Source organism: Netta rufina, assembly GCF_964035555.1.
Source record: "Netta rufina genome assembly, chromosome: 1".
NCBI lineage: Eukaryota > Metazoa > Chordata > Aves > Anseriformes > Anatidae > Netta > Netta rufina.
Window position 1 is genome coordinate 90,855,915 of NC_140123.1, and position 72,089 is coordinate 90,928,003.

The 72,089-nt window shown below is 39.9% G+C and overlaps 1 protein-coding gene across 1 annotated transcript; it reads right to left on the minus strand.

The window, feature by feature from the left end:
• Positions 1–3,398: 3,398 nt before the first annotated feature.
• EFHC2 (EF-hand domain containing 2) lies at positions 3,399–57,237 on the minus strand (the record flags this gene model as incomplete). Its single annotated transcript, XM_084289820.1, has 16 exons — positions 3,399–3,494; positions 6,086–6,191; positions 13,037–13,129; positions 13,698–13,895; positions 18,773–18,906; positions 22,787–22,983; positions 27,938–28,080; positions 29,148–29,313; positions 37,405–37,543; positions 37,847–37,957; positions 39,098–39,349; positions 41,234–41,457; positions 49,604–49,754; positions 53,934–54,122; positions 55,344–55,380; positions 56,963–57,237. The coding sequence occupies 16 exons, from the start codon at positions 57,235–57,237 to the stop codon at positions 3,399–3,401; spliced, it is 2,511 nt and encodes an 836-aa protein (XP_084145946.1).
• Positions 57,238–72,089: the final 14,852 nt, after the last annotated feature.

The following is a 72,089-nucleotide window of genomic DNA, read 5'->3' on the forward strand; positions in this document are numbered from 1 at the left end:
TGAGGAACTTTTATTTCTGTCTGCGGTAGGTTCTGTCATCTGTTGCCTGTATGATTGTCTGTTGGCTGCTTGGATCTACCATGTCTTGAGGGACCCACCTGCTGGTGAGCCGAGCAGGCTCTCGTACTTGGACACAAGCAGAAGCTGGTGCAAGGCTGCAAGCTAACTGCACCACCTGCACACAAGGACAGGTCCTCTTTGCTGTTCACAGCCGGTCACTTGCTTGTTGCAGCAGCTATTCCAGAGAAGTTTAAGCTTTTTATTCTCAAACGCCAAGTTGAGGAAATAAAAATTAACATCAAACACATCCCAGTAGTTAGATGGAGAGCCAGTACCGTAACGTGAATCTCTTTGCTCCTGCCATGGACAGCACAGATACTTGTGGAAAGAAGATATCTTTGGCTCCCCTACAGAGATCGAGAGCTGAGATTAATGGCAACTGTGAGGGCTGCCTTCCCCTTTATGCGATGCATGCTTTAAAGCTGTGGCCTCCTGCCATCTTGAAACATAATCTTGCGGTATTGTCTTCATTCAGGCCCCTCATCAGCAATGTGAAAAGAGAGAAGAAGCTGGTGGCAGGATTAGAAGAGAGGCTGAAATATTCTGGGCAGCACATGCTGCAAGTCACATTATACAAAGAGTATTATTGGACTGATCATTGGATGGGGCTTTTCCTTCTGGAAACACTGCTGCTTGTAAAAAAGAAACCCTGGTGAAATGTGTTTATAACACATCAGATGACAGCATATGACACTTTGTGAGCACAGTGACAAGCACTGAAAATATTTTTCAGGTCCTGTCTGCTCCACTTGAGATCCTTTTGTACTCATCAGGGTTATGAGAAAAGAGATGAGAAGTAGGAAGAAGAATTCAAAAGGGTATGAATAAAACTGAGTATCAACAGGAAATACTGAAACAACAGAAATCAGATAATCCTCTGTTCTTTAAAAAAAATAAAATGCTTTGCCTCATTCCATGGGCTCAGACCAGGAGGAATTTTTCGATACCAGATACAGTCCTCACTCTTACAGGTAACACACCCTATAATTAGTCTTATCAGATTATCCACCTCAATGTTAAAACTAACTGGGTATTTTGCTCCTGGAAGATTGTTTGAGACTCTTATTATATTAGAAGGTAGAAACCTTCTTTTGTTGTCCAGTTTAAAATTATTGTGGCAAACCATAACTAGGTTTTTCTTAGGCAATCCAAGTCCGTAACTGAAAGATTATTTTCCTTGCCTGGCATACATACCCATAATGAATACACAAAGAACAGCCATATTCTTTTTGAGCCTTCATTTCATTTACCTAAATAATCCATGCTCCTTCAGCCTTCTTTCTTATTTCCATTTTACTGGTCACCTGTCTAGTTCTTCTCTGCACTGGTTCCAGTTTGCAGTTGCCTTTCTTGGCCATGACCAGATCAGACTAGACCATGACTGACAAAACCTATACACAGGGTTCCAAACAAAATGATATGAAATTATATTTCTTATGATATTTTTTTTTTTAAATCCAAAAGGGCTCCTCTTCATACTATGCATATTAAGAAAAACAAAGTAAAGTAAATTTGCTGCTTCTAAAAGCTACTTGGGAAGTTCTAAATGTTCAGGGTTATTCTTCCTTGGAAACCATCAGCTGAACAAATTTTCTACAACTGAAAGATATCCTTCTGAAGTCTGGTGAACATTACAAATTTACAAGGGCAACAGCATTCATTTAAAGTGTCAAGCTCAGTTGTGGTGGCATGTTTAAAAAACCTTCAGCTTTCATCAAACTGGCTTCAAACACAAGTTGTTATTATTTTGGCTCCTGATACTATCTCCATGGTCAGATGATTTTCTTGTCATGTAAGCAACTCTTTTCCTCTTTTGAATCAAAAGCAGTACACGGTTGTCTACAAAAGCTTGTCTACAGCTTGGAACAAAATTTCACAGTTTTCTTTTTGACCCTCTGGACGCAGACCACCACATTCATTTTATTGCAAACACCTTCCTAAGTAGCAACAACACACATAATTAGGCCTTGTCTCAAGTCCTTTTTTGCTAACAAAAAAGGTAAGAAGCTGCCAAAAGCTTCTTGTGTTGCCATATGGCATGAAAAGAATTTCTCCTCAGGAACTGAAGGGCTAGAGAGAAGACATACAATTAGAAACTTCATTTACACAGCCACACAAAAGTGCAGTAAGATGTTTCTAAAATGGAATCATAAATCTAAAAAGGATCTCAAGTTTCAAAAAAACATACAGACTGACTGAATTAAATTATTATTTGAACTAGTGTCTTGCCCTTGGTTTGGGGATTTAAATACACTCAGTTCTCATCTTCTTAAATCAAACACTTTCTCACCAAATTGCTATTTCAGATTACAGAAACCACAGGCTTCTCAGTCTAGTGAGGCTGTGAGCTTCCCAGCAGCAGGCAGAGGTACACTAGCTCACGCCTCTTCCCCTTCACCTATGGAATCACCATGGATGAATCAGTTCCCCCCTTCACCGCAGCTCTTGCATTCTTTAAACGGAGGTAATTACTTCTCTTGCAAGCACATGCAGTAAATTGCAGTAAACCACAGCTTTGAGCTGGCACAAGCTTAAAAAAGATACAGAAATGCTAACAGGAGCTCCATTTAGTCTTCACAATTTTGAGCAAAGAGAAAGCTATCGATATTCAAAGGGCAAGTCCAGTGCTACCAGAGGAAAGATGCTGATGATACCAAAATACATGTACCTTCTCCTCACTCATTTCACCTGAGTAAAATTGGATGGTTGCTAATCTGAGTCATATTTAAGACAAAAAGCAAGAGCTGATAGCTTCTTGCCTGCCAGATATTTACTTCCACATTGGTAGGTTATAATTATCTCTGATAACAGAGCAACTTCATACCGTGCTAAAACTACACAACTATGTCCACCATAAAATAATAAACTTTGACACAAACAGCACTTAAACATCACCATAGAGATACAGGAAAACAGATTGGTATAAGCTAAAAAGCAAGAGAGGAAATTTGAACAGAATTATATAATTGTGCTAATTTTAGGCTAATTGGCCTAATATTATATGAGGTCACCCAACAACCTGTTTTGTTTGCAGAACAAAATAGGGTCAGTCGTATTTTGCTGTGTTTGACTCATATATTCCTTGGTATTTGCATGTTCTCCATATGACCAAGCACAAAGTTCACAGGATAGTTTTAACCACGCTTGTATGAGTACAAAAGAGTACCGTTGATTTAGGAGTTAAAAAATACACAAAGATACATATATGTTAGAATAAGAAACTAAGTGTAATAAAACCTACAGCCGATCTATTTTTGTTTTACAAGAAATATCTTCAGCAGCTAATAAGTTTTGGAGCTGAAACACTAATCCAAAAGCTGTAACTTCTGCAAATCAGGTCATTCTTCCTTGCCAAACAGATCATCCAGAAGAGGCAAGTATTTGATTTTTTTAAAAGGAAGGGATGGTGGCTGTCCGTTCCAGTCATCTTCATTCTGAAATCAGTAATACAGAGAATATCTTAGAATATAATATTGAAAACAGCAACAAATAAAAGCCGGTCAACATAAGATTGAATGTGCTGCTTAACTTGCAATTACAATCATTCTGTGAACATGTGGACCTATATAATATAGTGCATCTATATAATAATAATAATAATAATAATAATAATAATAATAATAATAATAATAAATATATATATATAAAATATAGTGCACTATATAATACAGTGCATCCTCCTAAAACATTACTACATGCACGTTTTTATCAATCTTGCAGAATATTTTATTGAACATATTGAGCACTTCTGCAGATATTTTCAAATTAAAGAACACTGTGTTTTCTTCATTAAGACATTTATACTTGAAAACCTTACAAGTCAGCTATGCTTCAACACCAAAACCATAAATAATAATGATAGAGAGAAAGAAGAAAAGTCAGCTAAGCAAGCACAATTCTGCTACTGGAATCTATTGATGAAATACAGATACTATAGCCTCAAAATATCACCATTAATTCAAAGAAAGTTAGGAACAGAATGACAATTGGGTTCTAAAGCTGGAAGATTCAGCAAGATTTAAATCCTTTCCTTTCATTGATCTTTTCCAAGTCTTAGTATTTCTTCATTAAAATACTCGTGTATTGTACCAAAGACAGTCTAGGTATTGCAGCTAACTAACAGAATAATAAAGTCGATAAAAATGAATAAACAATACCGAAACCAATTTGGATGCAGTTCATTAAAAACAGCACTACATGTCACTGTGACAGTCAGAGCAAGGCTCTGGAGCCAACGAGGAACTGATTATCCCAGCATGCTGATGAATGATTATAATTCCTCTTGATGCACCTATTTCCTTTCTGGCCTCAGCTGTAACCTTCCTTCCCTAACTCCCATGTTCTGCTCTCAACTGGGGCTCTTACGCATCAGCCACTCCCTGAAAGCCCATCCACTGACAATCTACCAAGGAAAGATAACATCTCCTTCATACCCAAAGAAAACCATGTCTCTTACACTGATCAGAACATACATTTCACCACAGATGTCCACTCAACCTCCAGCTTGTTTCACAAGCACCTTGTCCTCTGTGCCTTCAACTTGTGAAGACCGCTTTTTGTGCCACCACCACTTGCACCCCACCTTCCCTGCATAGGAACCATCTCCTTCCCTCACCTGCCAGAAAGCAGCTCATGCTCAATGGCTAGATAAGCCATGCAGCTGTGAGGAGAAAAATGGTCAAACAGATTAAACAGCAACCATATCTGTGCAGATATCTGCTTCTTTCAGCCTTGATTTTTTGGTGCAGAGCTTAGCACCATCTTCAAGGCAAAAATCCTCAGGGCACAGGCTCTGACCCTTTTTTTGCTTGCATAGTACTGAGGCCCATGAGGGTCCTCATCCTGGCAGACTATCCTGAGAGAAGGCACTAGTTAAATACCAAGTTATACATGTAGCTTAAAGATGGAATTACTCTGTAAAAACAAAGAATAGCCACTGAACACAACCTACTCCATAAGAACCACAGGACTGCTGCATAAAACATGTGAAAGGGCTTTGATTTGATCTGATTTGTGCAAGGAAGAAAAAATTGTCTCAATCACAGAGTGAAAAAGAAACCACCAGAGAAAGCAGAGTGAAGCAGCAGCACAGGACCCTGGTTAGACGTCCCAGACAGTTTCAGATGCTTCAGAAGAAAGAGCTCATAAGCCAATAAGAGAGAGCAGTCAGGTTAATAGCACACTACTTGAGGAATATTGATTTAAGATATGTCACTGTTGAACTCAAATTCAAGGGAATGCCATGTTTCTAAGTGGTCTGAACGCAATCAAACACATTCTGTACAAGCACAGCAACACATGGACTAGGCCAGAACAGCGAAACTACACATTGGCAGAAGGGCTTCATATTTATCTGTTACAAGATTTTTAAAAATCAGCGTAATTGCCTTATGTACCATCTATTTTAAAATGTTCCGTTCAGCACAAGATGGCGAGATCAGATTAATCTCTGCAGTTTGTTGACACCACATTTTTATTTACCCTAAGTAGCAGGCTGGTGGAGATATACAAAGTTGATCCCTCAATACTGCTCCTGATTTACGCCTACCAGTGATGTGCTGTATTAAATACAAGTTTCCACAGAGTTATAAAATATATATAGCTATTTTCTGTGGTGCCAGTGGAGTTTTAAGAATTTCTTGACTATCCCAGCAACCAAACAGATCATTTGACATGTGGCAGAAATATTTGTGGGTGGCACGGTATTCACACCTATTGTTCAAGGACAAATACACCCGTTTCCCCCTCTTTTTCTTTTTTTTTCTTTCAGAAAAATGTCACAGAGATGTAACACCTAATAGGCACAGGTGGGTAGTAGATCTACTATTCCCTGTGTGACTTCTCTGGTTCATTCTAAACCTCCCAGAAAAAGATAATTACGTAAAGAAAATAGTCACAAATATACTAAGATGAAAGCTGTTATTGGCTTTGTTGGATGAAGCACTCATGTTACACTTGGCCAAAATGCAGGAGTATCTCAGGTGCTTGGCTGTGCTGTTCCTTTGCTCAAATATAGTGGTTTTACCTTGAGAGGAAGCCTTATTGTCTGGAATGCAGGTATTTGATTCTCTCTCCAGTTCAGCCCATCCAGAAATTTTTTATACTCCACTTGCTTATTGTCATCTTCAAACCTAAGCAGAACATCCACAAGACAACTCACGGTTAAATGAAAATCTTAACACAGTTATATCATGTTATCTACGACATACTAATAAATTACTTTTTGGATAATAATTTTTCATTCCTTTAGAACCAAAGCCTGGTAAGAGTATGGAGAAACACTTCCAAACTGCCAGGCCTTGATATTGTATGTTACATTCCATATACTTACTGCTCAGTATTGTATCTCATACTAGTATTCAATTCCTTTAAGGTTTAATTTTTAACCATTGCCCAACTTTTTCCAGAACTAGGATCCCACAGTTGGTGACAACCATGGAGCTAGGATGGTCGGTGTATAATTCCTTTGTGTAGAAAAGAAACTGGTAGTATGATACAAGAGAGATGTGCTTTAACACAATTGACCTGCTTTATACAGTTTCTATAATCATTTCCTGAAAATAAGCAATCTCTCAAATATGCTGTTTGTACACACCTTGGGATCAATTTACAATTGACAAACGTGCAGGTCTCTAACCTATAATTTAATAGCTAGATTTAACAATATCAATCCTTGTCATTTGGTAGTTGTTTTATGGTATTATTCTTCATTTCCATGGAATAAATATATATGTTTGTGTCTGTTAGAAAGGTTCCCTAACTGAATGAAGAGATATATCCTGCCAGTTAGGTTCTACAGCTACTATTACACATGGAACATGCTACCTTCCTCCCTCAGATTTCTAAAATCATTACCCTGCCCTAATAAATCCATTGGAAGCAGCTCTGTAAGCCACGCCATCCTTCTGCCATTTTTTTGAATGAAGGAGCTTCAGAAAAAAAAAAAAAAAAAAGTCCTCAGTTCAGCAAAACACTTACTTGATTAAGGCATACAGAAATGTGCTGTTATTTGAGTGGGTCTTGTCAAATGCTTGAAAGACACTCGAATTCTGCAAGCTGAAGCACCTTGCAGAATTGACACTACCACGCAGATTGTTCTTGAAATGAACATCTTAACTGCTCTGCTATACATACATACTGCCTTAGCAGCTTCTGTGAATGACATCTGTCTCACTTAGCACTACCCACATGGAAAAGGGATCTGGTTTAGGCATCTAAGCACACACTGGAAGCATCTGTGCTTCACTGCTGTCCATGGAGAGACATATATGACTAGCTAGATTCAGTAAGTATTTTTTGGTGGCAAACATCAGGTTAAATAATTCTACCATGTAAGCCGGTGACACAAATACTATTGCACATGTAGGAGCCAGATCAATTACACACTGTCATCTCTGAAGAAACATGTTTTTTAGAAAATAATTTTATTCCGTCCTTGGAGAAATAGAACTGCACAAAACACAGGCCTCAAATTCCTTCGGTTCTCCAAATTACTGGAGAGGGTTCTGGTGAAAATTAAGCATGAAGGTACTTGAAGGAAGACTTTATAACACAAACTGGGAAAACAACACTGGGAAAGAGGAGAAATAAATCTAGTGACAAAAATAAAATGCAATAAACTGCAGCTCATCCTCTCCCTCTCCTCCCCCCACACCTTTCATTTAACAGTCAGCAGGAGAGATAATAATAAAATATACTGAGAGCCATAAACAGAGATGCTAGTGATAAACTGAAATGTTAAGTACAATGAGTTATGCTGAAGATGAAAGCACAGTCAGAGAAGAATGCTACTGTTACTAGAATTAAAGAGGAGCCTGAAACAAACATTGCCATGAGAAAACCTATTGTGGTTTTCTTCTTTTTAATACCTCACATGCGAGTTAACATTTTCACAAAGCCTCAGTTTTTTTTGGTTTTTTTTTGCTTTTTTTTTTTTTCAGGTGGCAATTGGGGAACCAGGAGTTTTGCATTGGAAGTAAGAAGACAAAAAAAAGCTCTTATAAGAACAACTGGTGCACAGATTTTGAATTTCAGTACAATCATGACTATTTATTATTATTATTATATGCACTAGTGTATATGTATTTAGCTTTTGCTGGTTGTGAGAAGTCAAAAGATAAGGTCTACTGTCAAGATGCAGAGCTGCACAAGTAGGAGTTTTAAATAAAGAACAAGTGAAGGCGTGTAATTACTTCAGCATCAATTTTATGTTGAGGCAATGAAGTCAAGGAAAAACATTGCTTCTGCATTTGACAAGCATTAACAAGGAGAAAAGTCCTTTGAACTGACAGCACTAGCAGACCAAGGCAACAACATGGACATGAAGTTAACTATAACCAAAGATTTTACGGTGGGCATGGGAAATGGGACTCCTAAATCCCATATTTAAATAGCTACAGAAAGCAGCTTAATGTATTACACCAAAATAATCCAGAGGAGAAAAATCCACTCTTTAGATATTTTTCCTACTGTGTCTTATTGTGCTAATCTACTAAATGCACATACTTATAATTCGGTACAGAGTATCCAGATGGAATGAAGAGATGTTATCAAGTTCTGCATTATTAGGACAGAGATGTCATACATTTCAGAGGCTGGAATTAATATGACTGGAACTGACAGTGCTCTTCAGCAAAGGAAATTAGATTTGCCTTATCAAGAAGATGCAACAAAGATCTCTTGAAACTATGTTTCTCTTCAGTTTTGCCCTATGACTTCACCATTGCATACAATTTTAGACTGTGGAAATCACTCCCTCATTCTTACCATTGTTTGCAGAGCTTCTTTTCCTTTTTGACGTTACAGAGATAATCACACAGTTTTGCTTGTAAAAATATATTCATAATGGAGTATTTACTCCAGATACATGAAAAATCTATTTAATTCACATTAAGATTGTTCCTGAGGATGCTTCACTGAGTAAAGGCTACTTATAAATATATTTTCTTTCCCATCAAGAAATCTGCAACCCAAACATTCATGTAAAAAGATAATGTACATATGCAGATTTTTACTTCCTTAGTTTTCAATAGCATTTGCTAAGTAGTTAATCTGATAACAGTAGAGGAGAGGCACTATGCTGCTTTAAGCTTAGAGAAAATGCTGCAATTCTTCAGCTGTTTGACAGTCCCTGTGTAACACTGGTATATATAAACACCTAAATTTTCATAAACTGTTCTTATGAAAAGATTTAAAATAGCAAACACAGACCAGTTTATGCAGCTGATCATTATCAGTTAAGTAATGGCTACCTTCTTGTGCATCCATTTATTCTTGTCTTGAACAACTATAAATTGAACCATCACTTCCTCAAGATACTGAATAACAGAAATAATGTCTTTTAAGAGATCTGTATGTTCATGCTGGAGTCTTTTAATCATAAATGGCAAAGTGAGTCTCAGACATCAAAGGCAACAAGCAGAATAGAGAGTGTAGGAGAACGATCTCATGGCCATTTCCAATTGCTGCTGCAACAAGGGCACTTGCCAGAGTAGGAAAAGAGGGTTACCTTCCTGAAAGAAACAGGTCAACCCTAAAAAAAAATGTTAAAGGTTGGCAAGTAGGTAAAAAAATACGTATATTACAGTGCCACAAGTCAGGGAAAAGCTGGGCAGGGAGAAAAGGCTACCTGAAGCACTAGGAATTACCTTTAAAAAAAATAATATATATATATATATATAATATATATAAAAATAATACTTCTTCCCCACTGGCTGTGCTTCTACAGCTTAAAAACCATAAATGCCAGACTCCAAGACTCCACGGTCTAATAGACTGACCCTGCTCCTGTCAAGAGGAGAACTACAGAGCCAGTTTCAATAGAAATTAAAATACTTTTTTAAAAGTAGGGACATATGCTTAACAACTAAACTAATGCAGGATCATCCACATGCAATACTTGTAAACTTGTCATCCATGCCTTCTACACACCATTTTTTCTTTTGTTATCTGCCAGCTGTTTACATATACCCTCTGGGGAAAGGCTGTATCTTTTTAAGTTCTTGTTAGCATACATTTAGCATTGTAGTAAATAAAAATATCGGGGGGGGGGATCTAAATTCATTATTTCAGCATTTTTACAACATTTATTTATTAAACAAAGCATAATTGTTAATTATACCTGCATAAATTAAAAGAAATGCTTATAATAAGCTACCCCAGTTTACTGGCAGAAGCAAGTGTATACCATATGTATTGCTTAATACATTGTGATTAAAAATCTGTATTGTCCTGTAATTGAAAAACTATGTGAAATAATGCTGATGGAGAGAGGAAATACCTTTTAATAAGACAGCTCAGTGAACTGCAATAGTGGACACCTTGTTAGGTACCCAAATCCTACTATTTCACCATCTCACAATTGAAAGTATTAATTTACTCTAGACAGACAATTTAAAAGGGTCTTGCAAAATCTCACAGTCTTTGTGCTAATTCTCCCTGTTCTTTATGGAAACTGAATGCTCCTCTGATAGAGTAGACAAAGTCCTGGATCATCTGGAGGTGACCACAAATTTAGACAGTAACTTCTAGTTCTGTCCTGTGCTTTTAATAAGTGACAGATCGTTGTGGTGTAATTTGCAAATGTAAATAGTAAATATTTTAAGGGCATTACCTTTTGAAATGGAAAAATAGAACCATTAACTCCTACTGAAAGTCTTTGCCACCTAATCTCACATAGCAAAACTGAATAAACATATAGGTCCAGTCTTCAACCATTATCTGATCCACATCGTCTACGATCATTTTATTGCTGAATAGGGTCCAGCTAGTGCATTAGCTATATATACTGATTCTGTGGGAATCAGTCCAACAACTTTTATTGTACTGCTTTCTTCCATCATAAATTTGGATACATACATTAGGAATGCTACCACTGCTTCCTTTGGAAGGCATCAATGGACACAAAGGGCACAGAATTACAAACCAGAAAAGCAGGATGAATGGAAAAGTCTAAATCTCATTCAGCCAACTCTATTTTTCCATTTCCAGATTACTGTAAATTAACTCTTCTAAAATACACTTCACAAAATCCTTGACTCTGCACCTTTGTGCAACGATACTCTTCCAAGGCAGTGCCAACTGCACACATCATTAAGAAAGCAACGTTCTTTCTTATCTGCAGCACAGTGACTCACCACAAAAAACACCATCTTTCAAAGCAGCTGCTACTGTAACTTCGAACCAGCATTATGCATAATGCTCTGTCATACACAGTACTTCTCCCACTGATTTCTGAGGCACAGCTTCACACCATTTAACTTTCTCATACAGAAATCTGGAATAAAAGTTGGCCACAAACCCTTTTACAGGAAAATGGAAGGTAGTTCTGAAATCCAGCCCTTTCACGCGTTGAGATGACTGCCTCTCCTTCTCCATCGCCTACAGAAAGAACCTACAGAGGCTGAATCCTAAACTGGCTGTCATGAGTACCTGCTGGGTGAAATCCAGGCCTTAGCTTCTTCTTTGTCTTCTAAGCTCATATCTAATTCTTTAGAATTAGACCCTTTAAGAGAAGATGTTCATCTTGCAAAAGCTAGTATAAATTCACAAACAATAAACATGTCTCTGGAGCCTATGATTTGTCGGGCCTGTCTGTTTTTCATCAGCATTGAGTTAGTACTTAAAGGAAAACCTTCAGTCCCTTGTCTGTGCATCTATTCAATTTCAGCCTTTATGAAATGGAAACTATGAGAACTCCTTGTTTAGTCCAGGATGCCAACTGTCCTCCAACACTTTTTGTGTTGGGCAGCTTAGCAGGAGTTCTAAAAATGAGTTTTACATTAATGCTAAAATTCAGACATGTTTCTGATGACTAACACTTGTAACCTAATTGTCAGAAGTGATTAATAGCCAACCAATTATCAAAGACATCTATCTGGCTACTACAGGGAACTATTCTGAAAGATTTTGGTTTGGGGGGGAACAGGGCTTTGTAGAAAATATCTCTTTAGACTTCTAACAGCAGTCTTGTTGATACTGGTTGAAGTAGGAAGACTTGCTTGCTGTATATAAATGTTTTAATAAAATGGATTCCACCTTTCTGCTTGACAAGAATCTTTTCATTATTTGATAAATCCAAATGTTTAGTTTGAATTTCCTCTTGAAATCAAGAAGCATATCTACATGAAAACACCCAAGCATGACAAGACCTGCTTCTGCATTTTACACAGTGTGAAGGCACAGACAAAATATTTAATGATTTCCCCCAAGAGAAAGAAAATACCAATAAGCATGTACTTTACCTGTTACCAGGAAAGCTGGTCATGAAAACCAAACTCATGATGATATGAGCATTCAAAACACCTTGGGTTACTCTGAACTTTAGCCTTTTATACAAGTGCATTGAATACTAGTTCTTTTCACTCCTGTTTCCTTAAATACAACTAGCCAAACATTTTGTCTCAAAAAAGTTAAATGTGCTATGGGAAAATACCAAAATCATGCAATACTCCTTTTTCTTTTTAATAATTACAATAGAATAAATGTTGCAGATGAGGTTCATAAGAGTAGGAAATCACTTTTTGTAGTAGAGTCTTAATGCTGTCGACTTGATTCAAAGATACTTCATTGTATTCATCTTGATATTGTATTCATCATGTGCTTCTATGAGATTAGTGTTTTTACCTTATATACCTTATATGAACTGGAACAACTAATGCAAATACAGTGATTCTCATTGATAATGGTAGGTATCATTAGCTGATTACCGTGAGACTAAATCCATAGAATTCTGGCAAACCCCAGATGATCTATCATGCCAGACAAAAAAGAAGATACATTGCTAAGATGGATGCACCATGGTTGATTATAAATATTCTATAAATAGGAAAATCTGCACCTGTACATGGACAAAATCAGCACAATGTGATGACTGAAATTACAAAGATGACAAATTCTTAAGAAATGCATCTGTAGTAAATATTTAACACTGATTTGCACCCATTCATGCAGGTCATACTATCTGCCTTTAACTTACATGGTCAGTACAGCTTCCAGAAGGTCATCAGCCAGTGGCAACTTAAAAGACTTGCAAATAGTCCTGCACATCTGATAGGGCAGCACCCCACATCTACACAAACAGAATGAGAGAGGGAGAAGTGTACATTAGGTATTAGCCAGGTTTATTTCAAGTTAATGTTAATGTGTACAGGAAAATGTGTCAGAGGCAATGGAAATATATTTTATGAAATTTCACTGTTACACAGCTTAGAAACTCAAAATGCATGTAGTAGCCTGTCTCCACCATTCTGAGGTCCTTAGTGATTCTGTTATTCTGTGACATCACCGAACAAAAAGGGAAAATGATTAACATAAAGGATCAACAACAAATCCATTTTTTGTTAAATAACTATTTTTAGTCTTTTATTTAATATACTGTTTTGCCTGTGAACAGACATCTGATTATGTCAGTGAATACTCAGTATGGCAGCTATTAACAAAAAGTACATGAACAAAATGAAAAGGACACAAAAAGACTATCCTTTTCTTATCCACTGTCAAGTTCTGAGAGAGGCTTAAGATTCAAAAAAGTATTCTTTGACTGCAATATATCATTTGCTCAGCAACAAACAGAAACTAGGTAGGTTTGCAAGTAGAGTTTACCAGAAAGCAGCCTAGGATAAATAGAGGAAACTTACTTTTCACGATCATTGTATACAAATACTGCAGACAGTTGTCCAAAATTCTCAAAGCTATTTTTCTTCAGTTGTTCTTGAGCCACTGCAAGGAGGAGGTGGAGGTCTGTTTCATACTCTTCTTTCACACCGTAATAGCGCCCAATAGTCATAATTTCATGTTCTGAAAATGCTCCATCAGTGATACTGACTATCAAATTTCTGTTTACAAAAACAACAGACTACATTAGTTTAAGTAAAATAGTTAAAAAGTTAATAATTGCTAAATTTCTGTGAAAACAAGTATTAAAATGCTGTATTTATTTACAATCTTTAAAGAAAGTATTCAGTTAAATTTGAAATCCAGGTCTGTTCAAGGAGGTTTAACGGGAAGTACCTGAACTCTTAACTTTTGGAAGATGTCCATGTTTCCTCTGTAGTTGACTACTCATAACAAAACACATAATCATTATAGAAACCTTTTACCTGGAAATGCTGTACTAGCATGGAACATTAGTAGAGATTAGCTTTGTCCAACAATACAGTGAATTATACAGGCTATTATCCTGTTTTGTTCCTAATTGTATTTTGTATTCTGCAATGTATGATTAATTATATATAAGCACAAAGCACATACAGCAGTTGCATAAAACATCATCGGAAGAGAAGTGGGGCAGAAGATACCAACAGAGAATGATGGTATTAATCAAGCGTCAAGCCACACTCCACAAATCACTGTGAAAACTGGCCCTGTTGGGCAGCTTTCATGGAAAAGCTGTGGGAAGGGAAACACAAATCAGCCACACAGAAAGGGCAGAAAATTATACCCAACTTGTAATCACAAGCTCTCCTGACAACAAAGAAATAAAGGACACAGCAGCAAGACCAGCTGATGCTTGGGTACTGTCAGTGGGGAATCAGATCCCACAGGGAAAAGTCTGAGATGCGCTCTCCCAAGGTTGCCTGTGCTGCTCAGAAGAACCAGCCTAACCCAAGGAAGAAGAAATGTTCCTAAGATCCATCTGATGGGCCAGTACTGGCATTGAATGACTAATCATTCCTGTTAATATCAAGGATTTGTTGCTGGTAATAGTACTGGAGTAATTTTAGGGTAAGCTCCTGAAGACACTTATTGTATACCAGCAAATGGAAACAAGCACTGAGACTAAATTATAGTTTTGTTATACGTAAAACTTTGGTTTATATTTTTGGGAGAGAGAAGAAAAGGACTGAGTGAGAAGATGGTACAAGCTTTGCATTAGGGATTGCGCCACCTCCAGTGATTACAGAGTTCCTCCTACTATGTCCTGTGTGTTGACACAACAGGAAGGAAGAAAAATGCCAGTAGCAAGCAAATGTAGGAAGCTTCCAGCTTTCCTGTGAAAACTGAACTGTAGTTTACCTCAATAGCTACAAGACCACTTGTCAGACAAACCTGGATTAGTGTAACTATACCTTGGCATTATGATTCCAAATCTGTCTCAGGTGAATACATAATCAGCAGGAACTTTTAACAGCAAGCATGAACATCGGCCTGTGTGTCTCAGTCAAAATTAGATTACCTATTTATGATGCAACTGGATAAACTGCACTAGGAATAAACTTCACCATAATGGCTTCTGCAGCTAGAGCTGTACCTTATGGCACACTTGAGGGTACAGCATCACTGTGATGCAATTTCAAGGATCACCAATCCTTGCAAAGAAATGGAAGAAATTGTTAGTGATAGAAAAAGATCAGACACAAGACTCAAATGGCTGGCTGAAGAGCAGTTAAATTCCTGAACAATTCTGACAGTGGATCTTTTAGCATCCACATCTGAACTGAAAGCACAGAAATTTAGTACCCCTTCAAATTAGAAAACTTTATTAACAAATATAAATTTTCACTCACTTTGTCTCAGAAGCTTGTGTGGCCCTGCTCAAATGAAGATATTGCTACAGAGAATAGGATTGCACTCACACAGCTATTCAAAAAAGGATACTAAACACCATACAGTGTCTACAATGACTAAACCGCTGTTTTTTCGTTGTTTGTTTTGTTTGTTTGTTTGTTGTTTTTGTATTAAATAAATAAGCAAGATTTCTTGTATTCTTTTGTATTAAATTTCTTTTGCATTAAATAAATAAGCAAGATATTTGCAAAGACAGGAGATAAATATAAGGAAAAGTTGAGCTGATTACAGTATCAAACCTTATTTTGAGTTTATGCAAGCTCAATGACCAAAACTTGGTCCATTTAGTAATATTATCTTACCACACGCACTGAATATTATTATTTATGTTGTAGCAGCATTCAGAGACCCAGTCAAAATCAGATCCTCTTTTTTCGGTATTACTGCAAACATGAAATAGTATTGTCTTGTAAGACTGACACTAAATGCTTGGGTTGGCAAAGCTGAAAGCATATAGCTAGCTTTACCCATGTGAACACGAAATCCACAGGCTGGATTTCCACACATGGCATGAAATTTTCCACTGTCAGGATTTTTTAAGTCTTTCCTTTTTTCAAGCCAGTTGGTGACAATTAAGTCATCAAAACTCTACAGAAAATTGTCTCATTTGGGAATTAAGGAATTTTCTTGTGATTTCTAGGGACTAACAAGTGAGACCCAAGATTCACACATTGAATACAACTAAACTCTTCCCGACAAAAATAAACAAGCTGCAACTATTGTTCCCACAAGTTAGTTATCTTTTTTTTTGTTGTTGTTGTTCCAGAAGAATAATAGAGATTGCAATCTGAATTTGGTAGAGAAAGAACAAATAATAATTAACTGCTTAAGAGAGCTATTTCTCAAGCTAAATTAAAGATAGGCATCTTTGCTAAACTCACATGGTTCTTTGTTTCTAACAGCAAATGGTCTTGCCAGCAGCTTCTGAGAAAAAGCAGTCTGGATAGAACCATGTTATATAGAGACTTCTAAGTTATAGTTATTTCCTCTTCCTCTCTCTTTAACAAAGCTTTCAATAGTTCTAACGATAGCATTGGGGATTGCTTCTGTACGCACCATATATTTATTTCCTGGATGATGTCCCATTGATGTGGGTTTTGAGAATACTTCAAGTAAATTGTATAATTATAATTCTGCTTCACTACATCATACTTACAGGTGTATTTTTAAATTTAACTTGTATGAAATTATACAGGTAGAAAGGAAGAAACCTGAACTGCAAAATTTAGAGCACAGCAAAGCTTTAGCTGTATTTAAGATAAGAGGATTATTACGCTGGTTGAAGCTGTCACACAGATAATTGCCTGTATTAAAAATAATCATTTGTAGTGAGTTTTAGTCATGAAATGCCATGACAGATTTAAAATAAGCAGTGATGTAAACATGAAAAATATAAAATTGAAGGAGAAATACATATTCTTTTTGTAGAAAAATATCTGTGATTTATCATAGATGCAAAGAAGGGCTCTCTTGCCTTTGTCATTAAAAATGTTTCTTTCCTAAAATATGTGGATTTTAAAAAAAGAAAGTAAAAGATAATAATAAAAAAAAGAAACCCATTAAATATGAACAGAAACAAAATCTACTCTTCACTATAAAGCAAGGAAGTCAAATTTGCCTTAGAGGCAAATCCTTCCTGTGGCAGTGTGTGAATGATTCCTGTTAAACCACCTTAGGTCCCACCAGAGGAGGGATGTGGACCATTAGTAGGTGCTCAGACTGGCCTATGTGAGCACTGAGGCTAAAAAACATCATTATGTGGATTCCCCTGTTTTTTGTCTTGCTCATGGAGAGAGCTACTGTATTTTTATAGCTGAAACCAAGTGCCTCCATACATGCCAAGAAATAGCACCAACCTAAATTATACAGCTGGGCTGTAATTAAATTACGTGCAATCAAACCTCTGCTTGATAAAATAAATTAAAAAAAAAAAACCTGCTGTAAACATGGAAAGCACAATCGACCCTTCTAAAAGTGTGCTCCACCAGTTTTGTCATGCAAATGTTCTGAAGCCTTGATCTGCTCTTAGTACATGTAAGAAGACAATTTTGCAAATTATTTCATAATTTTAATTAAAACCATAATTGTTCGATTTTAAACAGTTACTTGACATGTAAATTAAAACCCTTTTACAAGTGCCATAAAGCTTCTCCACATACACATGAACTTTCAATTTTCTACTCTTCTTACTCTAGAAATAACATTTTCCCTCTTAATGCAGTTAACAATTCAAAATCTTGCTTTTGTTGAGTAAAACATCAAGGAGTTTAGGAATGTTTTGACCAAAAACTTCCACTAGCTCTGGCTTCTCTTAGATTGAATCCTATTTTTTAAACACGCTTTTTTGGTTTTTGAATACCATCTTGTTTTCATCTGTCACTACTTTCACTTTGAATCACTGGAAAAACCTTCTTCAGATCTATATTTCCTCTGAGATATTTCACAAGGATTTTTCTGCATTGGTTAACATTTCTATAGGGATGACATTCCATGCAATATACATCTACTTACGCACTTTAGTTATTATGACAGTTCCTAAATATATAGTTTATTACCACCGTGAAGAACAAGATGTTTCTAGGTAAAATCTCCTCCTCTGTTCCACATCATTAATAAGCATTGCTCTCACTACTGCTTTCCAGTATGTTTTCAAGATGCTTATCACTGTATCCTGTAATTTCAGTATACCTTGGTTCATTTATCAATGATTCATTCATTTACCAATCATTCATTTATCAATGATTCAAAACCCAAATAACACCATTTCAGAAGGCAACTCAAACCTTCTTTCTTGAATTTCAAAACTACAATTAATTTGTTTCACTCTCTCAGGATGGGCTTTTCTTTATCCTTTGGTTAATATATTACTACTTACTTGCCCGTCTTCATAATACCCTGTGCCAGCTCCATAAAAAGTAGACAGATTTTAGTTGTGTTTTCCAGATTACTTGAAAAGCTCTCTCATTTCTGTTTTTCCCGGGCATGGGTTCACCTTCTTTCCCACAAAGTCTCCAAGTAAATGTAAAGAAGCATACACCATTTGTCAGATAACATGTGCAAAAGGTGTCAATAGTAATTTACACCCTATACTTTCTGGGGGAACGTGCCTCCACTAAATATTAAAAATCAAAACCCACTGTCTTACCTGAAAGGCTCATACGCGATCACCTTGGTATGCTCCGGGTCTGTGGCTGCAAACACCTGTCTGATTTCTCGTGAACGAGGTTCAGCTATGTCTTTCAGTTTCTTGAGGATGAAACCAGTATCAGCCACAGAGAACTTAACAAAGGAAAACAGAACACAGAGACAAAAGAGAAAAGCACTATGCAACTTATGTAACAGCAAGAGTTATCAGGATGCAGGGCAATGCTGAACTGTTAGTTTCTTCACTGTTTCATTTCAAATGCATAAATCTGCAACATGTTAAGTCTGGAGGGAAGCTTCCTACTGAAAAAAACTTACTTTCTACTGAGAATTAAATAAGAAAACAAAAATCATCAGATCATGCACTCTCAAAGAGCTTATTGCAGACACATGAAAGGGCATTCACTTTTGCTTCAAGCATTGTATTGTTAAAACTGAAGCAATAACATTTGAATTCTAGATCTAATAACTTTGCCCTCATTTTGTGTTGGTGCATGTGACTGAATTCTCAATTAATAAATTTTACCAGGTTAAAACTAATCTTTTCATCATTGGCTCTGATCAACTGTTCCAACAGATAAGCTCATTCATATTATGTAAAACATACTCAGAATTAGCAGATTGGAAATCAGTTAGGAAACAATTTTCCCTGTCATGTAACAAGAATGCTTATTTCTTCCTAAATAGACCATTAAAATAAAATTGAATTCAGATAAATAGAAATGGAGCACTTAGGCTTTCACCTTATAGTCAGATTGCTGTGTAAGAGCTCTACCAAAGATTTATTTGCTATGTTCACCTTTACCATTAAAATCTATGTATTTAGTCATTAAACTGCAGCTGAGTCCAGATATTAATATCAGATATGCCCTTACATCTATCATGCTCTACCTCCGTTATAAAGCACAATGAATGGTCTGAAAATAGTTTTCTCTCATTTCTTCCAGTAAGAAGTGTACTTTTAACAAGCAATCACTTAAAATTTGGTATGACTCGTATTGAGGACTTCATCACAGAAGAGATGAGGCCTCGTTCCCTATCATGCTAAAGTCCGTTCACAGAATTGTATCTGTTCAAAGAGATCTAGAAAAGTATTTGAGGTATTGGAAGTCCTTTTGGCACTGCCAGAGCAGTATAAACTGATCCACATTTAATTAATAAATCAGTGGTTGTGGGTAACGCGCTCAAATTTAGAGAAGACTGCCGCTGCATATGCAAAAACTGCTCCAAGTACAACACTGGCATGCAATGCCACACAAGCCAGTAGTGTGGAGCAGCTTGACCAGCAATCAAAAAGACTTAGAGACAGCAACTTTTTCAGTCCTCTTGCCAAGACTTTATTGTCTGGGCCATAAGGCCACAGCCTTTTACTGAAAAAGAAAGGAACAGAGATTATGAAAAGGTTGGGCACTTGGAATAGATCTGCAGAGTATTTACAGATGGGCAAAGTGTCCTGACTACTTAAAAAACTGCCCTTTACATTGTCAAAGCAGTTGCTTTTACATCTTTTTTTCTGAACTATATATTGCAAACAGCTATGTAAACATCTAGTATCCGAGTAGCTTGGTGATAACTCCTCACTCAATTTCCCCACTTCTCTTGTAGCTGTTGACATTTCAGTAGTCACAATCTAGTTTTGTTTGGTTGTCTTGCTTATGCCTGAGTCAGACTTCATTATGTTGGATTCAATGCAAGTAAAATCAACCTTCGTGCCTGTGCCACAGAAGACTACGAAGTTTAAGCAACTGAAACTGCTTCAGAGTTGATGAATCCATTTCCAAGGAGGCACAGCAATGCCTTGTTTGAAAAAACCCTCTTCAGACCTTGATAATACCATTAGAGCTGTGCACAATGCAAATGTTCTGTTCAGAAGCAAATTCAAGGTTTCCAGATACATCTTTTTTCATCAAATTGGAAAAGAAACTAAGGGTTGAAATGTTTTGAAAATTCGATTCTTCAAGTTACTTTCATTGTAGGCTGTGATCAAAACAAAAAGATTCATTGATTTCTTTTTGCCCCTTAATTTAAGTGCAATACAACAAATACATCTTTGAAACAGAAAATGTATCTCATTTTCCAAAAGAAAAATATTCCGTCTACATTTCTTTCACCAGTGTTCAGAAAAGGTACTGATGTATTGTGCCAAAAGGAAACCTCTATTGATTCAGAAGGAAAAAGATTTCTAATGCTAGAAATAACTGAAAAATAATACTTTCCCCCTCTTCTAACCATCTTCTGTCTCTGCTTTTCTCTGATAATTGCTGAAGTTGTTGTGGGTTGAGTATGCAGTGCCAATGAACTGAGGTAAACAAGGTGTATCCTTACTTCTGGAACTGTTGCCAAAGGATCTGAATAAAACATCTGTCCTTGGGAGAATAAAATGTTTTTTTCTACCAGCTGTTTTGAACTCTTCACTATGCAAAGAACATTTCAAAATTCACTTCAGATAAGTGTTTTTAGTGCTGTTTCTTCCCATTTTGCAGATTTTATTTTGGTAATATACAATCATTCAGTCTGGAAAACTACGATTGCATTTATTTGCTTGAAGACAATCAATGCAAACAGCAGTTCCAAAGACCATTTACAACCTAATGATGCAGACTGCATTTTGGAGAATAGCTTTGATTTTTATTCTACCAGGAGTAAAAACTGTCCAGCAGTAAGAAAACATAATGTATATAGCTTTGTATTTTATTGCTTAAAGCATTTAGCAGTCGTAACATTTTACATCAACAAGCATTTGCAGACCTTCCTCATTACTTCAGGGAAGGCAGGGTGGTGCTGACTCCACGCTGCAAAGGAACCGCGCTGCGTTCTGCTATTTTCAGCACAGCACGTGTGGCCAAAAGGCAATAATGTAGAGTCAGACTGAATTTACCTCTACCTTGGCAGCACAGTGATGGCAAGATGACAATCTCAGTCCCCAAGACTGCGCTAGGTCTACTGGCATGTGGGGAATCCTGCAGGTTCACTCACTGCGGTGAGCCAGCAGTTAGGGAACAGCTAAAACCTGCACTAAACCTTCTCCCTTCCCCACCCACAAAGGGTCTGGATTAAAAAGCAGAGAACATCATCTCATAGCTCGATAAAGCCTCCTGGATATTCTAACAAGCCTGAGTAATGGGCAGCTCTGCAGAAGATCTGTTGAAGGCACAATTCAGGCTGTGACCCCACCACGAGCTATGAAGCATATACAGTGCTCCAAAGGCTTCAAAACACTTTCTAGTCCGAAGGGCGATGTTCGAGATCATATGGTGCTGAAACAACTATCAGAAGAGGGATTGGGATGCTGAAATGCCTTAGCTCCTGAGCTGCTGCATTGTTAAGATGCATCTCAAACCAACTGGTTCGGGACTGCACACAATAGGAATTCCCAAGTAAACTGGGGTAATTTTTTTCAAATATTTCAGCACGAAGTTCATCATTTAAAAAAAAATCTGCATTTTTTACCAAATGAACATAAAATCCCACAAAATGCTCTGGCACTCTTCTTTCTTTTGATCTTCCATCCCTGTATCTGTTTGTTTTTTGACTTTTGTGGCAATTGCTGGAGGACAATCCATTTCTTCCTATTGGATATATTTCAGGTTTTTGTGAATGAGGGCTTTTTACCAAACACCTGTGTAATGACTGGTAGCAAAATGTACACATAAACAGAAGCAGTCCAGCTCTTTCTTTATTACTGCTCTCCCCTCTGCAGGCAACTCTAAAAGACAGTGAAACTTGGTACAAACTGTAAGCCTGAATTCCTGACTGTGATTTGAATTTCTAATATTAAAATGGAAATGTTCAGTAAAATAAATATGTATGAACACAAATAAATCAAATTAGGAAATTCTCATCAGTAAGATTCTAAAGCTCTCCCTAGCTAGCATCTCCTACATCCACTGCTAGAGACAGAGCACTGGGCCATGAACTTTGGGTGAAGAAATTAGGTATAACCAATTCTGACAAATATAATATAGATAAGATATAGTTCTTAAAGCCAACAGAAAATAACAAGAGTCTGCTTCACCTCATTTGCATGCTTCTCCATATAGTTGATAGTGTACTCATCAGCATCCACCAAAAGAAAGTTGTGGCCATGGAAACAAACTCTGGCTCCAACAAACAGATCCTGAGCCTTGAAGTATTCAGATGGCTCACTCTTAAAGAGCTCCTGCCCAGGCTTCTTAATGCGACCTCTTTCCAAAAACTTCCCACCGAGTATCCCTATGGGAATAGAATTGTAAATAATTAATAGTGGCTTTGCTCAGGGAAAAAATGAAATGAAATGAAATGAAATGAAATGAAATGAAATGAAATGAAATGAAATGAAATAAAATAAAATAAAATAAAATAAAATAAAATAAAATAAAATAAAATAAAATAAAATAAAATAAAATAAAATAAAATAAAATAAAATAAAATAAAATAAAGGAAACCAAAAAAACGACTTCAAACCAGTCAGTTTATATTTATGTATTAGTTTTCATCCTTGAGTTTCTTGTTTCAAAATGTGTGCCCCCCTCCTTCTCATTGCTAAAAGAACAGCCTCTACCAGTGTCCACAGCAACAGTTACACTGTGCATATTCTGTGACATGTCTCATCTGAATGCCTGCCAAACACCTTCCCTTTTTTCTTTTCTCTAAAGTGTGAGAGAAATTTGCCTCTTCAAATGGTTCCCATAACCCTGCTGCCAGCCTTGGGACTGACCCGTGAGAAAAGTAAGATGCAAAATGCAAGATCCAGGCAATTATCCTTGAACTGTTAAAGTAAAAAAAAAAAAAATTAAAAAAAAAAATCCACAACTTAGTATAATACAGTCCTACTAAGATCACGAATTCTGGTACACTGTAATTCTAACTTGCTTTTAAGGGCTTTTGAATATGAAAAAGGCAGGAGTGACACGACACTATCTTCTACATACTCTTCTGCCAACGCAACTTACCTGTGATCTGTTATTTCCTTTCTGAGCACAGTATGTCACATTATTTCTTCTCACATTATAATGATTTTATTCATGCCACTGGAAACTGTACATTGTGCTCAAGGGTATGTAAGATACTAAAAGGAACATTTTTCTTTCCATTAATATCTTCTGGTGCACCACAAGATTACATCACATTTACCAAGCTTTCTAGAAAACAGTCTGTCACATGTTTAGTTTCATCAGGGTATGTGTCCTACAACAACTCTGGAGTGCCTGGGGTTTGTTTCCTGTTTATATTTGAGCTTCCAAGCCAAAAGCCAAAAAGCATACTTCAGTCACATTTAATGATGTTTTACATATTAGGTAGTGATGCAAGTCCAATAAAAGGCTGATGAACAGTGTAATAAAATGCCATTTATAGTCAAAATTATAAATGAATGTGAAACCCAAACTACTTATTAAACCAGAGTTTGGATCAGATGTCTTACTTAATTGCTTTACTTGTACCATAAAGGCAAAAGACAAAAAAATACTCTAGGGTAATGGTCAGGTCTAGCTTAAATCAAAAAACGATTCCAATCACTAATGTAACTCTAATCTTAACACATTCCTTTTTACCTAGCTATTAAAACAAATATGAAATTTTACATTGTAAAATCCTGGCAACTGTTTGCAATATTTAAACAAAATCGATCACTGTAAGACTGAAATTTCACTCCTGTCTCTGTTTTTCCCTGCAACTGCGCATTTGGATTGTAAACTTACCTTAATACCTCTGTCTGATAATTGTTTTTTAAATATTACGGGTGAGTACATTTCAAGTGGTATAAAGAAAAACAACCCCCGAAAAAAACTCATTAGGTTAGAGATTTTACACTGAAACCTGATGAGAAGTTTTGATGGAAATCTACAAGAGTCGGGCTCAAAGCACAAAATAAACACCACAACCAAAGACCCTCTTCCATTAAGATCAGATCAGACTTTGCAGGTGTTTGTACAGCTGCTAGTTTGGTCTGGGGTAAAAAAGGGGTTGTGATCTCCTACATGGGGAGCCAAAGTTTTCTTGCTTTGACCCCTACCTCAACAAGTGCTTCAAGATGTCCAACCCTGTGTATTTCAATTAGAGTTTCACACTGTTACTAATAGTATGAAGTACTTCTCAGCAACCTTCTGGTCCCTGAACTTAGAAAAGCAAGAGCAACTGAGGTCTGAAACATTTTTATTTGCCAATGTGTACCAACTCATGCAAATAAAACAGGAAGAGATAGCCATTTGAACCTGTGCACTGGCCAAAATGTTATTCTGGGAGCCATTTACCAGTTTAACTCATTCACTTTCTAAGCAGTGTCCAGCCTTACTCTTCTCACACCCTGTTCAATTCAACAGCACTTCTGCTCCTCGCAAGAATGTTCCTCTCACTCCCATTTTGCACGCCTTACCCTTTTTCCTAGCCTCTCATACCTGACCTCTGCAAAGCCTTCTCATCCTTAACCTCAAAGAAACTTGGTCTCTCCTCCTTCAGATGTGACTAAAATGAGGGAAGAGGAAAGCAGAAGGAATAAAGGAAGGAAATGGGAACAAAGAAACTTCTGCAGTCCCAGACCTCTTTCTGCTCTATCCCTTCATCTCTATTTCTTACCCTGCCCCTTCACGGCTGCTATCACTAAATGCTCCAGAGGGCACTTCTTAGTCATATCCTTCCACATAGTTCATCTTTCTGCCCTCTCTGAAACAGGCAGCTTCTCCATCCTCCTTAACAACCCAGGAAAGTTGAAAACCAATTTGCTGGCACTTGCCTTTCATACGTGTCTGAAGGCATTTCTTACTCTTGGAGTGCAAACTTGCTCATTTACAGTTTCATGCTCTGTTCAACTAGCAATAACTAATGGGGCCCCAGCTGCAAACCTAGCATATATTCTTACTCCAAAATAAAAGGAAGCCAGGGAGTAATCTCTGACCTTGCAACCACGCTGCTGCCAACCCGAGTGACTCACCACAGCTGCACTGCACAGTGCGTGGGTCTGCTCCGGGTCCTATGTGATAAACTTGGGGTCTTAAGACACAGATAGCACTTTTGTGTGTTCAAACTGCTTGGAGGTATGCAAGGGCTGTGCTGTGGTCTAAAGGAGCAGTGTTTTACAGCAGAAAACCAAGGGCATGTCTTGCAGCACCTGGGTGTGGCAGAAGAGCCTGGGAAGGGTTTTTGAGTGTGCAAAACCTCCTGGGACAGTGTTAGATAACCGATAAGGGTGGAGAGAGCCAAACCTGATGCAGCCTTGTCCTCACTGCCTTGCAGGTCGGTTTTCTGGAGGGGCCCTGGGCTCTGTGGGGCCTTGTCTAGTTGGAATGGTGCAAAGGAGAATCCAGAGTGACTGACAGGCAATACAGATGACAGGGATCCAAGGTTCAAACTCTTCCCTGGCCTCAATTTAACAGTGCAGCTGTACCCTTAGCATCCTTTGTGTCTCCAGACATAAAGCAAGCCAATCAAACATGTCATGCTCTAGTGCAGAACTGAGCTGCTCTTGAGCCTCTCGGCAGCATCACTTAACAAATACACATACATGTGTGTATATCTTTAGCTGTATTAAAGAAGTTGTATAAATTAAAAGCTACTGCATGGAAGAAAAGTAGTTAAATAACAATGACAGGACACTGCTGCCATAAAGTAGTGTTAGATCTTTAAGCTACTCTTGAGAAGGGCTACCTATGAAAGGTCAGTGAAGCCTATTCAAGGGCTCTGCACATTTTCAAAACATTCCTCAGAGTACTGCTTGTATTCAGATGGTGGGTGGGGTCTCTGTTTATGCATTCATAATATAGTTTGATACAAGCAAATATGCCTTCAGAAGTTCCTTGCACTGAAAAGGCTCAGGTCTTGCCTGAGAGAGGGCACCCTAAATGACTCAGTAGCACCACTGGCATAGAAAAAGTTGTCTAGGAATACAGAAGGATCTACATATTCACCACACCTTCACTTTTCACTAATGTGATGTTCATCACAGGTCTGACATGGATTAATATTAAAAAAAAAAAACATTTTCAGTAAAGGCTTAGAAGTAAGGATGCAAGGACACTCAGCCCTTAACTACAAGCTGGATAACTGAACCTTAGCAAAGTCAACTGCTGCCACCAGAGGCTGGAGCTAAGGAGAATGAAGAGCCTTCCCTGAGACAGTCTTTGCTGTGGACAGTGAGCTGTACCCCCTCTCAGGGCACAAAGCAGGTACCACTAAGTGCAGTGAGCTGGTCACCATCGCAGAGTGTACCTGAAATAACAAACTAAGGCTCTCTGTGACAAGAAGGTGGTAGAGAACAATTCAGACAGTATCAGAAGAGCCAGTCAGGAGGTTCCACAAGAGCTTTACAAGGTAACTAAGGAAACCTTCTATTACTGTTTTTGTCTCATCTTTGAGAGAATATGACTTCCCGACTTTTTTCTCCCAAGGATTTTATCAGAGGCTGACAGCAATCAGCCCTTCAACTGCACATCTTGAGAGCAGCCAGAGCTCTTCTGGATGTTAACTAATGTGAAACTGTTGCTACAGATGTTTTGTGGTCTTCACAGAAATAGGCTCATCTCTCCAACAGAAATCCACGTAGCCAAGGCTCCCCCATCTCTCTGAGTTACAGCATGACTTCCTGCCATCCTTCCCAGTGCTGTGCCAAAAACATACACACAAACACACACACACTCCTGTACCACAGGGCAACATTCACTCTTTAGATGCTCAACACTGCATGATTAATGATAATGCATATTAAAAGTTGTCACAGCAGCTTTGCCTTCGTGAGCTGATTCTATATGAAGGATGTTATATAGGTGTCATAACACCATAACACTGCCTTGCAAAACAAACGATTTACTCTTTCATTCTTTATGTCTTAAATTTCCTGTTCCTTTTTCACATCAATTACAATACAATTCCTGTATGTTATCTACAACAAAAGCAAATGCTTAAAGGCCAAATTTGCAAATTAAAATGTAATAAAAGTCCTAATACATTAAACTTCCAGTTCCCAAAGGACATTGTGAAGTGCTGTCATACCATGAACAGCATTATTCTGAGCGATGAAGATTATAAATTATTATGACATACAGCTATGCAAGATAATGCAGAAGAGCTGCTGATGTAATTCCCAGTGCATTTAAAAAGCCACATCCCTGCTTCTGCTAGTGCTGACTCCAGCCACAATGTTTACTGTAAACTGTAATCAAATGAGCAGGGCAACTGAGACTGACTGCAAGCTTACCTGAGTTTCGCTGTGTATATTCATAGACTGAAATGGTGTCATCACTCAGGAAGTAGCAAATAATGAATTTCCGATCCTTGTCGACAGGACTATCCGTAACAAGTTTCGCAAGAAAGCGCAGTATGTTACTTTCCAGACCATTTCTAAAAAAGATGTAAGAAATTAAAAACAGAGTGTGAGAAAAGTTTTCAACACTTAGAGATGCATTCCCCTGAGATTTTAAAAATATATTAATTGTGTTTTTCCTGGACCAAGGAGGGAAATGGCATAAGGTTCCCTATTTTTCTAAAAAATAATTTTCAGCTTAAATTAACTGAACCAACAAGACTCAGCCAGATAGAAAGGAATTATTTTCAGGGAAAATTGCTTCTCTGCCAAAGCTCTGAAATGAATTTGTATTCAAATTCAGTTGCAAATGAAGCTTCAAGTTTCTTTCCAGAGCATTTATAGAGGAAAAATGTATTTAACATGTATATTTTCGAATAAAACTCTGAATGGCAATACATACGAGGACCTACTACCTCCATGAAATCAGGCCTATCAGATGATCTTACTAGTTGGATATTCGTTATGTTTTACATGATGTACAGTACCATTGTATGCACTACCAAGTCTTTTCCTAATAGCTTTCTTTTTTTTATGGAGCTTTTACATGTGGTTACTGTTTCTCTAGCACATCAATTTGCTGTTTTGTGGTCTTCACAGAAATATGCTAATCTCCCCCACAGGAATCCACTTAGCCAAGGCTCCCCTACCTCTCTGAGTTACAGAATGACTTCCTGCCATCCTTCCCAGTGCTGTGCCACATAGCCACGTTTCCACTTTGGCTTTAACAACCATTGCCTGACAAGGCATTTCATTACGGAAAGTAAGGGGTTAATGCTTTAAAACATTGTTGTAGCAGAGAACAAAGCAAACGCCAGAAAGTCAGACAGAAAAAAACAAATCAGTGTTGGACTGCTGTAGCATTCAAAATTCCTGACTAATTCCTGGACTACTACTTCCATGAAACTGCCACTGAAGACTTTTGCTGAGGTCCGAGAAAATTGGAGTTCCATGTCAGTAAACTAGTCCTCAATGCAACTGTCCCTTAAAACTCATATGAACTCCATATTTTGCCAAAAAAAAAAAAAAGATATCTGCATTTAACATCCGTTGCCTTCACAAAAATAAATAACAACAAAAAAAGAATTATTTTTCTTCAAAATACCTGTCTTTCTCCAGGAATTTCTTGAAATCTTTTTGAGGAGGCTTGGGAAGCAGACCCTTACAGGAGCATAACGAATCTTCTTCAGAACCAAATCCAGTATATGGTGGAAACATTTTTTCTGGTTTTGGTGGTGGTAGAGTTTTATATGGAACTGGTGTGAAATCCTCTGCAACAAAGACAGCAAGAGTTATTTATTATTGTGCTTATGAAGCCATTCTACTAAGGATTTAAACTTCCAGCATGAATACTTATTTCTGTATTTATTTCTGCCTATTTCTGTAACAGAGCACTAATCAAAGTCAAACCAGGATCCCTCCTACTGCTACAGAGCAGAAAAAGACCACAGAAACCAACAGCGAAATTATTGTTTCTTCATGGGTTGCAGAATTTTACCTATAATCTTAAAATGTTTTACAAAAACCGTTAACATACACAGGCAAAAGAAATGACAGATGTAGCTTCAAAATGGGATAGAACAATAAATTAGCAATTCTAAATTTCTTTTTTTAGTTTTATCCTTTGAGACCAGATTAATGAGTAAATACTTGGCTTATGAGTTTCTTGCCCTCTGCTTATCCCAGGAGGAAAATAAATACATAAATAAATAAAATTTTATTCATTGCTCATATCATGCATATATGAGAAGAATTTTTAAAGTTTATGTACATCTTGGTACGCTGACGCCAATAGCTTCAGTCCAGATCTCAACTTCATCCAGAGTTGGGGAAGGTTCGTTTTCACTCATTTTCCCCACTCTCAAAACTTTTTTCACAGTGATGCACAGTCCTGGCCTACCCCAGACACACAGCCTGCGTTCACTTCCCATATGTGTTGCCCCCAAAAGCCCTGCTGCAATAAGGACCCTCCTTAATCCTGTATTGGTGAAAACCTTGCTGCTCCATTTGGCCCCTTATTCCTTCCCTGAGCTGCTTCACAACACAACTTCCAGCTTCCAATGAGGTCTCCATAAAAATTCAACAGAGTAAATACAGAGTCTTCTGGTTAAATATAGTGAATGGAAAATGGAAAAGGTGAGAAGAGAAAAGTAACTGATAGATGGAGGAAAACAGATGGGCAGACTTGAAGCAAATGAAGCCATAAATCGAAGGACCTCAGTACAAATCAGGCTGGATGAGACCTCAGGAGTGTGGTCTCCTACTCAGGACAGGGTCAGCCCCAGGCTGAACCAGGCTGCTCAGGGCTATGTCCAGGTGGGGCACGAAACATCCCCAGATGGAGCCTGTGCAGCCTGCCCTGGGCCCAGCTGACCTTGGAGGGGAATTTTTTTAATACTCACTCTGACCCTCCCTGATTTACCATTTATGCCCATTGTCTCATGCCCTCCTGCCAGCAATGTCTCCATGGTTGGGTACAGGTGGCTGTTTGTGCCCTGTGTCTGTTCCCCAGGCTGAGGAACCATGATCCCTTGGCTGCTCCTCCACCCTGACCATCGTAAGGCTTCCCCCAAACTCACCTTGGCTGCTCCATGCCTTTCCTGTACTGGCCAACACAAAAGAGAACACATTATCTTGATGAGGTGCAACGAGAGCAGAGCAGAGAGGGATAGTCACCTTCCTTGATTTTCAGACAGTTGCTGTCCATGCTACCACAGCTCTGGTGCCCACCACAACCTGCAGGGCCTTTTCTGCCCCAGCACGGGTGCAATGAGAAGGTTGGAGAGCTTGCTGTGGTCCAGTCAGTGCAGTGCTGCCCAGGTGGAGCAGTGCCACCTCCACACCTGGGCTGGCCAGAGGCGCTGCCCCAAGGAACCAAGAGCTACCCAGGCTCCCAAGTGTAGGATAAACACGTGGGGTAAACTGGAGAGGAAGCTGGATCACAATTTGCAGCCCAGGAGGCAAAGAGTGATGTTAACTGACCAGCGTATTAAACTTCAACCCACAAAATAAAGTTGTTTTTTCTCTAAAACTTAAATTTGCAACAGAGAACTCAAGAGAGATTAAAAACTTACACTTGTAGCTTGGATTTCAGTACAATCGAGGGGAATGATAAAACTGGTGTTGCTTTAAATGTTTTCTGAAGTGGTTTGTTATTAAAATGTTTTAAACAGAAATATATCAGCAGATCAAAGCAACCTACTCTTTTAAACTCTGACTTGCCTAGCAGCAGTATGAATCTGAAAAATACAAAAAGAATTCAGATGCCAGAGTTTTTCTTGAACTTGAAACACAATGTGATTTTCTTTGGCCTTTACCTGTTACAATATGGTCTAATGGAAATTCCAATATCTTTCCCTGAATCAGGAGACAAGGGGGTTGCAAAAACATCAACTTTTTTTTTTTTTTCCATGAAAACTATGTGTGCCCTTTCTGTCACTCTGAAGTACAAAGACCAAGCCCATATGCAAAATTCCACTGAGAAATTTTCAAAGCTTCAGAGGCAAACAATAAACGTATGTGTAAACATGCAGCAAAATACGATTTTCTCAATACTGGTTGTGACAAAACTGCTTCTCAAGACATTCTCAGTGTGCCGGGTTATGTAACCTATACATGCAGCTCTTGGTACGATAAATGTTATGTATGTAAATCAACGTATTGAGACAGAAAATAAAAGCAATACCCACTGATATTGATTCTGCATGCCAAGTTGGCGCATGTTGAGTTACTCCAAAACTACCCATGTAGTTACCAACAGAAACATATACAAAATATATACATGTTGGTTTCATAATACAGGTTTTCTTCTGGGATGTGCCACATGCACAAACCCGAAACCTCGACGAAGATCACTCTTGCACTCCAACAGTGCCACCTAGTGCGTGTGCGGCAGATGGGACAGGGAGAGCCACGCAGTGTCACTCGCTTCTCTTGCTCGGGTGGCATGAGGGCGGCAATAAAAGCTGTGATCTGTAGGCAATGCAGCCGTACTAATAAGGCGTGATGCTAAGAAATGCAATGGCTTTCAGCTGTGTCAGACTGCAGCCGGCTCCTTTACCACCTCCCAAGTCTCTTCAGGCAGTTGCAGGACGTCGGTAAGCCAGCTCTCCTGATTGGCTCATAACCTCATGTTATTTAGAAGTCTAAACAGTTTTTTTTATTACGCGCTATGTTAAGCTGCATTAATATTTCCCCCCTCGAGGGCTAGATGCTGGGAACACCATGTTTTTAGCAGAAAACAGAAACTCCACTTCGTGCAGCTCTAAATAACACGCTGCCTGCCAACACTGTTTGGAAAGGCAGGATGTCCAGTTGAAACTGTAAACTTTAAAGACAAGCAAATGCATTTACATGCAGGTCACAGTATATGCACATTAACACTCATGCATAAGGCATTTGTTAAGAAACGCTAAAGCATTTCCCTTTACATGTATTTGAGGATATATTGATGAAAATTAGACGGATAAACTGAAAGGAAACTACAAATTAAGAGGAATATTGTGTTAGTCCCAGAGAGTATGTTAAACAATCCCAACCCAAGCATGGGGTAAACTAAATCCAGAGAGAAATTCAGTGCTTTGTTTCTCATCCTTTCCCCAGCGTAAAACAATCTTGCTTCATTCAGAGTCACTAAAGAAAATAATGCAAACATCTAGTCTTGTGCCACCTACAGCTTCCATGATTTTAAAGGCTTATGTATGCGGATTCTCTCCTGTGAACAAGGAAATTCAGAAAGAATTTTACATAGAGAAACACAGCTTAGCAGACTAGTTAAAAACTTGTTTCTGCAACTCTTGAACAGCCAGGAAGGTGCATTAGACTAAGAGCTATGAACACGTTCCAGACTGTTTTCATCTTTGCCCTGCCGTGCACCATGAGAGTAGTATCAGACAGACAACTTGCACTTACACACAAAATGCACCCCTCTCAAGGTTATCACTGTTTCTTAAGAAAATGACTTACATCCATTCTGGAAAAGAAATCAATGCTCTTTTCTTCTAGGCTGTAACATTTTCAATGTGAATTTACAGCGGGTAGCGGGTAAATTGAAAGTCTTGGGTTACAAATTTCTAGTTCCAGAAAGAATAGTAGAGATATTTTCCCCATGGACTGTTTCACCCCTTATCACTGCCTCAATTGATACCCAGCAGGAGAGGTGCTGCCACTGTGGTGTTTATTTCACCTAGTATATCAAATATTTATCACACACTACTAACTTTTTCTCATGGCATCAAAACCTGAGTGAGAGTTGAACAAGCACAGGAAACACCAAGAACCAAAACCAAATCCAGGCTCTTTGGCATACAATTTGAGGATGACACAGCCTTCTCAGTAAGAAAAACTAAATTCCTCAAAAATGATTTGTTGCCACAGAGGCAGCATTAAGCTGGCTTGAATGAGATTTTGTCTGCTTTCAGTTTCAATAGACACTGTGAGATCATAATATACATTGTAAGATTACCTTCTGCCCTCAGCTGATGAACCGTAGGAAAACCCTCACATGTTAGATAAAAACACATTTCAAGGAAGAGTAAAGTGATATATATTTTGGATCACAGTGATAACCATATTGAATATCAGCATATAACTGGCAGGCAAGAAATTCTACCTTCAGAGGAACAGGACAGTCACATCTAAGCATTACAGCCAGGGACAGGAGAGAGAAATCCCACTAGCCTTGGACAACAGAGGAGGTGGAGTTAACCTGGGGAGCTGACATTGCTAACATGATGTTCCCTATACATAAGAGGTATAAGAAACAGCCGACACTTGGTTTTCATGAATGTTTCACGATTTAGGTAAAATAAGAAAGCAGAACCAACATCTTCACAATGTTTACATGCAGCAATGAAAGCAAATCCAGTCTTTGCAAAATCATGTGTGCAGCTAAAACATGAGAGTGTTTGTTTTGCTTCAAAGAAAATCTCCTCTTAGAGAGTTCTACTTCAAGATTATTCCGGTTACCTGAGGGAAAAAAAAAAGGCATCTGAAAATGCCTGTAGCACTCCCTGTGTATATTTAGATCCCGCAGCTCAGCCTCAACCACACTTAATGGAGAGGTTAGACGCCGGAGCGATTCTGATCTCCAACGAGTTCACTGAAAATTGGCAGCAGGCTTTAATGCCCCCACTGAGGGAAAAGCAAGCAGTCAGCTGTTATCCAGCAGCAGCTGCCTGGCCAAAAGCACACAAGTACTGGCCAGCCGCTCACGCTGCTCTGCCCAGGCAGCAGGTCACAGAGGGAGCCTGAGAAATGAGGGGGTGGGAGGGCGAGGAGAACCGGGACATGAGAGGGATCACAGGGTGCCACGAGAAGGCGTAACAGGCAGGCCTGGGAGGTGCTGGGACGTTGAATAAAAATCAGCAGGAAACCAGATTTCACTGGTTTTGTTCCTGAAGGAACAATCTGTTGTTTAAGAAAGGACAATTTATACTCAACTCAGTGCTGAGATACTGTATTTGGTTAGAAGAGCGAGTATCAGCTTCCCACCATTGCACTTCAGTGTATTTCACGTTTCAGCTGAGTGACCACAACATCTATATGTTGGCCACAACACATGGCTATAGAATATTTTTCTCCTTCTCTTCAGCTTCACTAACAGATCTAGACAGATAGTATCATGCATTAAGCTATTTTTTCCTTGAATTCACAGCACTGTTACATGACAGTAATGGCATTAGCTTCCTACTGAAGGGCATTAGCCATGTTTACCCATGGAAAAGCTCTCCTTCACTTTTCACAAACAGTACGAAGAGCAAAACAGGCAGAAACAACATTGGAAATACATCAGATACCATAATCATGCACTTCAAGGGAAATCCAAACTGCCCTTAATTCTCCTAAAGGGCAAATTCCATTGGCAAGCAACTGATGCTGAAACTGCAGAGTCAAAAATAAATGTCAGCCTCTTTAATGACTTTGGCAGAAGAGTATAAATTGAAAGGGGAGTAACGTGAAAACACAATAACAAACAGCTGGATTGATGCTGCAAGGTGCTGAGAAGTGCGCCTTGATGTAAGAACTCATTTATCCTCTTGCTTACTCTTACCCAAGTAAATGGTCTCTCCGGGTTCAAACTGCAATTAAGTATGTTTCAGTGTTTAATTGGACTGGGACAGAATGTTGGGCACTTTGTGGGATCAAGCCCACTGAGTACCTTGTATGTCCACCAGAAGCAAACAAGATCGGTAACACACTAAGAATAAAGGGCCATCTCTTCTACCCTTGAAATCTAACTGCTTCTAAGACAAAAAACTACCCAGATTCCACTCCCAGATCCTACTAACTAAAAAATCGTGCCAACATTTTCTTTAACCCTGATGGGGAAAACAAGAAATAATTTCACAGCAAATCATGAGAATCTCTTAGCTCTTAGAAAGTGTGTATTTTCTGTGAACATGACAGGCATCATCAAGACTGATTTTTTTATTTTTATTTTTTGTTAGCCACACTCTCTGCCACCATATATCTTTAAAGTTATGTGCAAAACACTACCCAGTGTTGTGAAAGTCTCAGCTAGTGCATGTCTTTTTATGTCACATATTGAGGAGACAGAAAATCTAGAGGGAGCACTGAAAAAAAAAAAAAAAAGATCACAGAAAAAGATGAATGGACTATGGAGACACTGAAAGAATTGGGTTTCCCCAAACAGCATGGGATGGTGTATTGGAATAGATAAAATAAGTACAAGGTTTTTATAAGAGAGGATATTGATCAGTTGTTCTCCATGTCCAGCAAAGATAAGGCAAAAAATGTTACTCTCTAGGTTTACACAAACCAGCTTCAGAGTAGTTATTAAGCATCTTTTCTAACTATGAATTTAAGACAAGATACCTCAGGAGGCAGATAAATCTCCCCCTCTGGAGGATGTTGATGAAAGGCTATACAAATATCAGTCAGTGACTGTCTAATATACACTGTCCTGCCTCAAAACAAAGGGAAAGGACTAGATCACCTACAGTCCCAATTTTCAATAACTCTTCATATCAGCAACTTCTGACTTCTCCTAACTTGCAAAGCACCTAACTGTAATATCCAGAGCCATAACCAGTAACTCATGAGCCAGCATTACAGCAGAGGAAGGGCCTTTGGGTTTGTGTAACACTTGGTAGCGCTGCTTGGTTGATACAGAATGGTCAGCTGCATTTCATTTATCACTCTGCTGTGAACAAGAAATCCCCATTCACTGTTCCAGGATATTTCACTCAGACAGCTGATACGGCTGCCAAACAGAGGCAGCGGTCTTGGCTGAAAAAATTATGAGGCAAGAAGCCCCTGTTTTGCATCTCCAGCGTTAGACTCATTGTTATTATAGATAATACTATGGTTATTGAACGTGGCTTCTTCACACACTGGCTAGGTGTACGAAGAGATTTATTTTGGCACAGACATTCGAAGCTATTATTTAAAAAGTTATGAAACATCTTTTGCCAATTATGAAATTTAGCATTGCAATGGCAGCACTACATTATCTAATTCCCTCAATGCAGCAAAGAGGCCCTGATCTAAACACTGCATCCTATCAGATCATAAGTCAAGCTAAAAGAAATAGTCTACCCATGTATTTTGTTTCTCAATGTCAGAGAAAGACCACAGTAGGATTCTTTCAATCATCCCTGAACAGTCAGACACTTAGCTATATTTATTGAATGAATAAACTGCCAGAAATTAAGTTATTTTTGCAGAAAGATGTCTACAATAGAACCGTTAGCAAGTCCGACTGAGGGAATTCAGGTATAGATAAGCGAAAGACCCTATTGTTATACATTTCCAAAATGATTTTTCATTATGGACATAGTTGCTAAATGCTTCCAGAATTCAGCACTGAAACCTCACAGAATAAATACTCTGATGGTTCAGAATACATAAAACAACACTGTAAAAAACAATAATTTAACAGACTACTACTGTTGTGTCAGGAAATCTTATTATGTGACAATTGTGACATCCATATAAAATGAAACATAGTATAATGGGGAATAATTGAGCCTACTCACCCACTCACCGCTTGCTCTTTATTATCTTCTGACTGCAAACATGGCTATTGGAATGGGAGGGGGAAGTAGAGGAGAAGAAATGGTAGTCTATTCATATGACTATTTTGTCATTCTAGTTTTAAAATAGAGGCAGTTACGAACAGAACATGTACATTATATATTGTTTTTCAGCAGAGCAACATACAAGAAAGCACTTCTGGATCACCTGAAAAATTACCGCTTTGCTGTTCACAGCCTACAACAGATTATTATTGCTAAAGGTTTTAATGAACAAGTTTTGTCAGTAATAAAATTCAACGACAGTTCTGTCAAACTCAGAGGTATAAAAATGCTTGTAAGGAAAGGATAAGTATCACTACTTACCGATTCCATACTTTGTTCTGTAATAATCTTTAGTGAATTCATCACAATCACAGAGTAATATCTTCCTTCCCCAAACATTAATTACTTCCCCTATTTTCAGGTCACTGTCTTTGTAAAATTCCTGATGCACTGCTCCTGTCTAATAAAATTGGGAACATTTATATAGCAACTCTATAAATCCAGAATCATACAACTTTTCTTAAAATCCAGGTCATTTAGTGTGTGTGCTTTAAAATATAAAAATATAATCTTCATACTTCATTTGCACTCCATGCTAAGGTACCTCACCTTCACATTAAACCTCAGTAGTTTTGATCTGAGCTACTCTCCAGTGTCAACACTATTTTATAAACTCTCCTTGTAGTAGAGGATAACAACAACAGAAGTTACAAAAACTACTATAAGGACATTCCGCTGCTTGAGGTGTTCAATAATATCTGACCTTACGGTTATCCAGAATGTAACGGCCTCTGTTTCCCACTAAATTTCCAAACACGTTGAGAACAGTGCGAGCGGTGATTGTGCCCGGCTGATACAACCCGGTTGGAGCATACTGCAAGGAAGGAGACAGGCTGTTAAGAAATGCAGTTAACAGTGAAGAAAGAGAACAGGAACTAACATTTTTTTTTTTAAGACTGACTATTATTACAGTGTTTTCTTGGGAGAATTTTTAGTAAATTCTGAGGTAACTTTATGCCACTGAACCTAAAACCCTGCGTGTAGGTAAAAAGAAGCATTCAGGATCTCACTGCACATCCAAGAGTAAAGTTTTCTTTTTTCTTTGAAGCAAACAGAAAGCAAAGATTAGCACACCCAAAGTAGCACATCCTTGTCAATATCCACTCTCAAGGCTACCATTTTGACTGGTAATAATAACAAAAGCATGCCAAGAAAACACTCAGGGCTGGTCCTCCTGGGCTGAACACTGTGCAAATACAGGGGATTCAAGTCAGCATGATTCTATTGGGAGAAAAGTTATTGTTTGTTTCTATTGTAAGCTTCAAAATTACAATAGAAATTTCTACCAATAATATCAAGTTACTGTACATTGAAACGTGCACTTCTCTAGTAGAAGGGGTCTGTCAGCACAGAGTCATTGCTAAATTTCCCTGAGATGAGCCTTCACTGATCAGCACTTGATTAATGCCTGACAAAGCCTTTTCATGAATTCTTATTGACTTTAACTAGCTTTCCATATGGTCCCAAATTTAGGAATTCAAATTTAAGAAATCACCCTAGATTTCCTACAAAGAAGTAATATTACTGAATACTTAAACTGGACTTTTCCAAAAGTTCCAAATATAAGTCCTATGAATCAAACCTGAATTAATCTCAGTTTTATTTTAGTTTATCTACCAATATTAATTAATTTTCTGAACTTACTCTACTGCATAGCTTCATTTGTGCATTTACATTAAGACACTACTATGGGAGAAGGGAAATTTTAGGATATCTTTCTACCTAAATACTATCTCCTTTTAATTTAAGCACAACAAGCCTAAACTTAATTTTTTCCATTCCTTAAAGTTATATGAATATTGCATAAAAACTAAATCATGCAATTATTATTTATGTTCTGATAATACTTTCTAAATATAATTACAATCCTAGCGGAGGATTTTCAAGAAAAAGGCATTTAATATCTCTTTATTAGGAAAAAAAATTGAAGTAAGATGAATTTTTCATTCCTTACCTTTGGAAGTTTATCTCTTCTGAGAAAAAGTGGAACTGCATCCCGACCTGAATTTACTGGTGTAATTTCTTTCATATCAATTGTATCATCAGACAAGTAATAGTGCAGAACCAGTTCCCGCGGGTCATGAAACATGGATTCTGGGTCATCCCACACACAGAAAAAACGTAAAACATGTCCATCATGCTCCAGGAATTGTTTCAAAGTGTCAACGCGCTCATAAGGGCGCAAAGGGTTCATATTATCAAGAATCTGTAGATGAAGGAGAAATCAAGAAAATCACCTTTTTAATGACTTGCTCTTAAAGAGAAGATACCAAACTGCATGGTACTATCTGATCTTAGAACAGCGTTTTTGGATTTTCAAATAAAACTACACGATTACAATATACGAAATTATTTATGCCATTAGCAAAGAACTATTCACAGGGTTGTTGTGCCCTCAGAAAATAAATGAGAACAATTTTGGATTGGTTTTGACCCTTATTTTTCTTGCAGTAAGGTCCCTTAGATCAGGGAATTGTTAAATTATTTTTGGTATAGAGTATTTGTTGCTTTCAGTGTACCAGGCTAGATCTATCCCAACTGGATACATTCACCAACAGTCCTAAAAAGTCAGGAGAAAAATTCAGTGCCATCTGCCCTCAGATTAATCAAGAAAAACAGAAGCAAAAGGCGCTGTCATTATCCCCTGTATAAAATAAAATTATACTCTCCCTACTACTCATGGAGAAAAAACCCCAAACCCTGCAAAGAGGAATCCTTATAGCATCCAGCAGCTGAACAATGGGGATTTGGGGAGGAGGTATGCATTTTGTGTTATGTATACTCATAAAAGTGGGAAGAGTTTTTATTCAAATAAAAACTCGCATGTATAAAATAACAGCTGCAGAGTATTGGGTTCTGTGTGGCAGAAGAATTTGCTTTACACATGCAAAACACTGTTGATGACATGGGGTAGAGATGCAAGATGACATATGAAGAGACCAAGTAAAGAAGTCTGCAGGAAGCCAGAGACATGTTTGAACCACAACTCCAATTGTATCTCCCTTTAAACACTTTTTTGTTGTCATTCATTCAGCTCGAGCAAAATTGTAAGTAGAACATGTAAGAGTTTGATTTTTTCTTTTAATACTGTGTGTATCCCCAGCAGCTGGCACTGACAAATTCAGCCATAAAGGAGAGCAGCTCAAGTGCTCATTTAAGTTAGTTTAGCATCTTAACCAAACTAGGTCAGGAATATCCCTAAACCTCCCTGTTTTCAAGTGGCTAGAGAATGCCATTTCCACCCTATTTTTATTTTTTTTTAATTATGTGATGAGTGTTGACTCTTGGGGAGTTTTGTCCAAAAGAGATCACAGAGTCTGATGTGCTTAAGGAAATGATATAATTGTAGTCACAGAATCTGTAGCAATACAATTTTTGTTTTCAGTAGATTTCCTGTGAGAATAAAGATTGCCATTCTAGCTCAAAGATCATTTATTTGATGCATTTTCTCTATTGTGTAGCATTTATTTTCACTGATCCACCAACTAATGTTTACAGATGAAAGTCATTTGTCTATAGTAGACATCAAGTAATATATAAAAATCCATGACAGTGCTATGCCCAGTCAATACTGCTGGTTAAAGTCTGAGGTGACATGAGAAAACACAGATCAACATTGATTATAACAAACCTGATTCATGTATCTAAGGCTGAAAGTAACTCATCCTATATAGATCGTAAATTTAACATTGTACAGCTATACTAGACACAAAATTTAGGGACAGTTTTAATTCTGTGTTGGTTTTTTTTTGTGTTCTTTTTGCTATGAGAGACAACAAGCTCCATCAGTTTTATCAAATTGATGTACAGACACACACAAGGCAAAGATTACTTTATTTTTACCTTATTTATTTATTTGAAAAGGTGTGTGAACACATCAGGCGAAAATCAGTTATATTTGAGCCTTCACTATGTTTGTACAATGAGCCACATAATGGAATTTAAAAAGCAAGTATTTTCTTGTTATTCATTACGTTGAAATAGCTACCTCTACATTCTTTCTGTTTGCCATTAGAGAAATATTTTATATTACTAATAGCAACAGCACTCTTATTAAAACTACATATTCACCATTACAGCCTCATCTGACCTTTTGCCGCTCTTTGGTATATGGGTCATCTGGACGACTTGCTGGAGGATTCAATCTAACTCCCATCTTCCTCAGGAAATTTTTTGTGAACTGGTCACAATCGGTAATCTTATATCTTTGGCCATAAAAAATTACTTCTGTGTTGATGTTGAAATGATGTATAGTGTAGTACTCATCTTCGTTAGGAGGTGGAAGAGGAATCCGGTGACGTCGAACAATAGTTCCTGTGCAACAGTTACAATACATTCATAGAGTGAATATCCTTTGCTCTGATGATCGTTTCACACACTTGCTAATTTCCTATGCTGGTATGACCAAGGCAGATGAAGCCATATGGAACAAGCAAAATTATCCTTCATTCAGCAAAGGAACTATGAGGTAGGATGATCTTGCTTTGATAACTGCACTACATCACATTGATCACTTTCTAGAACCTCGAATTCAGGAAGTTACGACCTTCTGATACCAACATAAAACTACAGGGAAAAAAAAAAAAAAAAAAAGAAGACGAAAAAAAAACCAAAAACACAAAAAAAACTATTTGTTGGAACAAATGAAACAGGTCAGTACTTTTTCCAACAAGAACAGCAAAAACCTTTGCTTTCGTTAAGAAAAGGGATGTTTTCCACTTTTACTGAAAAGCAGTCTCCAGCACTCATTAGTAAAATTATTTTTCTTTTTTTAAAAAAAAAAAGAACACAAAAGGTTGTGCAAAACAAATGTGGCAGGAGCATATGGGACAGCCAAGGTTTGTCTGTACACCCTGCAGGGTGAGAAGAGTCATACGTAATTAAGGGTAGAGAAAAAGCATGCCCGACTAAGGGAAAAGGTCTGAACTATCAAGCTTGGAGACGGGGCATTCAACCAAGCTTCCTTAAAAAGTGGAGAAAAAAAAAAGTAGAATAAAAAAGAGAGAGAAAGATTTTAACTTCATTAAAGTCAGCATACATTTAAGTTTTCTTCTTTAGAATATTTAAATGAAAGGAAGTGCTGTTGTTCTGTGCACATTGCATTTGTTTATATTCACCATATTAAAAGAGAAGGAAACTGCTATGTCTATGAGCTGAAAACTCACATCGATGAATTGGTTAATGCTTCAAAATTACTCATTGCTGATGATGAAGGGACTGGAGCATCTTTCCTATGAGGAAAGGCTGAGAGAGCTGGGACTGTTTACCCTGTAGCAGTGAAAGCTAAGGGGGGATCTCGGCAACACCTATAAATTAACCTAGATGATTCTGTGATCCTTTATTGAAGTGCTAGATACCTCTGGTTGCAAGAAGCTCAGCAGTATCAGCCAGGGGAGGTTTAGGTTGGATATTAGGAAGAACTTCTTTACCGAAAGGGTTGTTAGGCATTGGAATAGGCTGCCCAGGGAAGTGGTTGAGTCACCATCCCTGGAGGTCTTTAAAAAACATTTAGATGTAGAGCTTAGAGGTATGGTTTAGTGGAGGGCTTGTTAGTGTTAGGTCAGAGGTTGGACTCAATGATCTTGGAGGTCTCTTCCAACCTAGATGATTCTGTGATTCTGTGAAATATGTGATGGGAGGGAATGAAGAAGACAGTGCCAAGCTCTTCTCAGTGGTGCCTGGAGACAGGACAAAAAGCGGTATGCACAAATTAAAAGATTTTACATTTCATCCAAGCACAAAGAAATGCTTTTTTATTGTGAGGGTGGACAGATACTGCAATAGGCTTCCCAAAGAGGTTGTGGAGTCTCCATCCTTGGACATATTGAAAACCAACTGGACATGGCTCTGGACAACCTTCCCAAGCTGATCCTGCTTCAAGCAGGGAGGTTGGACCACATAATCTTAAGAGGTCCCTTCCAACCTCAACCATTCTGTGATTCTGAGACACCACAATTATTCCAAAAATAACCCGTAAGCTACAGCCTCAGTAGCTCAAACAAATATGTAACACACACATTAAAGGAAAGCTATGCAGCTGCACATACAACAAGCTATGATTTATTCTGAGCAAAGTTAGAGTTCACAAAGAACTGCAGACTCTCAAAGCTGGGACCACTGTTTTTTTCACTATGAGAGAATGAAGAGGACAACAGTGAAAGCTTTGCCACATCAATACATTAGTATAGTTGTGTGAAAATAACCCACAGAGAATAAAAAGATGGTCCAGTCTTCAAACTCAGCATCTTTGCTGTGCTTACCAGCTTAGATGTCCCTGTAACAACAGCTTTATAATGCAGATACCCTCTGGCTAAAACCATGCAGAAACCACCAAGCCATGCTATTAGAATAATCCCTTGCCACCATAGGTTCCTAACAACTTTAAAATTACAGTAATTATAAAAAGTGCAACTTTAAAACAAGTGCAGTAAACACACAAAAATTCCAAAACTAAAAATAGTTCCCGTACTAACCTACCACGACAATAATTTATTAGACACAATTATCTGAAAGGTCTATCTCATTAGCTCTCATTACAAAACTGGATCTCTTTCCAGTGCCCTTCAGCTGTGCATCTGGTAGTGTTTCCCACTGAGTCCCTTTTGATGATTCTCCAGTGCTGCTTTTTTTGTTTTGGGGGTAAATGGGAGTGGAGGGGGGATGAAGAGAGGCAAAGGAGGAGGGAGAAATATATTGCTGTGTATTTTTGTTTGGTGTTTGCGTGGCTTCGTTTCTGAGTTAGCCCATGGAAATTCTTTATTGTTCATTTTATTTCCCTAGGGACTAATCTGTATGAAGTATTATCAGAGTTGTTTGTTACATTCTAACTCCTATAATGAGTAGTCTCCTATAATATAACTCTTATAATTAGTCTAACTACCTTTTCTTTTATTTTACTTTTTTTTTTTTTGCAAGTGTGGGGAAGAGGAGAGGGCAACAAAGAAAATTTACTTTATATCCTGTTAAAATACTTATTTAAGAGCTGTTCATTATCTTGATGTTTCACATATACCAAATCCAACGTTCTTGTTACTGACCTTTGACTGTAAAATAAATGTGAGCTTGTATCTGCCTAAACATACATATATTTAAGATACATCTTCACGGAAATATTAGTTAGAAAACATGGCAATTAGCACATTTTCACATGATGCAACACTGCATAACGCTACCATTAACAAAACCATGTATTTTGAAAATATATTACCTAATTTTGTCTAATCCTTGGGTTGCTCCCACAAAACTCAACAGACAATGTGCTGAACTGGAACAGCCCTTCACATTAATACAAATGTTGTTGAATCATCCTTTTAATTACAATATAACGGTTAACAATTTTCTGATAGAAGGTGCTTTCTGAGGTTATATCCACCTCAGAAGTGGTAAATAAGCCTTCAGCTAGCATTTCCTATCACTTTTCAAAGTACAATACACGTGCCCATTTTGTTCTGAGGGGATAAGAATTTCTTTCCTAATGTAAAATGTCTTGTACAGATAATATCAATCCTAGCACTCCTTTATTTTTACTAGGTATCACTGTGCCTGATCTACACATGTGGAGAAGGTATTTTATATTGTTGAACTTGAAATTTAATAAAATGTGATCAGCTCAGGTTAGGTCTCAGCATTTTTCAAGTTGTCCCTTCTTCTGGAAAATAATTACTTTTCTACTTATAGAACTGTGCTAGAAATCATTAGAGGAGGATCTGTGCACCTGCAACAATCCTGTTGCTGAGAAGGGATGGATATTCTTGATGTTTCATTTGTCTTCTGTCAGTGTCTTGAGCAGGCTATCCTACTGCACTACCAACCAGGATTTTAAATATTTGCATCTGGTAAGTAAGGGCAAAGCTTTTCTACGCTGTGTTCTTGTAAAGGGAGTTAGTGTATTGCTTCTCTCTGACAATGGTGGTGCCAGCAAGTTTCCACGTCACAATTTTTATCTTCTCTTTTCTCAGGGTTTCTGGTTATTTGACAACTACAGTAGCAGCTTAAGGAGACCTTAATTGTAGTGGAGGACTTCTGCCTATGGGGTAGCTCGTGCAGCTGGGCACCACATGGTTTTGGCTTCTGCTGCTACGCTGCTCTGCGGAAGAAATAAAGCGGTATCAAGAATTTCCTCAGCACAGTTTACTGACTCCCTCTGCACTACTTAGGAGTGCATCAGAGAGGAGAGGAATGGGTAACACCTGGATTTTGCACACTCTGTGCTTGCACAGAAAGGAGAAACAGCCACCACCATTCCTGCAACACAAAGAGTTCACCCCAAGAAAGAAGGGGGGCTTCTTCATTCACTTATTTGCCCGCCTCAGAACGTAGCAAGGTCAAGCTTTGGCCACCATCAAACATGGCAAAATCACAATTATTTCAAGGTCTCGGGGGAGGCCTCAAACTCTTAGATAATCAGTTATATTGGAGAAGCTGACTGCAGCTTCGCTTTCCTGATTGTGCTTTCCTCTTCAGCCAGCCAGCCTTGGGAGCCCCGCCAGCAGGCAGCCCCACTCTCTTTTTCAGCTGGCTGACCTTGGGGAAACCAGCCAGCTGCTCTGCTCTGCTCCAGCTCTCAAGGCCTGGGTTGCACTGGAAGCTTCAGTTAACCTCATGGGACAAAAATGACCTTTAGATAAGACAGTATCAGCCAGATACAGTCCTTTTAACTGGGAGTTAGAGCTACAAACCACTTGCACCGCCCTATCTAGCTTGGCTCTCTATGGGGAGGATTTCTTTTTATACTGAGAGAATAATTATCATCTTGGCTTCAGAAAAACATTGTGCAGTTTGTTATGTGGTCGAGTTTACTGTCCTCCCCCCACTCTGTACTCCCTTATCTTTACTTAGTTCTCATGCACTGTGACTGTCCTGGTATTTTTTGCTTTGATTCTGGTTTCTCAAGTTCAGGTTGGCCTCTGCATTCCTTTGTGTTTTGCATTTTGAAATTTCTATGGTTTTCTTCTAATGCTTCTCATAATTTCCACAATATTTGTCAAACTATAGCAAGGCAGTTTCCAAAATTAAGTGTACTTTAAATTTTGGTTATTTAGTAGCAACCTTAACTGTCCAAAACGGTGTCCAAGTACAGCAGCCAATTCCATAAAGCATTTTTCTTTTTTCAACTCACTGAAATATGTTTCCCACACATCATTTACTTTGTCACTCTGAGATTTTGATCCCTGGTAAAAGTACATTTTCTGGCTTTTTTTTTTTTTTTTTTTTTTAAAGCCAATTTGTTTCAGCTTTGTAAAATCCTAATTGAATTTAGAAATTCTAACTTCTTTGCCAGGTGTTTCTTCACCAAATCGTCCTGCAGTCTGTAAGCCTCTCCAAGTTTTTCCCTGCAAAGCAGCAAGTACTACCCACGGGGGAGATTACAGTAGGAAACTACTACATTTCCCTAATCCAACTGTGCCCACGGAGACCTGTACAGACCATCAAGCTCTCATGTGTGGGATAAAGCACAAGAGCTGGTAAACCAGTGGCTTTGAGGCATTAAGCAGCCAAGTGAAGACCTACCTTTGATCTACCCCACCACTGCTGTATCTACTCTTCAAGATGACTCCTGAGAACAGCTGTCTCTTTTACAGCTTTCCCACCTGGGTATATGTCCAAGTCAGGGTCCTCACCATCTTCTGCAGATTAATTCCAAAACTTCAGCACTTTTTCCATCACGTTTTTTTTTTTTTTTGCTTTTCCTCCTTTACGCAACCCCTTTCCTGCCACTGCAACGCTCCAAGTGTCCACGCAGACCGAGCCTGTCCTGCTCTTCAAATTCCCACACGTTTTCCATCATCCACATCCCCACATCTGTGCTCTTTTCTTCAGCACAGTTTGCACTTCCTTCAATAAGCCAAGTTCTGCTACAGTTGAACTCTCCTCTACAAAACCCGGGCATTTTAATTAACTGAAATGTTTGATTTCAGCAGAGGTGCGGAGGACAGCATTATGGTTAAGACCCTGAACTTCAGCTCCGTTCGGTTCCTCTTCCTGTTACAACTTTTTTTTTTTTTTATATGATCACGGGCAAGACTCATTCCTTTGTGATTCAGCCTAACAGCCTCACAATGCAGACAGTTGGGCTTCTGTTCCTTTCAGGCTTAAAGTATTCCTAGTCAGGACACGGAATTTGAATAATATAGGAGATATAAGAGGCAATGGGCCGATTTTTAATTGAAAACTGAGTTAAACTAGCAGTTAAGGGTTTAAGCACTTCCTATATGTATATATATACACATATCAAGCACTTTATAGATTAAGCATTATATATATGTGCTTATTTAAATAAGCACTATAAGACTGCTTCTATATATATTTAAGAACAATTATTTATCACCCTTAAGATAACAATTTTGTGGCTGTTCTTCATTTATGAAGCATATAGTCACTACCCAAGTGCTTAGGAGTAAAGAATTTGCTGACATTGGCAAATTGGCATTGGCAAATTAGCATGAGAATTGGCATCTCATCTTTTTTTCTCCCCTACATCACACATTTATCTCCAGCATAAGCAGAGTATTAATGTGGATGCTTATGACAAAGCATAGGCCCAAGATCTTCTCATTGGCTGTGAAGCCTAAACACATGAAGAACAGTTTGGGGGCCTTTCAATCTACAGTATCTCTTCCTTCCTACATACATTCAATACACCAAGCTTCCTTACCAGCCCAGCTACCAGCAACAAATAAATTAAATGCTCTGTTAAGATCCCAGAATACTTCTTTTTAATCCATCCAGTTAGTGTTTTCTACACACTCATTTATCCCACAAAAAGTGCTCATGCAAAGCCGTAGAGGCCTTCAAAACATCCATGCACGGAACACAGAAAATTCCTGTTTCTCTCTAATACAATCCAGTTCATTTTAGATCCAGTACCAAAGATGACTTCAACAGCCATTAACACAAGATACAACCAAGGAAACGGGGGGAAATTGTAGCCTTCCTGTCACCACAGGAACACGACTAGACTGCCAGGAACATCAAGCCGAAGAAGCAGCTTGCACAACCCATACTGCAATGACAATGACTCATTCCTGTAGCAAGTTTCAAAGCAATCAGCTTTGAATTTGCTTTCCTGCTGTAATAAACCTGGCTTCCACCTTCCCTTTCAGAGGCGTCACCTCTGCCTCTTAGGCTAACTGTGCTTCCTTTGCTGATGATCATCTGTTCAAAGCCACATAATCCAGAAACTGCCACTCCCATGACACACAAGTCAAGGAAAACCTACATCTGAGGGCACCTCCAGCCTCACACAGATGGCTGCAGGGGGGGGTAAGTGTCTTGTAAATTCCCAGGTGAAGAGATCCAATGTGCTTTTCTTCGGGTCATGAAAAAGCACTCACCCAGGCAGGGGTATGAGTAGGAGACGAGGTTCCTCTGAATTCAAAATCAGTTCCTACTGAACAGCCGGCAAGATTTCTGGCAAGAAGAACTAATCAACAGAGGAAAAGCCAGGTTTGAAATACTAGTTTAAGACGATAAGATTCCCAGGCAATTTTATCCCAGATATACCTGTGATGATGAGCATAACACTTTCAAATATTGTCCTACAATGTAGCTAGGTATATTTATGGATCATACCTGATCACCTTGGAAAAGAATAGGGCAGTTAAAAGGTTAATATTTTTTTAATTGCTTTGCAGCGATCCACCAGAATGTACAGAATATCTTCTGGGACTGGGAGGCGCGGTCATCCCAAGATACTCATCCCAAAGACATCCTGCTTATCTGGACTACATCCCTTGCAAAACTTTTTAATTCTGGCAGTGACCCATAAACACCAAGCAGCAGCAGCTGTGCTCCTCTTCTGCAACAGGATGTTGACCGCCAGCTCACATTTTCTTTATGTAAACCAACTTCATTAATACTCCAGTAAAGCAGTTTACTAAACCTTTCTCCAGAAGGTCCTCAGGCTGGCTCAAGCACAGTAATACAACTCTGAAGCAAGGCACAATCTTAACTTAAAGGTGTCAAGAAAAAATTACTGACCAAGGGCATTTAATCATAACCAACATCCAGAGGCACAAAAGGTGCTCTTTTTTAGTAATTGCAGAGAAACCTGAAGCATCTAAGGAACAATTACAAAGATGCAGCTAGAGAAATTATCAGTGCCAGGACAGGAGGATCCAGGCTCAGGAATGGAAATCTAGAACACAAATCGCTTTTGCAGAAGTGACAGTATATCAACAAAAGACCAACTATCATTTGACTTCTAACTGCTACATTAGAGGAAAAAAAATGTATGCGTGTGTAGGAGGGGATTCTGCCTTATAAAACCTACTTCTTCAAAATCTAAGGCAATAAAAAAGTTCACATTGTGATCCGTAACAAGAAAAGATAATTATAGCCATTCACGTTACTGCCCATTTTAAGTATAAGAACTCACGGTATGTATCCTTAAAAGGGACCGAGAATGTGTTGAAGATATATAAAGGGAAAAAAAAAAAAAGGTGATATTAAAAATACGTACCTTGCACTATGCCACTGTTTTTCACTCGGGGTTCAATCACTTGAATTGTATCATCTTCAAGGTAGAAGTATATTTTACAGTGTCTTATTCTATATAGCTCTTGATTTTTGTCAGGCACTTCTTCTTCTACATAGGCATCAAAAGACAATACCTATTAAAAACAATAAATACACATAAAGCAGCAAAATCTTCAATGCTTTTGCAAAATGCATCAATAAAATAAACTTATATAGATTATAAGCTAACTAAATGTATGGATTTCTCAGAAATGTAAGAATGGAAATCAACATTAAATCACATAAATTTAAAATTCTTTGCTTGGCATTTTTATTATCACAACATCTAAGCAGAGATAGAACCCTACAGTAAAGAAATAAATCAAATATAAAACTACCAGCAGGCTGCTTGGAAAATCTTCTGAACAAAGCACTTTTGATAGTACAATGAGCTACCTAGGTCATGAAGAGAATTTTAGACTTCTATTCAATGAATTGCTGGAAAATAAAGCACATTCTGACAGTAATGGCTTTAACATTGAGGTAAGTGGAAATGAGAGTTCTTTTTAAGCAGATCATGCAAGCTGTCTAATGAATGCTATGGAAGACTACGAGAAAGAAATGATATTTTTTCAGGAGTCACTTAGAGCTGTGCAATACTGGCATTTCAAAATTTACCTGGTTCTGCAATTCAGCCTTCATGGTCTCTTGTAATGACAATAATGCAAGAAAAAAAACCTCCATAGGTGAGGTGCTCAGTGGTTTGTTCGGGTGGCCTTAATATCTGGAGAGCCTAGATCAAACCACGCAAACCATTATGCAAGTTTTGTACTTCTTGGTGTCATTTATGGACTTCAATTACCAAGACCAAGCTTAAAGGAAGGCATAAGAAGTATATATTTATTTGTGCATTATCTACCAGGATGCTTGATGTGATAAGGATACACAAGACAGTATTAATAAAAAATAGGTTTCCACTAGCAGAACATTTGGGTCAAATCAGTGCTAATTCATACTTCATTTTTGTAATGATTAATAAATTCAACAACCTTTATTCTTGATTCATTAGACAAAATGAAGCACTAGAAAAAAAGACAGCTTAGCTGCTCCCTGTTTCAATGAGCATCTGGCAGACCTGGGCTTGAAAACATCAGAAACCTAGTGAGCCATCCAAGATCCCTACATGACACAGAAAAGATCAGTCTGTATTTCTTTAACACATGTTTTTGAGAATCTCAAAGTACGTCCATAAATACTGATGGCAGAGATTTCAGAATACCCTACTAGAGAAATACAACCTCGTTTTCTACATCTAGGGAGACAGAGCTAGTGACTCGCTCAAGAGCACACAAGAACAGCAGCCACCCTGTGTTCCAGCCAGACTTCTCAATGGGGCAGTCTCCCTCTCCACCATTAGGGAAATTAAATTAAAATCAAATTACATAACTGTTAACTTTTACACCTGATTGACTGTGATCATACAAAAGAATCTAGACACTACTGATTATTTTTTGTTTAAGTAGTAACACATGCATGTTTCTGAACAACCTACAGAGAAAATAGTTTAAAATAAATAAAATGCATTCTAGCCACATGTAATTTTTAACTGTGGATTTCACCATTTCATGTATCAAAGATGAAAATTCTGGATAAAACGATGTATGTCAAATTGAAAAACTGACATACAACGAAGGCAACACAAACAACTTCATCATCCTTTAACATCTCTTCGTCCTTCTGCTTGTCTAAACATAGCTGTATAATGCCATTGATGGTGACCAAGCTGTCTTACCTGGTGCCTGGCACCCTAGAAGGACCAGGAGGCCTGTGTAAATCTCTTGAATACTCCAGGGGACTTAGAAGGTATGAAATATATCTGGTGGAACCACTGTTTCCTACCTAGTCTGAGCAACCTGGGGCTCAACTAACAGGGAAGCTGAGTTTCACCCCTTGCCCAGCTGTTGCTAAGCCATGCAACCACAGGATGCACGTACCCTCTTCTCCCCATTCTGACAGTCCCACTACAATTGGTTGACAAACATTGTTCAACTATTTGATTATTAATTCTTTTTAGTTCTGTTACTGCTCTTTTCTGTCTCATGCCACCAGCCAGGTGAAAGGGTCTGTTTGCACATACCTCCCAGCATAATCAGGTCCTAAATACACCATATTTATTCCTTTCACTGACCGTTTACTTTTGTCGTGGTTTACTTCATTGGATGAGTTTGTACAAACTATTTTGCACTTAAACTTTATTCTCTAATAACTACAATACATTCAGCAGCCAACCGCAATGTTGTAGATTGAAACAGATAATTCAGGAAGGGTGAAGAGGTGGAAGGAAGGAACATAAAAGATGACAACTTATTTTTCATGTTAAAGCAAAGTTAATTTTAGAAATAGTCAAAGTTCAGCACTTCCTAACTCGTGTGTCATCTGTAGTATATTGCTGTGTACAAAGTGCCCACTTTTTAAAAAAACTTGAAGTTAGGCATGAAAATAAAAAGTAACAAATATTGAATAAACTCAGTGGCATATTGTAAAGTTGGCACAAGGTTTCCCTAGCACCTGTGGTAGTCAAATTATAAACATCTTTTCAAGCCCAGGAGGCCTTGTGTGTGTACTTAATCACGGAAGAAATTAAATTTACACCTGCTTCCTATTAGGCATATGAAGTTGCAAAAACTATTTCGTAACCCACTTAATAAGATGTATTAAGCCTGTCCTTCCTCCAACAAACTGGCATTGCTGAAAGCTAGAAACCAAAGAAAAATGGGTAAGAAAATAGACTACATTTAAGAAGATAAACATCTCTTCAAGCTATGTTTCATAGGGTCCACTTTGCTGAGTCACAAACTGCAGCACTGGCAGGCACAGCTGCATTCAAGGCTCTTATGAGGGGAGGCTAAATTAGCTGGGCAGTATCCTTTAATTGTCTGCAATTAATACAAAGGCATGAGCCCTCCAGGAGCCAATTCCAAACCTGTGAACTCCTGCCCTGTATTGATTGCCCTGTGGAGGAAGGAATACAGTGACTAGACGAGGAGAGTAGGAAGGCCAGCTAGATCATCTCACCAGCCAAGTTCAGTGCCTGATGTTCAGAGGCAGGTCCCCACTGCCTCCTGTGCGACCCCTTTATGTCATAAACCTGGGTCCAACCCCTACAGACCCGTACTGTGTACGTCCCCAGGATGCCAGTGCACACCTTCCCATTGAAAGAAGGGTGCAGATAAAGCATGTGCAGGACTGGCTGAGGCCTTCACGCTTTGGCACATTATACAAATTTATATTCCAGCACATTGCTGAAAAATTGGTGAGCAATACTAGGCCCTTCAGAGACAATGCCAACCAAAATCACGTGCATCTGTATCAAGTCTTACATTTTCTTGTAGTAGTTCTGGTCTGCCAAGGAGGCAATAACTGTACTGAAATTACCTGCCTGACTTTCATTTTAAAACAAAAATTATGATTAGTCATTCTTCCCAATATTTAAATACCTTAATCATTTTGTCATGCAATATTTCTGCAATCTGCTGAATGATTTCTTTTTCTGTATCTTTTTCCTTCTCCGATTGTAGGCTTTTTGCTTTAGAAATAAACCATCACCAAGTAGCACTTAACGTAAATTTAAAAATGGAAAGTAATGACAGCATGCTACAAAATTCGTATCATCCTAGATCACAGTTACTTGATAACTCTCTAACTTCAAAGGTGTCACTACACACCTACAAAATAAATATATATATAATACTAATTTTAAATTCCTGTGCTTGTAACAGGCACAATCTACCTGTATCCCTACACGTGAACAGTTCACATAAAAGTCAACAGGACTTTGAGCGAGCAAACATGACTGGATAAGTGCGTTCTGAGCCTCGAGCACTGCACTGCGGTTAGTGGTTCCCGTGTGCCCATGCAAATTTTCTCCTGGATTGGGGCCCACCTTACATTCTTGTAGCTACACATTTCCTTGTTTGGCCATTTGAAAAGCAATGAAAAAAAACTGGCAAAGGAGCACATTTGTTCTTAACAGGTTGCCAATTAATTACTTGCTGTCACCATTTACACACACACACCCACACACAAAATAACTACCCTCTTACTTTTATTATCTCCTGTAGGAGATGTACCCCAATACAGAAATGTTTTGTTGCTATATCGCATGATGTATGTTTACATTAATTGCACAATATATCAATATTACCAAAAATAGTAGTTATCCCTCTTTAACTAGGAGCTTTTTTGGATGCATAAAGTAATCTTCTCAAGTAACCTTCCCAAGACTGACTGAATTTCACTTTCCTAAGTGGAGATACAGATTTGTATGTACATACCTGTTTGTCAAATGCTACCCAAGCAGGAGCATCACTCCCCATCCCTGCAGGAAACACGCTGTATTTAGGTTTCAGCTTCTGTCCAGGTAATGGTTCACCTCCTATTCCAGGTTTATCTTCTCCGACCAGCATAGCAACATTATTGCAGAAACCCCAGTGCTGTGATTTGTGGAACTTTTCTTTCCCTAACTGTTAAAAGTTTGGAAGAAAAGAGAGGAAACAACATCTGGGTGTTTGTTTTTAAATCCGTAAGAGTTAAATAAAGAGTTATCTAGCTACACAATGGGGGTTAATCACGTAAAAGTTTCTCTATAAGTACTTTTAATAGAGTCTAAAACCCTGAAGCAACTGGAATGCAGCAAGTGAAGTGATACATTTCAGTAGTCAATGTGCTGGCCCATCTTAAAAACCAGATCAGAAAGATTCCAGTAATGCATCCACACTAAGAAACAGGATGATATTGGCTGTTTTACCCGACCTGTTCCCAGTAATAAGGACTGAGGCACGTGGTAGAAGGAAGCAAGTCACCCGCAAGATCTTCTGCAAAAGGCAGAGGGGAAAAACCTCCAGAGGACAACCTGAAAGGTTCAGGAGTACCCCGAGAGCAGCTTGCTCTCGTTACCTACATCAAATATCTTATTTACATTCACAAAGCAGAGTGCTAAATAAATGCTAGTGAATATTAGAACTGATGCCACGGGTGAGCACAGAGCAGGCCATGAGGAGGTGCAAAGGCTGGACAGCAGGACTTTGAGAGCAGCAAGGGTGTGGGTAATGCTGCAGAGGGACACAACTGCCTCTCCTGCTGAATTTGGAAGACTGAGCAATGCTAATTATAGCACAAGTATTTAAACTGGTCCTCCCAAAAAAGGCGTAGACAGCATGAAGTCGAATCAAAAATTCAGCGCCGCTTTTCACTTAGAAAATACAAAGTGAATGAAAAATTGGCCAAGAGTAACAGCAAAGGGACAAATCACCACTTGTCATCGTGGCAACATCGAAGTGCTCCAAGATAACACGACGCACACTCGGTACGGCAGCGCTGTGGGAAAGGTGCAAGCAGTGAAGCAGCAAAATCCAAAAGGGCCCAAAGTATTTATTTTATTCTGCCGATACAAAAAAGAGTGAGGAAGTTGAAAGGCAGCTCCCCAGCCTCATGGCTCGTAGCACTCACCGCTCGGATATACAAACTGCTGCACGCTGCAGGTTACAACCGCAGCTGTTTGCACACCCTGCAGAGCTCTAAATCCAATGCCATGGGTAGGAGAGCTGCCCTTTACACCGACAGCTCAACCCCTACCTTAGTCTAATTTCTGCTTAAAATGCAAGGGGAGTGGTATGCAAAAGAATACATGACTTAGTATTTTTACAACTGCTTGTTTTTAATACCATAATAATAAATTGCCATACCTTGCTTACGCTGACGAAGGCTGAGCTAGCCAGCACCCTTCAAAACAAGAAGCCCTGAACCACATCATTTTTATAAGCCAAGAATAAGGGTAACCGAATAAAAGAGAAAATTGATGCAAGGAAAGACTTGTTTGTGTAGCAAACAGTCAGCTCGTGGGCCCCCCTGCCACGCAGCACCGCTCAAGCCAAGAATTTAACAAGATTAAAAGAAGAGCTGTGGATTTGCAGGAGTAATTCCCAAAACAAAATACGTAATGTCAGCATATTTTTTGAGCTGGGATATAAAATTTCATGCTTCTGTGCACAGCGTAAGCACTGACCTTTGGGCATTAGGAAGTGGTCATCCTACCCATCCTTGAAGACCCCACCACGGGTGCCCACTGGCCCAGACAGGCACCGGCTGGGTCTGGCACCAGCTCTGCAAAACATTTGCAACTGGGATGGGTTTCTCCCTTTCTTTTGGACACTACTGAGCTGCCCTTTCTTGTTCTGTTCCTTTATTATTATTGTTATTAATTTAATTCCTCGGTAATTTGATAAAGAGCTGGGGAGAAGTCAGAATGGGAGGGAGCTTTCTGCATGTATTAGGCCAAATGTGGAACAGCTAGAGTCAGGCTGGGTTTTAAAAGGGAAATTTGTAGGCAGAAACATCTGGTTTACACTGAAGGCTCTATCCAGCAGATCCACCTTTTGGCACCGCAAGTATTTAATTATTTTCCCCCTACTACCAAAGCATGAGTTAGGGAGAAAGGCACAGTTATCAAAGCACAGGGAGCGAGGGTGGCAGTTATCCTGAGGAAAGCTCTTCATGTCCTCGAAGCATCTTCTAGAGGCATTTTCTGTTCATCCATTACTGGATTTTGGCGAGTTACAGCGTGGCAAAGTGTTTGTCAAAGAAACCCAGGTTTGATCCTGCTGGAAATTTTCCAGAACTTAGTGATCACAACACAGTTCATGATTTCATATGAAAATTAAGTGGTCCAACAGCCACAATTCTATTAAGATTCTTTTGTGGAGTTCCTGTAACTTTTTAGGGTTTGACAGAAAGATAATTTTAGATCATTAATCTCTGAACTACTTATAAAAACCCCTTCTCTGGGAACATCACCTAAATCTATATGCAAAACAATCTCTTCCAAAAATCTGAGCGAGTTATTTCTTTTAAGCAAAAACGTAATTATACTTGAAGATCACAAAAGAGAAAAATGACATTTTGGAAACCTCAGCTAATGAGCTCAGACCTCATTCGGCCCTAAACAGTGACAGAACATCACATTACATCCACAGAAACACCAAATGACTTCTAAAAGGAATCTGTGGCAGCGCAGGGAAGGAGCTTTACTGTGTCTGCCGTGCGAACACAGGCTGTAGATCTGCTGAGCAAAGCTGGCCATCTTCTGCGAGGTGAGCCTGAAATAAATATTGGGGATACACCGAGCAGTGACGAATGCAAAGGTCAGGATTCTCTGACTGCAGCTTTTGGCTTTGCGAGCTCAACCACTGCAGTCTCTGGGGAGCACTGCCTCGTGCTCTCTGCATCTTGCTCCGGTCCAGAGTCACAGCGAGCTCACCAGGGAGCTGCACATCTCTGCTGAACCAAACAACTGGAAATCTCTCACCACAGCCGCTGTCTCGGGGGCCACGGCTTGTTAACCGAGTCCCACAGGGAGTTAGGGCTGAAGCCACTGGCAGCACTCTGCTGCTCTTCCCCATACCCATTTTTCACGACCGTCTTGAGAACAGCAGCTGCACCGTGGAGGTCCGGCTCAAATCCTGTGTCGGGATGAACTGTGACACTTCTTGAACTACCCAGGACTGCTGACAGCGTCCTGGTTGCTTCAGCTACACTATGGAAATGTGTGCAAATGCTGCAAACTCTGCCAGTGAAATGCATGCGACCTCCTTCCCCATGGAAAGCACAGGTCACCAGCAAACAGAGCCGAGACAGGTAGCAGAAGTTCCCACAATATTTATGAGTAGCATCTCTCACAAAGCTAGCACTCAGTTCCTAGAGGAAAGCCACATTTAGTCACTGATTTTCCAGGCGTGTTTCATCCCCAGCTGGCTGCAGAGGTTTCAGTATTGTCCCCAGCAGCCGTGGTGCCCCTCTAACACACCCCAGGACAAGATGCACCAACATCAGCCGCCTGGAGCAGAACGAGGAGCTTGCTCTTACTGCTGGAGCTGGTACAGCCTGGAGACGACAGGAGGATATAAAGGAGAGAGGCCAAGACGCAACCCTGATGGGAAGCTGCAGGAAGGTTTGGGATGGGGGCTGTGAAGAGACAGAGTTCCTTTTCCTCTTTTTGTGGACTGTCAATATTTTATGCTTCTGACGCCTTCTGCTAGCAATCGCCCTTCTCCCCCCCCATCAAGCCAACCATCAAACATGGCATTGCTGGGCTAGGCCTGTCGCTTTCATCCCTGCTCTTCGTTCAGCACAGAGGAAAACACGGTGTAACGTTACCGTAGGAACCACTCCAGCTATTCTGAAAGCGTCTGTCACCTTGCTGTATTACCCTCGACTCCAATTAGCTGATGCCCGAGCAGTTAGACTTTGTCACAGCTAAACAGAGCCGCAGCAGCAGCAGCGGTCTTGGGGAAGCTGCTGAATTGGAAAGAGGCGCCAGTCACTTACGTTTATGGGGAAAAACAACAAGTGGAAACCAGACAAGGGTTGCTGCCCTTTGCAGCGCCAGCTGCAAGCTGCCTGGCCTCACAATTCGTTGTCTTCAGCAGCAAGGGGAAGATGTGCTCAGCTTGAGGTGAAGCTTTGCCATTTGTAGGCTGGAGAGGAAGCAAACAGTCTTGGTAGAGCTGTCGATATGTAATAATAATCATAACGGAGCGTAATGCAAGGGCCACTGACTCTTAGATAGGAGGCTCTAAGCGCTGTGAAGGGATGTCTTAATTCCCACTTGCCAAGGGCAATCAATCCAGGGAGTTTGGCTGTGTTCCGGACCACCTCAAAGCCCTGATTTGCTGGAGTCAGCTCAGCCTACTTGTTAGACACATGCAAGCCAGATGAAATGGGTAAGCACACCTCTGCCATTGCCTTCCGTGGGCCTTTATATTCAGCAGGTAGCATTAGGGGCCGAGAAGAGAGGATTGCAGCAGTAACTTGAACAGTGCTAAGAGAAGGAGCGGGATTAATACCCGTAACTATAACTGAAGGACTGACAGGAACAGCAGTCCCCCATCCCCTGCTCGTCCCTCTTCAGGGAACGCTTTGCTCCTGTTGTTTCTGTGCGATAAGATGCCCTGATGGCAACGCTCAGAGCACTAGCATGAAAATACCTGCTTTCTTTTCCGTGTACAGTCGTCAAACCCTTTTTTTTTCTCCCTTTAACATATTCTCCTTGGCCTCTCATTTGTATGAAAATTAAATTACACCTAATTACACGCTGTATGTACTTCAGCATGGGGTGTTCAATGCTGTCTACACGTAGCTTGTGCAAACTTGTGTAGCCAAGCACTGTGCCTTATCTCTGAGAGAGGAGACATCATGTCTCTATCACAAAGCCTCTTCACTGCTGCTGTGGGGCTCTGGATACAGCTCCATCATACTCCAAACACAATAATCTCCATCAATCAAGGTAAATGAAATCTGGAGAACAATAAAGTCCTGCATAACCCCAAGCTGAGCTATTCTATTTCCATCTCGCAGACAGGAATGGCGCACCCCTATTTCAATGCTGCTGATGTGCTCACTGTGGGGTGTTATGTACACAACCAACTCTTTATAGGACAAATTTGAATGTAGCAAGACAAACTGAGTGTTCAGCATCCCATCTTTCCTTTCTGCCCTTCTAAAACAACGGCACCCAGCCTGTTGTTCACAGGGAAGAAATTGCCTGAATTATCCTCAGTGCCGTAGGCTGGGCTCCTCCTGCAAGAGGTCCTGTGTTGGCATGAGCACACACACCAAACGGGGCTGGGGATTCCAGGTATTTCTGCACAATTTTGCTCCCTGTAGGGCCACCTGCGCAGCTGCACCTGCCTCCCCCAGCCCTTGTTCTTTGGAGAGAGCTTCCCGGAGGCTTTCCACCAGACTGCACCTCACGCAGGCTGACTTACTGCTCGGAGCGGGCTCCCAGGAGACAGCGGGGAGCAGCCTCACCTTGAAGGGCTTCCGATGCTTGTGGTATCGCTGGCATCAACGCAGGCAGCTTGACAAATGATGTGGAAACCCTGCCCGAGCTATGGTATCACCTCACCTCCTGCCTGGACCAGACTTGGGAGCAGCCAGGCGGCAGCAACTAGGGCTCTGACGGCCACGGCTTGTCCCCAGCACGATACAGGACCCCCTTGCAGGCACTGTGGGGTTATTAATGAAATCCCACAGCTTTCCCTGCCTCCTGAAGGCTTCCCAAACCCTTCCTTACCTCTTGCCCCACGCCACCACACGGTATTGGGGTCATAGACAGAAAATTATCACTGCTGAACGAGCTTGAAGAGGCTTGGCTTTTGTCAGCTACGGTAGTTGACGATAAAAATGCTTTTTTTGGTACATTCCCTGCCTGCCCCCGGTACCTAACAGCCCTCGCCCTACAAAACCGTTGCGGCTCACCCGCTCGCCTCTCCCCTGCCAGAGACCCAACCCGCCCGAGGGCGGCTGCCAGGTCCCTGCTCCCGGCCTTGCCAGCGAGGCATCCCCGCTGTTAATTTGCTAATTACGGCGGGGCTCCCCCCTCACTCACGGTGCGGCCGAGGGACAGCCCCGGCGGCAGCGGCTGCGGTGGCGGCGGCGGCGCCATGGCCCGGCCCGGCCCGGCCTCTCCGCGGCGGCTGCCGTTGCCTGGAGACGGGCCGAGCGGCGCCGAAAACAGCCGAGAGGTTCCGGAAAGAGCCGAGCGGCGCTGGCGAGGGGCTCCGGAAAGAGCCGAGCGGCACTGGCAAGGGGCTCCGGAAAGAGCCGAGCGGCGCCAGCGAGGGACCGAGAGGTGACGGAAAGAGCCGAGCGCTGACGGAAAGAGCCGAGTGCAGCAGTGCCTCGGGGGTGTGGGGGGGGACTTCTTCCACATCATGTCTGACTTGGGAGCCCTGGTGGGCTTGGGGGAAGGGTGTTTGGGGAGGTTTCACGTCTTTTTGTGTCTTTTTTTTTCATGTTACCCCAACGAAATCGTGAAACTAGTGACCTAGCATTGGGTTACGCACCTCGCTGCGGTGAGGTGAACGTTTAAAAGGTGTTTTAATCCAAAATGAAAGGAGCCCTCGTACCACTCACGCTCGCTTCATGTGGTGGGTGGCGTTAACGCCGCCATTTAAATTGCAAACAGGAGGCGCAGTGAGAGTTTCTCACGGGTGGCTTGGGAGAGGAAAGCTTATTCCCTTCATTAAAGCTCACATTTTCCTGGTTAACAAGGCAGGACGCCTCCCAGGTCGCCTCCGGAGCCCAGCGCCCTACGTGGTGCTCCTCCATTTTGTACAGGGCTCTTCACGAGCGTAATTTTTATTATTATTTTTTTAATTGGAACTGTTTCTAATAAAATAAATAAATGGATCAAGTAGTTAGCCAAAACCCAAATATTTAAATTCTGTCACAGCTCTCGTGCTGTCTCGGAGGAGCTGTACTTCAGCTGCTTGACGTCCTCCTTCTCGTGGATGGAGTGGATCTCCCCTGCCGTATTTCGTACTCCGTGATGCATCAGACCATGAAATTCCCACAGCACATCATCTCTCCTCCCTGAAACAGGCTCGGGGAGCAGCACAGGCGATGTTTTCGGTCTAAATGAGACTAGGAGGCATTCCCCGCGCAGCTCCCGTGGAACGCTCTTGTGGCGTTTGCTGTCAGTTTTATTTTGTCAAAACGTTCTGGTTTCAAAAACTCTTAATTTCAACAGAAAAATCCTTCATTTTTAATTGTTTCCAGAAATTTGAAATGGGGAAGGTAAGGAAGGAAAGAAAGCTGTGCAAATTCTGGAAGGCTATTGCCAGGCATGCAAGACTTTGCTGTTCTTCAGCTCTTCAGCATCACCTGTTTTTTTTACATCCGTGTGATCCCCCAGTATCCTTTTAATACATGTTTGTATATGTGACAAGCATTGCACAGGAGACAGCAGTGTACTCATAAAACATACCTTTAGGTTTTCACAGCTTTCATTAGTGAGGATCTTCAGGAAGAGGCTCCAAAGCATTTCTACATGCCAATATGCCTCTCCGAAATCACTGAGCCAGCGTAGCTGCTGGTGCTTTGTACCCAATTCCTGCGAGCCCCATGCAGCTGGTGGCACAACTTCTCATTTGGAATAGCAGCCATCGTGAAAGCACAGCAGTGAAGAATTAGGGTCTCTTTTCACTGCGTTTATCCTCTGGTATCTCCTCTTCGGTTTTTGTGGCTCATTACAGAGCGGGGCAGTTGAAATGTTTTAGTACCCTCTCAGTGTCGATAATAAGCTGGTGCTCCACGGTTTCGGGCAGTACAGGCAGAGGCTACACAGGTGAAAAACGTGCGAGGGAAACAGCAGCAACACTTACTTAGGAAGGTTAGTGAAGTGGATGGAGACTACAATCCATTTCCAACAGAAAATCCTGTGAATCCTCCCTGACCTTTGGGTCAAGTCTTTCTGGTTAGGATTATTACCTTCTGCCTCATCCCATAAAGAAGCCGCAGGGAGCTGTGGAGAAGGAAAGGAAGCATCTGCCCAGTACACCAGAAGCACAGTTGCAATATGATGTGTTCTGCCAGTCTTTTTTTTTTTTTTTTTTTTCAAATGTGGAAATATAAAAAGAGTATGTTCTACTTAGAGCAGAGTTTCTTCTTTCTACATTACCTTCTCTTTGGGGTTTCTCTCACATGTTTATCTTTTTTTGTTCCTTGCTGTATTCACTCAAGAATACAGACCAAGTGAAAACAAATTAATTTTAATGCCTTTTCTGGGAAAAATAAAAGTACTACAGGAAAACCATTTTTGATAAAAGCTTTTTATTAAATGAAGATTGCTAATGACAACAAAGGCAAGCGGTAGGCAGTAGTAAATTAACTATATTCTGACAGTACTCCAAGGATAATCGTGGTGAATGTACATAGGACTGCATTAGTTGTACAGTTCAAAGGAGGAAGAAAGCGAGGGAAGCTAAAGCTGGGGAAAGCACAGAGAATATTTTGGAGTTAAAAAGACATAGATGCTAATTTTTTTTTTATTGGGATTGAGTTTTACTAGCAAACTTGAAATCAGTAAGGATATTCAAACTGTAATCTCAGCAAACTTTCCAGAAACAGCCTTGTTGTTTTTTTTTTCTATATTGCTTTGAATCTGACCAAATGGCATTGGCTCCAGGGTCCATTTGTCTGAGTGGAGGACCACGTCCAACCTATGCACTTCATCCCTCTCCCTGTCTCTCTTTCGCAAAATCTTTGGAGAACTGAAACTTCTCTTCCAGTCATGTTTTGAGCACTTTGTTTTCCAGCTGGGATCACATCATAGTTCAGAACCTGACTCATATTTTGTTCTGTCTTCAGATCAGAACAAAAAGCTGCCTGCACTCACAAGAGGAAGCAGTCAGACATCATTCAGCGGTGTGAGGGGGAAGCCTTGCCTTAGCCGAAGTTATGTCAGTTCAGAATTCACCAGGAAAATGTGACTGAAATTGGCATAACTTAATGCCACTTCACTGTAAATACAAGTCCGTGCTTCAGTCATACATATTTCTCCATCCTGTTTCTGGGAGTGGTTTTACAGGCCATGTTAGGATTGGGTTGAACAAAATTAGATTGTTCCCAGATTGCCTAGTTTAAAGTGAATTATGGCACTATGTGGATCATCATGCAAGCACGCTAAGACCTGAACATAACTAAAACTCATGCACAGAAATTAACAGCAGAAAATTATTGCCTGCTAGTACCTACTTCCTTAGGTCTGTCTAAGAAAAATATGAAACGCTGTTACAGCCACCACAGAAATCACAGAGAGGATACAAACAGAGGAATTAAGCACACATACTCACAGAGAACTGCAGCCTTACCTGTAGCTGGTTAACTTTGGGGAAAAAAAGGGGCAAATTCTGAAGTGGCTGTGCATTGTAGTGCAATATGTGTCAAATGATATCATCCTTCCTTCAACAGCACCATCACAATCAGTGACGGATCCTTAGAAATATTGATTCCTTATGTTTTCTCATGTCTTTTATGCCCTCATTCATTTTGTTTTCACCAGTCAATGAACATGTAGCACTTGACAATACCTCTTCAGTGGCCAGAAAACAATGTTCTGATTGTAATCTTTGGCTGCAGCTGTGGAGTGCTCCAGACAACCCACAGAGGAAAAAATCTGGCATTTCTGTGGCCATGTGTACCTGTGCTGACCATGTACCACCTGGTCACTTAGCACAATATTGCTGCAGCTGCCCACAGCCCCAGCAAGGCAAGGTATTAAGCATGAATTTCCACAGCTCGTGGCCCATAACGTCCTTCTCCTGGCCATGTTGTGGGGAATACAAGAATAGAAATGGTTACATCCAGTGGAAGGTCTCATTATCTGGAATGACCTTTCCATGCCTAATTGCTCCAATTCAGCATTCTCTAATAAGGCACATCTGCACGAGTGACTTTGTTCAGATCTGTAATGCCCTTTGGGGAAGCAAAGTGTAGGGTAGAGAAGAAGAGTGGGAACTGCAGGACCCCCTTGGTACTCCCTGTGCAGTCTGGCCCCCTGCTAGAGGCTGTGCATCCGGCTGCCTTTCCTCCCCATCACAGGATCTTGCAAATTCTTCCACCTCTGAAAACTTGATGGAAATAGTTTACCGCCTCACAGAATGAGCCTGTAAGGCGTGTTTCTCTTTGTCATGCCTGCTGAAAGCATTTTGAAGTTCCTAGTCATCTGATACCCAGCTCCTTTACATAAGGTGTGAGCTTTTCTGGGATGTTTGCTATCAGCCTGACTTCCCTCTCATCAAAGTCGGGGAGACCTTTCTGGGTACCCCACACTTCAGAAAGCAGCAGCAGAAGAGGCACTCCGAGCCTTTGCGTTACAAGTCTTGAGTTGCCCCTGCTGCATATATTCAGTGAGACCTGCCATGGAGAGCAGCTCTTCGGTTCCTCTGCACCCGCATGATGTGGGCTGATTTGAGATGCAGCCATGCTAGTAAAACGAACCCGACAGAAAAGCCTCTAATTGAATTCAGGGGTGGAATGCAGATTTGGGCAATTAAACCACGGGCACACGTTTAGTGCGGCACGCAGCCGTCGCTGGGGCGCATAGGCAAGCGCGATGTTATGTGAGAGACCGACCAAAGCGGCGGGAGGAAAGTATGAACGCAGCACTCGGCAGCCACACAGCCCCTCATCAAAATGCAGCCGAGGCCTCCAAGTTACGTTGTCACCTGCACAAAGAGCAAAGCACACGTTCCTCCGTCTAGATAACAGCTATCTCAGAACGAGGACAAATCCCCTGGAAATGCAAAGGCCCCGTGGCAGAGAGGCACCGTGGCTCTAACACGAGCAGCCTGAAGTGGCAGCCATCCCTAGGCAGTCCCACAAGAGTCAGGGAAATGCTCACATGCAGCTTCCAGAAACCTAACGATGGTATCAGACACGGCAGAACAGCGGGTCACACTTGTGGCCACGATAAGGAAGATATGCAGCTACTTCCCTCCTGACTTTTGTTGGGTTTCCTTCCTTTAATTCCTGACCAGTTTGTGATGCGAGTGGGACTGGAGCTGTTTGCAGCACAAACGTTTCCTGGCTTTCCTCTTTGTGCGTTCACACTGTCTTGCTGACAAAAATGAGGGGTTTGGCTCAGTAGGAGCATCAATACACATCTTTCGTACTTGTACCAGTGGCCTAACTTGCCTGTGGCCTGAATATCAGTATCTATTGTAAAAGCTCTCACATCTACCCAAGGAGGCACTGCAAGACACTCACAAGCAGCAGCACTGGCTCTGTTCAGCAAGACTTGCCAGTCTGCTTCCTTCTGCCTAGGAAAATTGTGTCGGCATTTCTCCAAGTCTTGCAAGTTGCCTTGAGGATACGCCATCAGTTGAGGCTGCATGACTGATCAATTCCTCCCTCTCCTCCCGTTCTCCGTGTTCCAGCTTAATCTTTTCAACTGATGGATAAAATAAAAAATAAACAACATTTATTTATTTATTTTTAATTCTCATGGCAATAAATAGATATTTTACAGACAACTACAAGGAACTGCTATTGATCCAGGTTGTTTCAGAAGTATACTTTCTTTCTGCTATCAAGCTTATGATACAATTTGCCCTACATTCAGCATCTATCTCAATTAAAAAGAGAGGGAGGAAATGCCACTTATTTTAAATAAAAAGCTTTCAAGCCATCCTCTCAGGCTGCTTTGAGGAGCTAGTACAGATCAAAGCTGCTTTGAGGACTCATCCATTCTGCTTCAAATATAATAGCACATTGTCCATAGAAATATTAAGGCAGCGCAAGATACCAAAGGCAGAAGGACATTTTGGGTTTCCAAGCAGTGGTCTCAAAACTGGTGAAGTCTGCCAGAATAACGACAGAACAGGAGTGACAGGAATCCCCTCGGTCCCAGAGCCCAATACATTGGCAGTTACTGGAATCATACCAGAAATTGTTTCTTAAACTAATCAAGCTCTGTCTTAATGATCCTGAGGTCATCCGTATGGATCAAAAGTCTTGGTCAATACCAGCTTCTCAAAACTGACTGAAATTTGTCAATTATGAATGAGTTAGGAGTTGAGCTTTGCCCCAGATTTAATTCCTTCACTGATTAAGACTCTATTCTAACTTCCAGCACAGCCTAAGTACATTCCAGCCAGGAATACATTTAGGCTCCTAAAGTTAGGAGTCTAAATGTATTCCTGGGAAACTTATCCTTTTCATCCTTGTTTTGACATTGTACTTTAAATACCGTGTCTCTTTTTTCTGCCATTTGATGCCTGATCCTTATGCAATTATAGATAGCAATCACATTTCCTTTCAGCTTTTTGCTAAGTTTAGCAAACCAGACTTTTTGGCACGCCGTTTGCATGATAGTTCCTCTTTCTTCTGCACAACCTGGTATGCTTTTCTCTCTGCCTGTTCCAGTCTGAGTGCATCTGGCTTGAATAAAGGTGACTATTCACAGCGATATAAAAGAAGTCTCACCGAGGTACAGTACAGCTCTATTCACTCTTAACTCTGCTGTATCTCTGCTGTATCTTCTCTGTATTTTCTTCTTCTCTCTTTCTGTTTTCTTGGTTTTTCGCTTCCTCCTACAACTTCTCATTTCCACTTTTACTGCTTTTGGTTCTGCTTCTTTTCTTCACGGCTGCTTTTCTCATCGAAGGCCAAAATAAGTGAGAAAAGTGTCAGGGCCCCCTTTCCGCACTTGTTGATCGAAGGTGCTGAAGAACAAGCAGTCTGCAGGGAATTGGATTTACTGAGTTGTTAGCTTGAATGGAGCCGTCTGGTTCAGCCTGTCGAGTCCCTGAGCACAATTTCTTACTGCCCAGCTCCATTGCTGCTGTTCGGACTTCTGTATCAGTGTGTACGGAGTATGGGGAAGGCCTAATTTAGGGCATGGGAGAAGCAGACTTTACTGTCTGTCAGAAGTGGTTTCATGCCCTTCAAATGTAGTTTTCAAGGCAACTGGTGCTGATGTTGCACAGCTAACTTGTCTTCCGTGTGCTGAAATTAAAGCTGCTGTCCAAAGGGGGCTTCATTTATTTGTTTGTTTGGAGGTAACCTGTGTTTGCAGAGAAATAAATGTATTGCCCTAACTTGAAGTTTGGTTGAATTTCTGATTCAGCTCAGTTCGTTTTATGAAGAAGGAAATTTTATGAAGAAGGAAATATTTGCTGTGCTTCTACCTTGAAGATGGGTCAAACTCCAGATCTTGTTGATAAAAAGGGTGAAGAATGTGCAAATAAAGATGAAACCTTTCCATCATCCTCAGACATGAAATTATCTGATCACTAGCACGTTCCACACCACAGCAAGATCGTAGTTATTTTGGTGTGTTAAATATTTGAACAAGGATACTTGCAAGTAAACAAGTGGGTTGAGGTTGGATCCTCGAAGGAATTGCAAGTGGAACAAAAATGAATGTGAAAGTTGAGGCTAACAGCCTTGACAGTGTCCCCTTAAATTACGCTTATTAAATATGATGAAGCCGAAGTGTTCTGTGGTTATGCATATATTTGTAACAAATGGTTGCACAAATATTTGGCTCGTAACGATGAACTAAATGGTATGACATTTGCCTGGGAAAATTAATTACTTTAACATGTGTTGTATAAAATATGAGGTAATCATGTAATATATGTGTATACTGTAGAGCATTGCCGAGTGACTAAGTTATTACCAAAGGAAATTTATGAGAAATAAACAAGAAATACTCATAGATGCTGTAAATGTCATGTTATGCTCAAGGGCCTTTTGCGGCTGAATAATTTTTATTTCGATGATGAGGACGGGATCATGCAGTGAAAAGTCAAGTTGGAATGAGTTAATCTTTGTATCTGCGTGTAATTTTATTGATATTTGATGTAGCTATAATGTTTCTGTTTCAGGTTATTGAGTCAGTTCCTGATGAAGACAACAAGATCAAACCATCAGACTAAACTTAGTGATCCAGTACGGTCTCGGTACCAAATTTTAAGTTGCCTAGATTAAGAAGAAGAGCTGCCTATTAAAGACATCAGGAATAAAGCAGTCTTGGTTTTGGCTGCGGGGTTGGGCAAAATCTTACTGCCTAATTTATGTATCTTGAGTTTTTTAAAGGGTGAAAGAGTGTCCCTTAGAGGTCTTGCCTGCAAAGAGGTGCTTCTCTCTCCCTCCCCTCCCATTAGGATGCCCTGCATTGCCTACACAAGACTACACACAGGAGGAAGAAATGGGAAGCAGTGAGCTGGAGAAATATGAACTAGCAAGGGAAAAACAGATACATGCATTTCTTTCAGACACAGAACGTAGAACAAGATAGACCTGATCTCTAAATAGCACCAGGAAATAATACAGTAAAAAATTACATCCATTACACTCATCTCCTTTCCCTTAACTAAGAAACTCAGACGATGCTCTTTTGTGAGCAGCTAGCAGAATGATTTTAAAAAACAGGGCCGATTGGTTTTGGGGGTCTTTAGCTACTCCAGCAGTTTTGAAGAAAGTGATTAACCAGGGCACAGCGTGCTCTGTGAGTGTGGCACTGGTGTTTTCTCATGCAGCAGTAAAGAAAGCAGCTTCCCAGGTGGCATTTCCACTGTCAGCTCCAACCAAGAGAAAGGAACTGCTGGGGAGTGTGGAGGTGGAGGGCAGTGCCGAGGAGAGAGATACAGGGTTTGTAAGCCTCAGGAAGGAAAACATACACCTGAAGGCGAAGGACTTGAAGACAGCAGGCTTTCATGAACAAAGGATACTAGCAGGTAAACTCTCTGGGAATCGATCCTGTGGAAGAAAAGAGCTCCAGAAAGAATTGATGTTTGGTTAAAAAAAAAATGAAATAAATAAAGTCACTAGGAGCAAAATTACAAAATATCCCAGCGTATAGAAAGGGTAGAAAACGCAGTAAGAAATTTCTGTGAAATTACAAGCTCTTCAATGATCTCAAGTGCAAGAGGGGAGTGTGCAGAACACAGAAACTAGGTCAAATATCTGAAAATGAATGGTGAAAAAAAAAAAAAAGAAAAAGAAAAAAAAAAACTCAGCATGAGCATACAGAGACAAAATCAGGAAGTCTAAGACACAAAATAAAATACTTTGCCTATTCTTTGTTTATACTAATATGGCATTTTAAGTGTATTTCTGATAGTAATGAAAGGGAAACTGAGGGAAGAATTAACCCATGGATAGGGAAATTGGCAGATGATGCTGAGAAGCTCAGAGAGCCTAGTGCCTATTTTGAAGAAGACTAGAACAAACACACTGTTAAAACTAGGGACAAATCTCCAATTGTGGAGACAGGGAATTAGAAATAATCACCATCAACTTAATTCCTGAGAAAAGACTAAAACAAATAGTTGGGTGATTTCTAACTCCATAAAGTGAGATGTGGCTTGGTGTGATTTGCCATTTACCAAATCCACCAAATTTCCTTTCATGACAAGGAAATCAGTGTTGTAGATATAAGAGAAACAATATGGGCCATACATGGGCAGTGGTGTGTGTGTATGTGCTAGGGGTGAGCGGGGGGCTGGAAAGACCTACCACAAATGCACTTGGAGGCAAAATGTGAGATCCCCTCTGGTTCCTGCTACTGATGCTTATACAGCCACCTACCCACAAGATTGCATCATCCATGCTTGTGGCAATGCCAGAAGGAGATCACCAAATGTGGGGAAAAGGGCTACACATAAAAAAGCCCAAGGCTCAGAGCACCTCTTTGGAGCTATGTTTTTTTTGTTTGTTTGTTTGTTTTATGGCCATAGCGGATAAGACAATGCAAGAAGCAATCCAGTTACAGTAGAAAAATGTTCTAGTGGCTAGGATGGTGAGGGAGAAGGGTGGCACACCCCTGCTGAGCAGAGTGTCCTCTTATTCCAGAGCTTGTAACAACAGGTTAGACAGATTTCTGCTAGGTATGGCTTGGGTCTCGCTGATCCACCTCCGGCTTGGTGGGATGTTGTAAATGCATTTGAGCAGTCTCTTTTCACCGCTGTTTTTCAGGATATTATGGTGCTTCTCTGCAATCTGCCTGCTAGGAGCCCCACTGGAAAGGTGAGGGTGCGGGTGAGCTTTCACTCACAGCAGTCTGGCTGTTGGCTTGCTCCAAGGTGCACGCTCAGGCGTGTCCCCGTGCTCTGTTTCCTCCTGCACAACCAGCCATGGTGTAGTTAGAAATGGCTTGGGATCACAAGGCTAATTTGGCTGGTGGGACGCTTTGTCTCCAGGACAGCTGTGCCAGACACCTCACGGAGAAAAGCCAAACCATTATGAGCAGGCAAACAGTGAACAAACTGCTCATCACTGGAAGAAGTGTGAATATGAGAATCCATCTTTCCACAAAATTGTAATCTGAAGCACAGCTACACGAGGGATTGTATTTTAACCCTTTCTAGCATAATTGCTCGTGTTCTCATCCCCTGCAGAGTGTGTGACATTGCTTTAATCTTGAAAAGCTCTCAGGCAATGAAGCTTCATCCCCACGCTGGGTGGAGCAGCCTTCCTCAACTTGCCTCCCAATGTCACCAATGGGTTTTGCCCTCATATTATCAAAAAGTCAGAAGTGCCAGATCTACCTGCTCTTGACTTCCTTAACTTGTACTCTTCTGATTGTTCCCTATGTAAATCAAACAACTTCCTCAAACTTACTTTTTTTTTTTCTCAACTTCCCTAATGATTTTCATTAACTGTGCTTTGCATTTCTGTGTGTCTTGATAGAGAAAGAGCTAACGTTGACCTCAGATTTAATGGAGAAAACCAGATTATTCTGAAGTATGGAGGATGATAGCCACTTGCTAGATGCTTGAAGTGCCTCTGAGGAGAGCCCCAAGCTCTCTCTTTTCTGCAGAGGGATCTTAGGAAGGGTAAGCTCCTTAAACTAAATCATCCTTTCTGAATACGTCTTTGCTGTGTTATGCTGACCAGAAACAAATGCAATATTCCAGATGTATCACTGCATTGCAATGGCACTGTGATATCATCATTTTATGTATATTTTCCACCCCATTCCTTATGTACCCCAGCACCTTGTTGGTGACGTGACTTGGTTGACACTGAGCTTCCAAGTGAGCATCCCAGTCTTGCCTTGACTTTGGTGGTGGCAATTTAGGACCAAGCACTGTGCCGAGTGCTTCAGGCTTTTTCATCTGCTGGACATAACTTGCTTTTGTGAGCACCAACGTAGCTTTATCACCCCACTGCCCACACACTTGGGCAGGAGAGAGCACTTGGGCATTTTCTCTTCACTGGTTCCACCTAACCAAAATAACTTTGTGTCACCTTCAGATCTCACTACCCCCACCTCTTTTTTAGGTCACAAAAAAGCGACACAAATCCACTCATCATGTTATACAATTCATTGGCATATTAATGTGAAAAAAGGATTAATATATATATATATATATCAGAGTTAAGATATGGAAAGCCAGAATTAAGACTTCTGTAGTTGTGACTCAACTCCCGCCGCTCAGCAAAGCAGGCTTTAGCCATGGGTATACAGTCTATTATTTAGAGGGCCCCTTCTTATTCAAGAGGCTATATAGATTCTGGACAAGATGGAGTATCTTTTTCTGGCCAAGGATGCAGTCTCTGGGTAAATGTATTGTCACTACATGGGCAGAGGAAATGCAGCACCATTTCTGACTGATGCTAGCTGAACAGACTACATGAAACAGACTTGAGATGCAGTATAAGATTGTCTCTTACTTTTATGTCTATTTGTTTTGAAGAAAAGGGGACAGAGGCCATCTTTTGAAGACATTTTCATTTAGGACATGTTTAGATGGTTGAAGCTGACTTCTTTAATAAAGTAGGAACATATTAATTATGTTCTGTGCCTGCCTCATCATAGCCGTAATTGGAAAATGCAAACATTTGGAGTTCTTGGTACCCATCACAGCTAAACTACTGTGATCATCCCAGATACTGGACAGTCTTGAATAATTTCAAGAAGACAATCCGTAGAGTTTAGTAAATTAAAATGGTAAAAATGTATGCTCTATGTAAAGCAAAATATTTTATAAAAGTGTAGTTTCTTAGGAGAGGTTTCTTATTTTTCGATCATCTGCTCTTCAAGGAAAACGAGGTGTGAAAACACAGTCAATTGGAGATAAATGTTATGTACTCCTAAGTGGTATCAAGACTTCCATTGCTACTCTGAAATAAATTACTAA